Source organism: Cibotium barometz, chromosome 7, assembly GCF_041138505.1.
Source record: "Cibotium barometz isolate CiBa-2024 chromosome 7, ASM4113850v1, whole genome shotgun sequence".
Taxonomy (NCBI): domain Eukaryota; kingdom Viridiplantae; phylum Streptophyta; class Polypodiopsida; order Cyatheales; family Cibotiaceae; genus Cibotium; species Cibotium barometz.
The window spans coordinates 50,572,058-50,628,614 of NC_141052.1; the positions used below are offsets into that span (position 1 = coordinate 50,572,058).

The following is a 56,557-nucleotide window of genomic DNA, read 5'->3' on the forward strand; positions in this document are numbered from 1 at the left end:
TAGGTGAACCAACTCACAAGATCGAAAGGGACTTAGACCTTTGAAAGAAAGATGAGGTGATGCCTACTTCTTATTGGTTTACATGATCTTTCCATTGTCTCAACAGTTTATTTCAATGTGCTATGTACATATTTGTTTATCATATGAGCTCTCCCAAGCTTCATGGATTTGTATATTATTGATTTAATAACGTCTACATACATTTGTCTTGTACACATATGTGCACACACATTTGTATTTTAGTATTCAAATAACATTTATATACATATATGTGATTGTAAGTATATGTACATACGTGCATATCCTACGTAAATAAGCACAAAGATACAAAAAATATATGTGATTTAGGTAAGAGGATGACCTAAACAATCCTTTGCCATGCACATATTCTTGAAAACAATTATACACCCTCTGTCTCTATCTCTTCCTTTCTCACTGAACATATGGACTTTCTATGTGGTGTAGGTCTTTCTGTGTTTCTCTCTTCGAATAGGCATCATTCATAGCTATTGAGGGGAACAAAAGAGGAGAGTGACAATGGAGTGGAGTGTAGCTCTCTCTATGTCTCTCTTTTTGAATAGGCATCATAGCTATCGAGCGGAGCAAAAGAGGAGAGTGACAATGGAGTGGAGTGAGAGGGCAAGCTAATTGACAGTCCTATATTTCATTAGAGGCTAGTGGTGTTAGTGGCTTGGGTGGAGAAAGCTAATAGCCTTGCATGCTGGTGGGTACTATTTAGTAATGTGTTATAAAGATAATTACAAATTTAATGCTCCATGCTTTAAATATATGTCCTAGAGGAAATTTGAAACTATGTAACACCTACATATGCATGCACACATTTATATATATATTTCATGCTCTTGGGTAAAAGGACAAAGTTTACATCTGATTACCCTCTCTCTCCCCCTCCTCTTCTCTGTTTTTCTATCTCCTCACATCCCAAGCATCAAGGCTGTTGCATGCAATACTAGCACCTACCTTCCAAATCACATTGCATTCCTTACAATATACATATTTTCACCAACAAGATTAATTACCAAATGTAGAATATTTAGCAAACCATATTGGATAACACCTTAAAATTTGGTGGATGGATTAGCTCTAGCTTTCTTATTCTCACGGCGGGCAATGGTAGAAAACTATAAAAACTTGGTGTTGGGATGAAGGGTGACCCCATTTTTCATTTGAAGGGTGAAATTTTGTCCAAATTCTTTTGCTTGCAAACATTTGAAACTTGGAAGGCATATATTATCATTAGAGCTCTTTAACCTTGGCTCCTCTACCCTACAAGCTAGTGCTAAGAGGCTTTATACCCCATGAAAGGCAAGTTCTCTCTCTCTCTCTCTATCACTAGTCCCTCATGGTATTTTCCCTGTCCAACCTTAGCGTACATAATGGGTAGGTAGGGCAAAGACCCTAAACACAACATGATATTCAAGGGCTTACACACTTTGGGTGCTTCTGCGAGGTATTTTTCTCATCCAGCCTCAACCTACCTGATTGGTGGGCAAGGCAAAGACCACGCACAACTTGAAGACATGTTATTCAAGGGTTTACACACTTTGGGTGATTCCAAAAATTTCGGCAAAAAGTGACAAAATTCCCAAAGATTGGGAAAGATCTCTACCACTCAAGCTTGTGGATGCAGAGAAGAGTCTTTCCCCATTGATCTCCCACCCCACTTGAGATTTATGGAGAGCTCCCTCGTTTTTGCTCCAAGTATGTAAACACTCTCAAATACGAGAGGCTATACATACATGATAGAGGGAACACCTTATGTAAACTTCCTCAAATACGAGAGGCTATACATACATGATAGAGGGAACACCTTATGTAAACTTCCTCAAATACGAAAGGGTATACATGATAGAGGGAGCACCTACTACAATATATTTATACACATGGATTATATTTACATACTCATTAGCTTTAGTAGTAAAGGGTGGGGGGAAGCTCGAAATGAAATTTTGTTTGAATCGGAGACCTGGTTTGCTGTCTCCAGCTTAAGCTCGCGCTTGCTCTCTCTCTCTCTCTCTCTCTCTCACACACACACACACACTCTGTACTCTCTCCCATTTAGGACTGCAGAGCTGTAGCTACATCAGTCGTCTTCTTGGGGTCCCTTCATTACATGGTTTTTGTGGATGCCTAAACTGTTTCATTTACCTGAGCTTCTGTGCTGAATCCACAGAGTTAGGACACCGCATTGGATGAACAACAGGAAGGCCACAGATGGCAGCAGGAGCAGCAGGACAGGCCAAGTAACCAACATTCTAAAATCTGTAGCCACCGAAGCCCGCGCCCCGCATAACAGCAGCAGCAGCAGCAGCAGAAGAGGATTTTCCCTAATGCAAAATGGGAATATGCTACAGCAAGAAGAACTCAGAAAGTCACAGAAGGGAAGAAGCTTTAAATGGGTTCACAAAGAGGTCTGCAGAAACCCTAAATGGGAGGTCTGCTGAAACCCTAAATGGGTTCAAAGAGAGGTCTGTAGAAATCCTAAACGGGGGAGAGAAAACGATACCCTCAAAGTCCCCTTACAGGGCGTCCCCTTTCAGACCAAGTTCTCCCTTCAGACCTTCCCCTTTCAGGGCGTCCTCTCCATTCAGAGCTTCATCTCCAGCTAATGGCACGCCCCGGCGCCTCCTCAAAAGGCCCTTTCCCCCACCATCCCCTGCAAAACACATCCAAGCTGCCCTTCTAAAACGCCATGGCACAGCCAAGCCCAAAGAAGGAGTGCCTAGCATTGCTGCAGAGGGACGCGATTCTGAGAAGTCACTTGACAAGTCATTTGGTTATGGCAAGAACTTCACCCTCAAGTATGACCTTGGCGAGGAAATAGGACGGGGGCATTTCGGTCATACATGCCATGCCAAGATAAAGAAAGGGGATCTCAAGGGTCAGTCTGTTGCAGTGAAGGTTATTTCTAAAGCAAAGGTCGGCTTGGCCCAACCTTCAGATAGAGTTGCATCTAGGATCATATTTTATCTGTTAAGGGTGATTTTGGATGCACAGGCATGCTTAATATGTCCTCATTGATAGTGTTGTCTGAGGGTTTATTCGTAGTCCTTGGGTTGATATGTGAAGCTGTCAACTTGCCATTTGTTGATCTTAGATGCATATAACGGTCATGTTGTAGTGCTGTAGTCCTTGATTGATAGCTTTTCACTACAGTTCTGGGTTACTATTGTGCCATGTATATGTTTCATACTTGATCAATTTGATTATGCAGTTCTTGATTTTTATAATCAATTGCCAGTTTAGGGTTTTTTTTTTGAAGCTGTTATGTGGTATTCCAGATGACAACAGCCATTGCAATAGAGGATGTAAAGAGAGAAGTAAAAATGTTGAAAGCACTTACCGGGCATCACAACCTTGTCAAGTTCTATGATGCGTGTGAGGATAACACAAACGTGTACATAGTCATGGAGTAAGTTTGTATTTTTGGGCTTCTGAAACAACCCTTTTGGCCAGTAAATTACTGTTTTTAAGGACATATGATGCGATAATCTTCAAGTGTGTGATGGGTCTGCTAGATAGGATACTTGTGTTTATGTTCCTGTGCTTTCATTATTCATGTGGCACTTCTTTGCAGGTTGTGTGAGGGAGGTGAACTGCTCGATAGGATACTTTCAAGGTACAACGGTGTGGGGTTTAGCTGTTGTAGCTGCAAATCTCTAGAGCACTGAATCTTTAGAGCCAAAGAAATATACAGTGAGTTTGAAACTGCTCATTGTGTTGATGTGACAGAGGTGGGAAATATTCCGAGGATGATGCAAAAGTTGTGGTTGCTCAGATCTTGAGTATAGTAACCTTTTGTCATCTTCAGGGGGTGGTTCATCGTGATCTTAAACCAGAGGTGGGTCAAATTTTTTTCGGGTCTGGATTAGTTTTGGCTATGTTGCTGTTTTGAAACATGATAATTTCTCTTGCCGCATTAAATAACTGATGACAATCTTTTTTCTTAAGGCCAGTAGGAAGGGCCCATCATGACCGTCTGTGAGTCTTGGATGGGAAATCTTACCTATCCTAGCCCCCACCCATGCGATTGCATGGACAGGGATCTATGTGTGTCCAGCCTAAGAAAAGCATGTTAATAAACATCAGAACTGAGAGGAGGCGGCAATTGATTGAAGTTTGTTCAAGGGAAAGACTGATGGAGCTTCTTCTTGTATGAGGTATTGAAAAACACAACTTTGTTATGGTTGCCTGGTTGCGTTACTCCTTGCAGAACTTTCTATTCACAACAAAGGATGAGGATGCGCAGCTGAAGGCCATCGATTTTGGACTCTCAGATTTTGTGAGGCCAGGTGAAGTGGGGATATGCTGGACATGTGATTGAATTCAAGGGTTTATTATACCTTAACTGCAGACCATAGGAAAGCTTACTTCAAGTTAAAGGATGGTAGTATCATCATACCTGACATGGTGGTTTTGATATGTCGGCAGATGAGAGGTTGAACGACATTGTTGGAAGTGCTTACTATGTTGCACCCGAGGTTCTTCATAGGTCCTATAGTATAGAAGCGGATGTTTGGAGCATTGGTGTAATAACTTACATTCTACTCTGTGGCAGCCGCCCATTTTGGGCACGTACAGAGTCTGGTATCTTCAGGTCTGTGCTGAAATCTGAACCAAGTTTTGATGAAGCACCGTGGCCTACTGTATCGGCAGAGGCGAAGGATTTTGTAAAGCGGCTTCTGACAAAAGATCGCCACAAGAGAATGACAGCTGCTCAGGCTTTGAGTAAGTCAGATGATAAAAGGAGCTTAGTTTTAAGGCTTGTTGGTGGGATTTTAGGTGGCTTAACCTCTTCTGCTGTTTTTTCTTGTCAGCGCACCCGTGGATACGTGGACACCAAAAAGTTCCTCTTGATATATTGATCTTCAGATTGGTGAAGTCTTATGTCAGGTCTTCCATTGTAAGACGAGCAGCATTGAAGGTGAGCACTGTTTTTGCATTTATTGTAATGAGGACAAATGCCAGGATTGCTTTTTTAGTTAGAAGGAGCAGCTTAGCATGCCCAACAGTGAAGCAGATGGTCAGTTTTGCTTATGTATTTAAGCTCTTTATCTTTTGTACTTTATATGGCAACAGTTGTAAATGCTGACATCTAACTCTGCATGTGTGTGTATCGCCCTCGCCGTGTAGGTGACCAGGACCAACCTGCATCCAGAGCACCAAACACATGCACACATATGCATAAAGAACACAATGAAAGCCATTGATGACCCCCCCCTACCCAACCATAGGCCCGACTGCTCTGGACCATCCCCGAGCGTAGGAGTGTCAGGGTGGGTGAAATACACCTGAGTGTGAGGTCTCCAAATCATGGACCACCTTGCCCACACATGGTATATAGGATTAGTTTCTAACTTTCCACTGATAGCCAACTGTGAACCTATGTGACACCTTTGCATGACTCAGAGTTTTACATTGCCACCTTAGCCAAGGCCGTAACAAGAAGTAGCCGGACGCTATTAGAGGTGTATTGTTGTGGATCGATGGAGCTCAAAGAACACATTTGATCATCCTTAAAGCTAGGCTTATGAATGGTTGAACACAGCATACTTAAACAAGACCATGCATATTTTTTTGTTCTAAACATTTGTATGATTTCACATGTGATTCCACGGATGCTATGTAGGCTAGTCATCCTGGCAAAAAGGTTTCTAAAACGTGTAAGTCAGCCCGTTGATGCTTTGAAGATGGTGTTTATCTGTGCGATGTGAGTGGTATGTAATAATGTGAGTGTGCCAACTTGAATGAGAGACTAGTAGTACTATTGAGGGTCTTGAGTCCAAAGTTTGAGAAGGCAGTCTTGAGTCCAATTGCAATAGAGTAACGAGGGAGTGCCAACTTGAAGTCCTTACCTTAGCTTTGCTCTGCTCGTTAATTTTTAAAGAGTCCAAAACTTGCCTAGAAATTTGAGGTATGTGCACAAGGGCAAGACTAGGACCAGCCCTGTAGAACACTTCTGTCCATGTGCTTGGGTTCTCCGAGATAGAAAGAGTGTAGCGGAATCATACATACATTACACACAAGAGTCTAGAAGAAGAAGGTGTTACAACTGAATCTCTAGTATTACGTAGAAGAAGAAGGTGTTACAACTGAATCTCTAGTACAAAGGTGAGTGGGAAATGAAGACGTCAATCCACAGCCCAACACTGTTGAAGATCTCCTTGGCCAGCGCATGCCTGTATAATAACGCTCTGTAGACAGAAAAAGTCTCAAGTCAGAACAGGTCGTGAGCGCTCCCTCTGAGTTCCCCCGCTCCCCCCCCCCCCCCCCCCCCTTGCTCGATTCCTGCACACCCCTCCCTCTCTTTCGCGCTGCTATGCGCCACCCCCCCCTCACGATTTTCTACTGTGCGCCCCCCTCCCCCCCTCTCGCACTGCATCGCCCTTGCCCCTCACCAGCCTCACCCCTCCCCCCCTCGCCAGCCTCACCCGCTTCCCCCTTCCCTTCGCTGCCCCGCCCCCCCCCCTTCCTTTTCTCTTCCCGTTTCCTCGCCTCTGTGTCTGTGTTTGTTACTTTTTCTCTTTTCTCTCCCTCTTCTCGCCGTCGCGATCCCTCCACTGATTCTTAGTGCCCAGTGAGGTCGGTAGATCCCATTGTGCCCCCGGTGAGCTTCTCCCAGTAGCCTTCTTCCCCGATGGATCTCTCGCAGCAGCCGGCCTCTCCGCCCCCCGTCCCTTGTCCACCTCCACCTCCGCCTCCCCCTCCTCCTCCATCCTCGCCCTCGTCTTTACCCGCAACATTTCCTTTAGCCCTATCCTTTGCATCAGAGCCCACCATCCCTCCCCTTCCCTCTCCGCCTCTCTAGAGCACTCCCGTTGACCCCAGTAGCACCCGACTTGGAGCGGAGGCAGTGGATGAGTTTCGTTCGCCGCTCGATTCACCGCTTCTCTGAGTGGTGGTGGAGATGACCATTGATGCCTCCCTCTTGCCCGCCAAAGTCTCAAGTGGGTCCCCCAAGATCTTGGGGCAACCTGCGGATTATAGTTTCTTCTGATGTCTTCCGACGCAAGGGACATATATGTTTGAGGAGACAATAGCACCTATTCGGGTATGTGTGGTTTTTTGCCACTCTAGACCCTCTATGCCAGAGAATGGCGTGATGATTTTCTCTTTTCCTTTGAGTGCGGCCCCGAGGACGGAGTGGGATTCAGATTCGGTGACTGCTGCCATCCAGGGTTAGGCGGTTGAGCTCTCCCATCATCTTCATGACATCCCCATCACCGACGTACGCACCCATCTTTGGCCATTGGCTAGGATGGAGCTTGGAGGCTCAGGCCACAGAGACCAAGATTGGGAGATGGTGGCCTCCAGCTTGAAGGTGTTGCTTTTTGTGTTCATGCATACTTCTGTCGTAGAACCTCTTCTCTCTTTTTACAGGTACCTCCATTGTGATCGATGGAGTCTGGAGTACGTATACTCTCGCGCTAGATCCGCGTCCACTTGGTGTGCCTTTGCCCCAAGATAGATTGTGATTATTCCCCGTCTAAACCCTTGCCTAAGAGTCTTCAAGTGGAGGGCAGTTCCGCGAGTTTTGCCTCACACAGAGATTGATATGTTGATAGTCTCGTGGAACATACATGATTTAGGGGGGCCTCAATGCTTTCAGAGACGTGGCGTCCTCAAAGGAAAGCTTCAGAGAGACATGTTAGCAGTCATCTTCTGTTTGCACATATTGCTCAGTGAGGGCCTTAGTTGTGGGTGTGCTTGCCCAGGAGCTTTTTCCCATTTTTTGTATTTTTTTCTCCCTATTTTTTTGGTCGTGGAGACTGTCTTGTGTTGGCCGACCCCTGCAATCGTGGCCGACTTGTTGTCATATGTTGGTTGACTGGTTATTTCCAACTGTGGACACCATGTACACCCTGTCGGTTGATTTAGGGCTGGCCGACGAGCACTAGAGGGTGGTATAAATACCACCCTTGTCCCTCACACCGTTTATACAGCTTCTCTCTCTCTACACTTCTGTGCTTTGTTCTCCACAGCACTTGTCTCATTTTTTCGCTGTGCATTCTGACATGGTATTAGAGCCCCAGGTGGCTTGAAGCTTGGAGACAATGGGAGATTGAGGGTTTACTGTTTTTTGGTGCTGATTGGAGATTTCGTGGGCTGTTTGGGACTTGGAGATCGGGTAGAAGCATAGAAGGGCGGTGGAGTACAAGGAAGGTGATTGGGTATTGTTGAAGTTTGAGAAAGCAAGCCTTTGAAAGCTGAAGGACAAGGAGAAGGTTTATGCTAATTTGTCCAATAGGTATTATGGACCTTTTCAAATATTGGAAAGGAACAACGATGTGGCTTTCAGACTAGCACTACCCGATCATTGGAGGATTCACAATGCTTTTCATGTGAGTCACCTAAGAGCTTATAAGGGTTCCGAACCTTTGAAACTAGTGAATGAGGATCCATTGGAAGTTGAAGAGCTAGAGAAAGTTCTTCAACCAGAGCAGATTGTCTTTCATAAGGAAAGAAGAGGATCACATAGCAAGGTCACTAGAAAGGTCCTTGTCAAGTTCAAGAATTATTCGGCTATGGGGATGCAAAGTGGGTGGACGAGAACTTCTTTGCGGAGTATCCATAGGTTTTACTGGCATATCATGAAGCTTTTTATTTGAGAATAACTGATTAGACGCTAAGGGGATGTCATCGGCCTTTGTATTTTGACATCCAAGGAATTAGGAACAAAGGAGAATGCACGGAATTGAGTATTCTAGAACTCTAGGGTTGTTATCCAAGTTGTATCCAAAAGGAGCAACTCTAAGATTGAACAACACTAAATCTTTTGTACAAGAGTCACGGGACTAGCCATATCATGGAGTCATTGTTTATCAGTGAAGCAAATCGAAATGGAGTACATGGATATGAATACTATTAGTCTACCATAGTCAAACATTGACATGGGTAGCATAGTCATAGGAAATGGGCATTTTTAGACTTGGGAATGTCGGGGATGGCAGCATCTTCCCGTTCCCATTCTCGTCCCATGTCACTCTATAGTCACAGGGAATGGCCATTCTCAATCTTTTCCGTCCCCGTTCCTTGTCCCCATTTCGTGTCCCATGTGACTATGATGGGTAGTAGGAGTACATTAGGAATTGGTATAAAAACCAAGAATTTGGTGTCAAAACCAAAGAACTGTTTGTGCATTCATTTGTTTATTTGATTTATGCTTGTGAGCATATTTGTATATGTGTGCCAAGGGTTGGGGATGCTTGGTTAAACCCAAGGATGAGCATGTGTGCATGTTTGTGTCTTTTGACATATAACGGGTGCGTGTTGATCTTGACAGCAAGAGAAGCATGTTGGAAAACTCTTGCGTGATGGCGACTTTAGAGGTGCAAGGGGTGGGAGTATCTGCCAGAGGGGTCAAAATCAAGGTCACTTTATGTGAAGAATGAATACCGTGAGGGCAAGAAGAGAAGAGGAGGACATTCCACATGAAGAACCATGTCTCAAGAGCTAGAGAAAGAAGAGCCAAGTCCACAACAAGAAAAAGGCAGAGAAAAGCAAGATCTAATAGTTGAGGATAACTGTTTAATAAGTTTGGGGGATGTCATTGAATCATCAAAGTACAAGTTGTTGATATGTAAAAATGCAATGCGCAAAAAGTGCATTGATGACATGGTGACGGTGACGTTACATTGATACGTGGCAAGGTAGCAGCGCAAGGCCATCTTACATGCTTGGAACAACGTGACTAGCTTTTGGAAAGCAAAATATTAAAAGCTTTTTAAATACTAAAAAGAGAAGAGCTTTTATTATTAAAAAGATGCTTTTTTGGCTATAACTATAAATTCAGCTATTCTCTCATTGTTGAGACATGTAGAAAGACGAGAGCTCTCTAGTTCTAACTCGAGACTCCCCCAAGGGGTTTTATCTAATATAACTCAGAGAGGGGGGGTGGTCCAAGGCTATTTCGACCCCTAGTGTGATGTCTTCTCTTTCTATTCTCTCTCTTTTGTTTATTTTTAGGTTTACTCAAGGTTTTATGTGTGAATTTGTTGTTTTCTTGAAGATAAGCTAACTACTCGTGCCATAGTCCTTACGAAGGCCTATTTTGGGTCTTGCCACTTGGCTGTTGTCCATGTGTACCTATAGGTAAGATGTGTCACATTCTTGCCCACTTTGAAGTTGTTCCCAATTGCACGGTGTCCATACAAAGGTGCCCTTTCATAAAAGGAAAACATCCAAGGCACCCAAGATCCCGAACATCGCGAGACCACTTTGCATTGAGTGCAAAGGCTCCCATTCCGTCCTCCATGATGTCAGCACGAAGACCTGCGAAGAAACTTGTGGGTGACCAACTTTTGCTCGATCCAAGACTTTTCATTTTCCAACCGTTCATGAAATAACATTGCAATATCCTCCGATAACAAACGAGAAGAACACTCAAGAAAATGACATGGAAAAACTCCAGTATTCTCACTCTAGTCACTAATACATCTACTCAGAGTCTCAGATAGATCACAAGAATTGTTTGTGCCAACTTCAATGCACCTTGAAGGAAGAAAGTAGAACCAATATTCTTTAGAAGAGTTGCATTAAATCTGTATTCATCAGTATTGCTCAACACCTGTATGTATAGATCGTCATCTTCTTGTGGAACATACTCCAAGTAATACATCTGTTGATACACCAAAGCAAAAACTTTGGATGTTGTCAGTACAATCTCCAAGAAGTCTTTGCAATGTGAAGATACCCACAAGTATATCCTCCAAAGGTGAGACAAATTTGGTGATGTCTTTTTGCGGTACCTCCATGACATTAGACATTGAAGCTACTCTATCCAATAATGACAGGGGGAAGAGTCCTCTTGTATTGGCCCAGAAATTGAAACAATCGCCATTGAGGCCAAAGATTCTCCATCTAGTTTAGACGGAAACTTTGAAGACTCTTCCTCGGAGACTTGGTTGGAAACTTCTATTGTTTGAGCTTGTGGCTTGATGCAAATTTGCAATGAAAGACCCCTGGTGTGTGCTCAACTCGAGAAATGAGAAAAGTTGAGACGTGCACACGTACATATCCTTTGTACTCAATTCTCTGGTTTTGAAGAAGCCTCCTCCTTGGATTGCTCCTTCAAGGTCTTTGGATGATCTTTTGCGATGTGCTCGTGGAGGCACACTTGAAACATTGATTGGCTGATTGCTTGGCTTGGAACCCCTCTTAAGAGAGTTGTGTCCGTGACATTCTCCTAGAATTATTGTTATCTTCCATGGTCTTCATAGCTTTGTAGGAATCTCGTTGTCTTTCTGTTGTGTTGGACTTTTTGTTGAGTCTGAGACTTGGAACTCCGTCGCCTTTCGAGGATAGTAGCCATGCGTACCACGTCTGAGAGATCACGAGGATAGAGTACACACATTTGCATGCAAGGACAGTTTCAAACCATCTACGAAAAGATTGTGATTGTCTTGATTGTAAGCTTCCAAAACGGGGCAAGTTAGTTGGATATCAGTTTGCCCTGGTTTTGAGGAAAGCGCTCCCATTGTCACTTTAACTGATGACGGTAGTTGACAAGAAAAAATTCCTTCAAGATTGCCTTGCGGCAATCATCCCAGCAAAGATGGTCTTCCCACCATAAGAGAGCTAAATGGAGCTGAAAAACATTTGAACCACTTGTTGCCGCCAATATGGTTGAAGGGTGAGTGGGAACTATTCGGAGAATCCAATGGGGAGGGACTTTGCGAAGGAGATCATCGGTGATGCGAACATCGTCTCTCATGTGTTGGACCAAGAGTGAAGCTCATCAAGTACATCCTTACTTGCATCCAAAGAACTTCTTCGGAAAGTTTCGTCACTTTGTCCTCCGAATCCCCATGGCCTACTTGAGAAGCGTGAGCGTGGGTAGACACCAAATTTGCAGATGGCCGGGGTACCACATCCGTCCGACCAAAAGTGGTTTCGAAGGCTTCAATTTGTGCGTCCACACAAGCAACGATTCGCTACTTCATACGTGAAAGCACTTCCATAAATGCCATTGAATCCATGATGAAGAGGTAGTACTAGTGACCACAAGAGAAGGATGGCAAGGATTGCAACCCTTCGCTTTGAGGGAGAGTGGGTGGGATAATTGGACCACCAATGCCAAGAAGAACCCACATAGTGACTTTTTCCAAACTTGGCCTTGTGCACTCTTGGAATTCAGAGGCTCTTCCCTATCCAAGTAGTCAATGCACATGGGTGCCATAAAAAATAATAATTTATGGGTTCATTAGGCTTTGATACCAATTGTAGAACACTAGTGCATGCATGCTAGGGTTCTCAGAGATAGAAAAGAGTGCAACGGAATCACACATACAGCAAATAACGACTTTTCCCAAACTCGGTCTTGTGCACTCTTAAGGGTTCCAAAGAAAAGAAATTGCAAGTTCATTAGGCTATGATAGCAAATGTAGAACACTTGTGTCTGCGCAGAAGCCTTGTTGTACTAATCCATAGTCCTAAGCTTGATTAAGAATAAGATGTTGAATAAACATGATTAAGATAGAAGAAGAGAGATTGGTGTTAGGCTTTTCTGTATTTAATATGATACTCTGTACAAAAAGGATACTGAATGTATGTACTTGGTTGAGCTCTTGGTCATTTCTTTTTTGTATTTCCAAATTGTATAATCAATTGCCATGTACTTTTGATAGAGATGTATGGCTGTGTATGTGGGACATGGCAATGTCAGAGCCTAGAGGATGGTAATTTTGTGGTTTAAGTGTTAAATTCTGTATAACCACGCACCCGTTTGTGACAGTGGTATTAGAGCTCTGGTTCTCTTACTTTGCATAAGTCTTTCAATGACACTGGATAAGACCGTGTAGGAGTCATTATTCGTGAGGGAAGGTTGGGATTCTAAGGTAGCCCTCGTCTTATTGTCACACTCCAAAAGGAGGTACCAACAGTTTTGGTGACAGTTAGCATGTTGGAAAGACCTTGTGGCCCTCCTGTTCGTGTAGGGGTACTGTTGTACCCTATTGGTCTGTTCCATATCATATTTAGACGAGAGTAAAGACAATTGTGTTGCAAGCAAAACATTGTTTTGGATAGCTTTGACTATGTTTAGAGTTGTGTTCCCTTGCTTTGTTGTGGGAAGGGCAACTCCAATAGCCATCATGAGCAATTCTCAATGAGGTTATGTTGCAGCAATTACAGTCCGAAGTGGTTGAATTGAAGTCTATTTTGGCTATTCTAGAAATTCAGCATACTCTGGAGTCTCTGAAGAAGAGGCATAGAGAACCAACTTCTCATGCATCTCAAGAAGCCTCTTCACGATCCCATACCCGCTCTTGCTCTCGTGCCCATAACTGTTCTCCTTCGCCTAGCCATAGTTCTTCTTTTCATAAAAGCCATTCTCGCCATCATAAAAGCCATGCTAAACCCAAAGCCTGTTCTTCTTCTCCCATTGAAAAGCCCTCAAAAGAGATTGAAGACTTTAAAGGCTAGGGATTAAGATGTTAAGTTTGAATCTTATAATGGGAAACATGATATTACTAAAGCTCTTTAAAGGCTAGGGATTAAGATGTTAAGTTTGAATCTTATAATGGAAAACATGATATTACTAAAGCTCTTTCTTTTATTAGACAGTTTGAGGTTGCATTTGTGAATGGCAATTTTACTGAGATGTCTAAGCTTCGTCATGTGGGCATGTATTTGAAGGATACGGCTAGCAATTGGTGGTTGGTCAAGATTCTTGAGAAGAAAGATGCAAAGTCTTGGGAAGACTTTAAAATTCAGTTTTATGAGCAGTTTCTTCCTCTTGACTTTGAGAAGGATGTAAAGAAAGAGTGGGATTGGTCGTCACAAAAAGACCATGAAAGTGTGTGCATATGTTGACAAGTTTTGGGCTATTTTACTTAAAGTAACACCCTTTATGAAGATTGCTAATGATGAGTAGATGCACAAGTTTGAAAGTGGTCTCCAACTTACTATAAGGAGGAGCCTAAAACTCTATCCTCATAGTACTTTACAGCACACGATGGAGTCAGCAATTATTGTCGTCGAAAGTTTGCATACAAAGGGCACCCCCAGAAAGCAAGAGTTTAGCTCGTACAAAGCTAAACAGAGAGCAAATCAAGAGCTGTCCAAGGGTGGACAACAAGCTAAAAGTGGAGAAAGAGAGCAAAAGAAGAAGGGGTTTTACAAAAAGAAGCCGGGGGGTAAGAACAGATCAAATTGCCTTAGTTTTGAGCAAATTAAGGATTACCGGGAGCAAGGTAAATGCTTCCAATGTGGTAGCAAAGACTACATGAAGAGGGAATGTCCTCAACTTGTTAATGATGAAGGCACCCATGTCACGTGCACACCCATCAAGTGTACAAGTGGCATGGCATCATCAAGCATCCATAAACATTAAGCAAGACATTTAAGCATTAATCCAAGTATTATTCAGGCATATATCAGCATAAGCATGTGTATGGGGCTGTTTCAATACCATCTTTAGCACATAAGACATTCATAGCATCTAGGGCATTTAATAGCATCAGGTCATGGGCATTTATGGCTGCCGACAGCAGTTTATGGCAGCTGACAGTAGTCAGTCATTGGCAGCCGACAGCAGTTCATAGCATTTATTGCAAGTTGTGAAGGTACGGAAGGCTGGCCGACTGAAGTATAGGTGCCCGACTAGCAGCAATACACCATATATATAGAAGTGCAGCATATTCAGTCCATTGTCTCATCTCTCCTTAGCGTTTCTCATCCATGGAGCAAAGGAGAAGCAGATCAGCAGTATAGCTAGCGTATTCTGCACATAGTTCATCATTCCTACCTCCTACATAGAGGGAAGCCGGCATCGAAGGGTGGACCTCAGCATTGGAGCAAGGAATAGTCCTCATCATTAGCATTCAGCCTATCCCTCTCATCTTGAGAAGAATCTTCATCTAGGACAGCATCATAGATCTATTTAGATCTCATTATAACCCATTCATCTAATATAGCTACATTGCATTGCTTTGACACTAATTGTCTATCTCTTAAGCATCATTAAGTCAAGTTTAGTTAGCGTAAGGTTGTGATTACTACGACCAATCCCTCACATGTCACATTGGTATCAGAGCGTTACAAGGTAACCAGCCTTGGATCATTTTTATTCCATCATTCATTCAGTCAGTCATCATGTTAATCGCTTCCACACAATTAAATCCAGTTCTTAAAATCTTGCAGGCCATCCTTAGGGATTTCCCCTTAGGCATGCATTAGTAACCCATCCATCTGCATTCTTGCATAGCATATAGGGTTGCACATGGCTTGCATAGCAGTCATCCTAGCAGTCAATCTTGCATTTGCAAAGCTTACATGTTTTACTCATGAGTTCTTTGGGGAAGAATGACATCCATCATCAAAGGAGTAAATGGAGTTTTGATCTTCAACTGGCAACATCAAGGGGTTCTCTTCCACATAAGAAGACGGAAGTTTGCTCTAGCATCACCACAGGAGGTTCAGAGGTTCAGGAACGACGGAGATGGTGTGTGAAAGGATTTCAAAGATAGGACAGGGGTGACTCAGGTATTTCCAACAAGTAGTTTTAGCAGCATTTGCCATTCAGTTCTCGTAGTAGACAAGTCTTTGGCTCAAAGGATTCAACTCCTACAGTCGACCTCAGTCCCGACAGAAGTAGTCAGAAGGGGGCAATGGTTTCAGTGGAGAAGGATCAGTAGAGGAGTCGAAAGGTTGTGAGCTATACCACCCAGCAACAGTTTACTAGAGGGAAATGTCATGTGCACACCCATCAGGTGTACAAGTGGCATGGCATCATCAAGCATCCATAAACATTAAGCAAGACATTTAAGCATTAATCCAAGTATTATTCAAGCATATATCAGCATAAGCATGTGTATGGGGCTGTTTCAACACTAGCTTCAGCACATAAGGCATTCATAGCATCTAGGGCATTTAATAGCATGAGGTCGTGGGTAGAAGCCGGCATCGAAGGGTGCACCTCAGCATTGGAGCAAGGAACAGTTCTCATCATCAGCATTCAGCCTATCCCTCTCATCTCGAGAAGAATCTTCATCTAGGACAACATCATACATCTATTTAGATGTCATTGTAACCCATTCATCTAATATAGCTGCACTGGATTGCATCGACACTAATTGTCTCTCTCTTAAGCATCATTAAGTGAAGTTTAGTTAGCGTAAGGTTGTCATTACTACGGTCAATCCCTCACGTGTCACAACCCATGCAGTCCCACCCTCTTCTAACGCAGTATCAGATTTACAAGGCAATACCTGAGCTGATCCGAATAGCCGCACTTTGTTAAAGGCTTGGGGTAAATTGCAAGACAAGAATGCTTTGTTTTTGTTTGATCTTGGTTCTACTGACAACTTCATTTCTATTGAGATGACAGAATTGCATCTTGAGTGACCAGTTGGGTTTGAGTATGCATGCAGAGTGTGCTTTTGAAGGATTGTATGCACATGCAACGCTAGTGGTTGGTAAGCTTCCCATTCAAATTGGCAACTATGGTGATCATGAGGAGTTCCTCATAGGTCCCACGTCTTCGGGATATGATGTTTTACTTGGCATGCCTTGGCATTTTCGCATGCTTCCAGTGCCATAGTTTAAAGAGAAGACGCTTATCCTTACTCATAAGGACAAGTAGTATTGTATTCATGCAAGCACTATTGGTGCAACTATTCTCGTTGTAAGCCATGTTGCCATTAAAAAGCAAATAAAGAAGTCTATTTGTTCATACTTAGTTTTTGTCAAAGAGCAAATTAAGTCTAAAGATGAAAGCATGTCTCATCTAGATAAGATTAGGGCAAATTTTTTATATCATTTTGAAGATTGTTTTGCAGATGCTTTGCCTAGGCAACTTCCCTCGCAACGTTCAGAGGATCATTGCATTGACCTGATCCTTGGAACAACCCCCTTACAAGGTGAGTGTAAGTCAACAAGAAGAAATCATGACACAAGTCAATGATCTTCTTGAGAAGGGTTTGGTACAACCAAGCTCATTTCCTTTTTGCTCACTTGTTTTGTTGGTACAAAAAAGGATGGTTCATATATTGATTACATGGCCTTGAATAAGATAACCATCAAGAATCGATTTTCAATACCGAGAATTGATGATATCTTGGATAAGCTCCAAGGGATATCTATTTTCAGCCGCTTTGATTTGAAAAGTGGTTATCATCAAATAAGAGTAGCTCCTCAAGATGTATATAGGATAACTTTTAGGACTACATTTGGTTTGTATGAGTATTTAGTGATGTCTTTTGGTCTTACTAATGCTCTTGCTACTTTCAAATTTCAATCGCATGATGGATCGTATTTTCAGAACTCACATAATATTCACATGAGGTTTCTTTGATGATGTGCTAGTTTTCTCCAAGTCTGAGGAGGAACACAAGCACTATTTGGCTATTGTTTTTGAAGATCTCTGCAAGCATAAGCTTTCTGTCAATCCCTAAAAGAGGGAGTTTTTCTTGGTTGAAATTCACTATCTTGGTCATATTGTTTCTAAGGACTATGTGCACATGGATCCTGCCAAGATTGCTATTGTTGATTGCCATGACTTGACTTCTGTGCATGAAGTTAGAAGCTTTCTTGGTTTATGCTCATATTATCGTAGGTTCATTAAGCATTTTGCTCTTTTGGCTAGTCCATGACTCCATTGCATGATTTCACAAAGAAGAAGATTGCTTTTGTTTGGGGTACTAGACAAAAGATAGCTTTTTAGAAGCTAAAAGATGCCTTTAGTTAACGGCCAGTTCTTATTGTGCCAGATTTGCATAAACCTTTTGTTGTGGAATGTGATGCAAGTGGTGATTGCATGGGAGCAATGTTAAATCAAGAAGGCCATGCTGTGGTTTTTGAAAGTCGAAGATTGTAAGATGCAGAGTTGCATAGTACCATCTATGAGAAAGAATTAATGGCTGTGATTCATGCTTTAACGATGTGGAAGTACTATCTTTTAGGTGTTGAATTTATGGTCAAAACAGATCATTAGAGTCTCTGGCGCTTTCTCACAGAGAGAAAGCTCTTAAAGAAGCAGATGCGGTGGGATAATTTTCTTTCCATGTTTCATTTTCAGATTTTACACACTTCTGGAAAGAACAATTCAGTGGCCAATGCATTATCTCATAGGTCCAAGGTGAATGCTATCACCACCGCCTATCATGAGGACCTTCCATCTATGTCTTGTATGTATGATTTTGATAAAGATTCCAAAGAGACATGGGCTGATTTACAGGTTGCAAAATCCATCCATCCTTTCTCTATTAAGGATGGTTACTTATACCGGCATCAAGCTATCTGTGTAGTCAAGTAGCTTCATAAAAAGATTAAAGATGAAGCGCATACACCTCTCTATGTAGAGCATAGAGGTATTTTGCCCACTACTCAAGCTTTGGAAAGATATTTCTATTGGCCTTCTATGCGGGTTGATACAGAGTAATATATTTGTGAGAGTGTGGTATGCCAAAAAGTTAAGTATGATAGGCATAAGTTGTATGGTTTACTCAGCCTTTGCCTATTCCTCAAGAACCTTGGGATAGCATAGCAATGGATTTTATCATAGATCTTTCTTAATCTGCTTATGGTAATGATGCTATTTGGACTAATATTGATCGCTTCAGTAAGCAAGCTCATTTTATTCCTGTAAGGAAGACTATCAAGCTGAATGATATAGCTCGATCCTTTCTTTTTCATGTCTTCAAGTGTCACCAATTGGCCGACCATTTGGTCCATCTCCAGTTTTTGCGTCTTGTTCACTTGAGGCCAGGCCGGTGTCTCATGTGAAGAGGCCAGTATTTTGCTGACATGGACGGGAGCCAGACTGGTGCCACCTGTGTGTTAGCAAGATGGTGTCGTATGGACGGGAGCCAGACCAGTGCCACCCGTGTATGACCTGGACTGTGTTCGACCCATGGGATTGTCACGCCATGGAAGAGCCAGTATTCGTGCCGTGTTTTGCCTATGGGACTGTCACACCATAGGGAGACTTGTGCCTGGAACTGTGTCTTACCTATGGGACTGTCACTCCATAGGAAGACCAGGTTTTTATTTTTTTTATGTCGTGCCAGTTTTGTGCCGACAAATATTTTGTACTTGTTCCATGAACGGGAGATATGTCCATGTTACTATTTGCACATGCACACATATTTTGCATGTTTGAAACTGTTTTCGCATGACATGTATTTGTGTGTTTGTCTGCTTGACGTGCTACTTACTAAGCGGGGATGCCTGCCAGTGAGTCGTGAAGTCTGCTCTGTATTCTGACGAATTTTAGTGCATGTGAACTGGTGGTAAGTATATTGCACATGTTGTTTTAATGTTTCATATTCTAACCTTTTATTTTATAAGGTTTAATTTCATTCACTTAAATGTGGGCACCACTTTGGGCACCCACTTAGGAGCCAAGGTGGGGAGCCCCACTTAAGTGAGTGTGGGGGTGGGCATGGTCACCTACCCATACTCCCCACCCACATGCAAACGTGGGAATCACCAAAGTAAACTTCACTTTAATTTTATTAAAAAGACTCCCTCCTTCAAGCGTGGACACCCATCGCTTCTATCTGGCGTTTGTTCATCACCCGGCGATCACCTTCGCTGGCTGTTCTATCGTCTGCATCACCAGGCGGTTGCTTCACCACCCATACAAGCGACTGCTTCTCCCTCCCCTACCAGGCGGTTGATGTACTGCTGCGCCTAACCCTTCCAGGCGACTCTGAAGTGCTGCAGCTGCTCCCACAGGCGGCTGAATTCCAGCAGGCTGCGCTGTCCTCACCTCTGCGCTGAAGTTACCTGCAGACTACCCATCCTCTACCGGCTGTCACCTCCGATAGGTTGAGCTGCTGTACAGGCCAGAGGCGGCTGCCATAAATAGCTGTACGGCTGCTCATAACTGCAGCGTGCTGCTGTTGTTTTTCCCTTCCTACAGGTGGCTATTTCCCCAGGCGACAGTACCTGCAGGTTGCCCATCCACTATCGGTTGCACCTCTCCAAGCTACGCATGCCCCTACAGGCGGCTATGGCTGTGCGCTTGTGTTCCAGCCAGTAGAACACTACCCTCAGGCGACTTTGCTTGAGCTCCTCCACACTTCAGCCAGGCATCTCCTCCCTTGCAAGTGGATGCTTCTTCTCTCACAGCAGGCGGCTGTGGTCTTTTGTGGTGATACTTGTCTTGGTGGTTCACCACGAGGCAACTGTTTCTTCAACAAGGGTGGCTTCATCATACCACGAGTATTGGTTTTTCTATCAACCATCTACAAGTAAGTGAATTTCAGATTTAAGTAAAGTATTTTATGTTTAAATCTGATAAGGGATTCATCCCGCTCGGCCAACACCCGTTCGGTGCCGGGTTGTCCAAGCTCTATTGGAGAACCTCGGTCCAAAGGTGCTGAGATCAGGAGAGCCAGGCGTTAGTACGAGAGCGCCTGTTTGTGCATGGTCTCGGAACACCAGTGAGGCGCTCTCCGCGGAGTCCAGTGAAAGCACAGGACCGTAGAGATTGGACCACACTAGTGGTCGTTCTGCTTCAAGCTGCTACATCGAAATTCGACTTCAAGCCTATTTGTTTGGTACTGTTTTCATATGTACATGGACATTATCTGGTTCTTGGAACCCATGGAGCATTGTATTCATTAAATACTCCCAATAAATATATCATATATTGAGGGGGGGGTCGGCCCGTTCCGGCGAGTGTTGGTGTCCATTTTTCCATTTCATTTCATTTAAATTTCAAGTTGTATTAAGTTGTCCATTTCAAATTTGTGGTTTTAAAGTTGTGCTATTAAGCGTGTGGGTGTCCAACGGAGTCTTTCCCACTTGACGGGATCGGTTTCATTGGTATCAGAGCACGGTTGTTTTCCTCTTCCTAGTGGGGAAACGAACCTCTGTACTGGACATCCCGCTTTTAGCAAACTTTAAACTCAATGGACAGCCAAGGCAACCCTTTGGAAGTGCCGAATTCGAGGGGTCCATCTAGTGCCTCTCGTGGGTCTGATGCCTTGCGTGGTAGGCACAAGCCCCTTGAAAGGGTTATTGATAGTGAATCCAAGGGTCAACTGTCTCCAGGAAAGACAGTTATGCTTGAACAAGAGCCTGATGCTATGAGGGCTGAAATGGAACATATGAGAAAACTTTTGCAGGCTCAAGAGCAAGAGTTAAAGTTTTTGCATGAAGATCCCCATCTGCAAAGTGCTATTGAATCGAGGAAGGCTGATGCTATGGTAGATGTAACTTTTGAATCAATGGCTCGTGAAGTGGGCAAGAAACCAAGGGAGTTGGCACTTGCCTATCTCCTTCGCAAAGGTGATATCAAAGAGGGGGATGACGGAGAGCTGAAACCCGTTGGATAAGGGGAAAAGAAAAAGAGAAGAGCCTCATGCCAGGAAGCTCAAGGAATTCAAAGCAGGTGACAAATCTGTTAAATTTGATGCTTTTCATGGTGAACATGATGCTTCTAAGGTGTTAGCATTTGTGGCACAGTTCGACATTGCTTTTAGCGATGAGGATCTCACAGAAAAGTCAAAGGTGCGCCATGCTAGCATGTTTTTGAAAGGGACTGCTGCTCATTGGTGGATCACCGAAAAGATCACCAAGGATCCCATCTCCACTTGGAAGGAATTCAAGGATAGATTTTATGCTCAGTTCTTGCTACCCAATGCAGAGCAAACTCTCACTCAAAAGTGGAACAGGCTGGAACAAAGAGACAATGAAAGTGTGCAACAGTATGTTAACAAATTTTGGAAAGTGTTGCTGGAAGTGACTCCCTTTATGCAAATCACTGAAGATGAAAGAAAGAGGAAGTTTCGTTCTGGACTGCAACCAGCATATAGATCGGGTATTGAATTGCACCCGTAACATACGTTGCAACAACTTACAGCTTTTGCTCTTGCTACGGAGCAATTGGTGCTCAAGATCAAGCAGGATCAAGGAGGTTCAAAGGGGAAGGACAAGGCTGTCCCAAATCAGCAAAAGGGTGGACAACCACCTAAAAAGAACTTCCGGGAGTCCTACAAAGGTGGTAAAGCTGAAAATAACACATCTAAAGATCAGGGCCCAAGAAAGAACAAATTCGGATTAACCCCGGAGCAAAGAGAGCAATATGCCAAGGATGGGAAATGCTTTTCTTGTGGTAGCAAAGACCACATGTTCCGACAATGCCCAGATCGCAAATCAAAGCACGAGGACAAGCATACCAAAGCTAATGTACATGCAGTTCGTGATGTGCAAGGAAATACAGGTCATGATGCAAAAGAGCGAATGGTTTGCAAGGCTTGGGGGCAAATCAAGGATCAGCCCGCACTCTTCATGTTTGATGACTGTGCAACTGACAATTTCATCTCTATGCAAATGGCAGCTGCATTGGGTATTGAGGTTGAAAACATGGGACCTCAGATTGAAGCCGAAGCTGCATTTATTGGTAAAGAGGTGCAGGTTACCCCTTTGATAGGGAAGTTGCGTATCCATATCCAGGGCTACCTTGATAATGAGCATTTCCTAGTTGCTTCACTGAATGGATGTGATGTATTGTTGGGCAAGCTGTGGCACCATAGGCTTGAGTCCCACAAAGACTACAAATCCAATATGATTTCTTTTATGCATAAAGGCCGCATGCATTTTATTGATGCTGGCAAAGAGGAGGATTCCATCCCAGTTGTATCACACATCCAAATTAATAAAGCAATGAAAAAGAGTCTTTCAGCGTACTTGGTTTTTGTTCGTGATAGTCTTGTGCCAAATCATCAAAATATGGATGCTATGTCTAATGATAGGCTGAATTTTCTTAATGCATTCAACGACTGTTTTGCTGACTCGTTGCCAGGTGAATTACCTCCCCAAAGGCCCGAAGATCACCGCATAGATCTTGTGCCAGGTAGTTCTCCTCCTAACAAACCTGCATACCGAGTGAGTGCTGCACAACAAGAAGAAATCATGAAGCAGGTAAACGAGCTTTTAGAAAAAGGTTTGGTTCAGCCCAGTTCCTCACCTTACTGCTCTCCTGTGCTTCTTGTTCAAAAGAAGGACGGATCATTCCGTATGTGTGTGGACTATAGAGCTTTGAACAAGCTTACCATCAAGAACAGATTCCCAATCCCGCGAATTGATGATATCTTGGATAAGCTTGATGGCTCGGCTTGCTTTAGCAGACTTGATTTGAAGAGTGGTTATCACCAGATACGCGTGGTGCCACAAGATGTCCATAAGACTGCATTCAGAACAGCCTTCGGATTATATGAATTCTTGGTAATGCCTTTTGGTCTCACCAATGCTCCTGCTACTTTTAATCGTATGATGGATAGGATATTCCGACCCCATCGCAAATTTACAGGAGTCTTCTTTGATGATATCCTGGTTTTCTCCAAGAATGAGCAAGAACATAGAACTCATTTGGTCACAGTGTTCGAAGAGTTGCGGAAGCATAAACTTTTCGTCAATGCCAAGAAAAGTGAGTTTTTCCTTTCAGAGATTCATTATCTAGGTCATATTGTATCCAAAGATGGAGTTACAATGGATCCTGCAAAGATAGAGACCATTCGGAATTGGCCTGAATTGTAAAACGTACATCAAGTACGTAGTTTTCTGGGATTATGTTCGTACTATAGGCGTTTCATAAGGCATTTTGCTATGATTGCCACTCCTCTACATGATCTCACGAAGAAGAAAACTGCTTTCAAATGGACTTCAAAGGAACAGGATGCTTTCTTGCAGCTCAAGCATGTGATCATATGTGGTCCAGTATTGATTGTTCCTGACTTGCACAAGTCATTCGTGGTTGAATGTGATGCTTGTGGTGATTGCATAGGAGCTGTCCTAAATCAAGAAGGGCATGCAGTTGCATACGAGAGCCGACGTTTGCACGATGCTGAGCTTCATATGGATATCTATGAGAAAGAGCTCTTGGCTGTAATTCACGCCTTGAAGATTTGGAAACACTACCTTCTTGGGGCTGAATTTGTAGTCAAGACAGATCATCAAAGCTTGAGATACTTTCTATCTCAAACCAAGCTTTCAGAGAAGCAGATGAGAATGGTAAACTTTCTTTCCATGTTTCATTTTCAGATTGTGCATACTCCAGGAAAGAAAAATGTGGTGGCCGATGCACTATCTAGGAGGCCTTATGTTGCTGCAATCTTAGTGGCCTCTCATGGAGATCTATCTGCTATGAGAGATTTGTATCATTTGGATGTTGATTTTTGCCATATATGGACTGATTTGATGGCTGGTCATTCACATGCCTCTTATGTTATCAACGAGGGTTATCTCATGAAGGATAATTGCCTATGTGTGGTGAAAGATTTGCGTCCAAAGGTTATGGACGAATGTCACGCTCCACCATATGCTGGTCATAGAGGTATTATGCTTACTACTCGCATGATTGAGAGGTATTTCTTTTGGCCGAGCATGCGTAAAGACATTGAGGCTTATGTGCGTGCATGTATTACTTGCCAAAAGGTGAAATTTGATAGGCAAAAGCCTCCAGGTTTGCTTCAGCCATTGCCTATTCTCTCGCAACCTTGGGAAAGTATCACGATGGATTTTATTATGGATTTGCCTAGATCCCAGCATGGGAATGATGCTATTTGGACTATTGTGGACAGGTTTAGCAAGCAAGCTCACTTCTTGCCCGTCAAGAAAACCATTAAAGCTGATCATATGGTAAAGCTTTTTCTTGCTAATATTTTCAAGCATCATGGTATGCCTAAATCCATTGTTGGGGATAGAGATCCCAGGACTACCAGCCTCTTTTGGAGGGCTTTGTTTGATAATATGGGTACTAAACTTGAGTTTTCATCAGCTTATCATCCCCAAACGGATGGCCAAAGTGAAGCTGCAAATTCAGCTGTGTTGGATTTATTGAAATGTTATGTGGCAGATCAAAAGATTGCATGGGAGAAGTATCTTCCACTTGTTGAGTTTGCCTACAACAATACGATCCATGCTTCCACAGAAAAGGCTCCGTTTGAGATTATCTATGGCAGAGTGGTATTGCCACCCATCCTTCGTACTAAGGATGAGATTTTTGCAGCTGATGAATATGTTCGTGACTTGGATGTTGCCTTTGGTCAGGTGCGGACAGCCATTGCAAGATCTCAGGATAAGCATAAAATGGCGGCTGACAAGCATAGAAGGGACATGGAAGTCAAAGAAGGTGATTGGGTATTGCTGAAATTTAAGAAGGCTAGGCTTCGGAAGACGCCAGGTCGAGAAGGATCATATCCTAAGCTGTCTCCTCGCTATTATGGACCCTTAAAGGTGATTCAGAAGATCAATGAAGTGTCATACAGGCTTGCTTTACCTAGTTATTGGAAGATTCACAATGCTTTTCATGTGAGTCTATTTCGGAAATATGTAGGGCCAGATCCTGATGAGCCTGTCTCACAGAAGATCCGCCAGAGATTGAAGAGCTTGAGGAGATTCTCCAGTCAGAACAGATTGTTTTTCACAAGGAGAGAAAGCTACCTGTAGGAAAGCTTTCCAGGAGATACCTTGTGAAGTTTAAGAATTATTTGCCTATTGATGCCAAGTGGGTAAATGAGGATTATTTTGCAGATTATCCACAATTGTTGCAGGCATATCTTGAGGCTTTTCAGTTGAGGTCAACTCTTTAGTAGCCCGGGGTGATGTCACCAATTGGCTGACCATTTGGTCCATCTCCAGTTTTTGCGTCTCCTTCACTTGAGGCCAGGCCGGTGTCTCATGTGAAGAGGCCAGTATTTTGCTGACATGGACGGGAGCCAGACTGGTGCCACCCGTGTGTTAGCAGGATGGTGTCGTATGGACGGGAGCCAGACCAGTGCCACTCGTGTATGACCTGGACTGTGTTCGACCCATGGGATTGTCATGCCATGGAAGAGCCAGTATTCGTGCCGTGTTTTGCCTATGGGACTGTCACACCATAGGGAGACTCGTGCCTGGAACTGTGTCTTACCTATGGGACTGTCACTCCATAGGAAGACCAGGTTTTTATGTTTTTTATGTCGTGTCAGTTTTGTGTCGACAGATATTTTGTACTTGTTCCATGAACGGGAGATATGTCCATGTTACTATTTGCACATGCACACATATTTTGCATGTTTGAAACTGTTTTCGCATGACATGTATTTGTGTGTTTGCCTGCTTGACGTGTTACTTACTGAGCGGGGACGCTTGCCAGTGAGTTGTGAAGTTTGCTCTGTATTCTGACGAATTTTAGTGCATGTGAACAGGTGGTAAGTATATTGCACATGTTGTTTTAATGTTTCATATTCTAACCTTTTATTTTATAAGGTTTAATGTTCACATTCACTTAAATGTGGGCACCACTTTGGGCACCCACTTAGGGGCCAAGGTGGGGAGCCCCACTTAAGTGAGTGTGGGGGTGGGCATGGTCACCTACCCATACTCCCCACCCACATGCAAACGTGGGAATCACCAAAGTAAACTTCACTTTAATTTTATTAAAAAGACTCCCTCCTTCAAGCGTGGACACCCATCGCTTCTATCTGGCGTTTGTTCATCACCCGGCGATCACCTTCGCTGGCTGTTCTATCGTCTGCATCACCAGGCGGTTGCTTCACCACCCATACAAGCAATTGCTTCTCCCTCCCCTACCAGGCGGCTGATGTACTGCTGCGCCTAACCCTTCCAGGCGACTCTGAAGTGCTGCAGCTGCTCCCACAGGCGGCTGAATTCCAGCAGGCTGCGCTGTCCTCACCTCTGCGCCCATCCACACATGAATTTTGGAGATGCCCAAAATGATGACACATTGCTCAACTGGCAAAGCTTCATTTGAGGTATGATAAGGTATTACTTCCACCCATCCTTCGCACTAAGGATGAGATTTTTGTTGATGAGTATGTTAGAGACCTCGATATTGCCTATACACAAGTTTAAGCAGTCCTACAACGTTGCATGAGAAGGTTGTCGATTAGCATCGGCCTCATATGGACATCAAAGAGGACTGGGTCCTTCTCAAGTTTCAAAAGGCACATCTCCGCAAGAGGCTAGAGCAAGAAGGCAAGGCTCTCAAACTTGCCAACTAGTATTATGGTCCATTCCGGGCTATTAAAAAGATTAATGACGTGGCTTTTAGGTTGGCTTTGCCCAATCGTTTGAAGATACATAATGCTTTCCACATCAGCGTGTTGAAACCATATATTGGAACACCACCTTCTCAACCAGTTATAGAAGGTCAACTAGAAGTGCATGATTTAGAGGAGGTGCTTCAACCAGAACAGACTGCCTTTCATCAAGAGCGGATGCTTAAGGGAGGCAAGGTTATACGTAAGTATTTGGTTAAGTTGAAGAACTATTCACCTATGTGTGATATGCAACGGAAGTCTTTGTATTGGAAGATCCTGTCACACAAATGCTCACACCATCTTCTGTATCCCGAGTTTCGTGAGTTTAGCAATCCATTTTAATACTTCAAACTTTAAAGAGATGAGAGAGAGATATATGAGAACTGTACACCAGATTGGGTCCCGATTTACCCACTGAAGGGCCCCCTATCCCGATAACGAGATAGTATTTGCTTTATTTCTTTAGAGAGAATGACTGTGGATTGTAGATAAGCCAAATGCAAGATCTCGGAGGATCGGAAGCCTGGCTGAAATGTCTGTCACACAAATGCTCACACCGTCTTCTGTATCCCGAGTTTCGTGAGTTTAGCAATCCATTTTAATACTTCAAACTTTAAAGAGATGAGAGAGAGATATATGAGAACTGTACACCAGATTGGGTCCCGATTTACCCACTGAAGGGCCCCCTATCCCGATAACGAGATAGTATTTGCTTTATTTCTTTAGAGAGAATGACTGTGGATTGTAGATAAGCCAAATGCAAGATCTCGGAGGATCGGAAGCCTGGCTGAAATGTACACGGTTGTAGAAACACCTCGATGAACTGATCTCGAGCCTATGCAGTCTTCCCAAGGGCATGAGGAAGGGTTGCACACCTGAGGCTGATAAAAGAAGATGGTGGACTATGTTAGAATGCTGTAAATGCTTATGAATGCTGTGTTACCTTCACCAGAGGGCTGGTGTATGGCTGGATGATGCACGGAAGGCTGGTTAATGATGTAAACTGCTATAGGATTGAAACGCATGGAAGAACTACTGTAGAACTGTCAACGCATGGCTGGGCTGATGCTGGACAGAAAAACGCAGACTGATGTGCTGTTTTGGATCCTGTGTAGGATTGAATTGAAGGCTTTCAGCAGTTAGGGTTAGGGTTTGGAGGTATTGCAAACAGAAACGTAGAGAGCAGAGAGAGAGAACACGACTCTTGTTGTATTCAGTATGATAATGTGAAGTACAATAGCCACATAATGAAGTGACCTAAAAGATGTGTTCACATGTCCGGCCATAAAGTGTGCTGGGTGGACCAAAACACTTACAAACTGTTATAAGTGAAACTAAGCTAAACTGGGGGAAAAAACCTCCACTAACTGAAGTAAAAAGTGCCCCAGTAATCTACTGATGATCACTAGCACTCCTCTGGGTGCATACACAGTATAAAACCCGACAAACCTCCCTGGAGTGATATGTGATCACTGTACATCATCCACCAAAAGGAAACAAATTCCAAGCAGTGCGGAATGCTTCGAATTTCGGACGTGGTAATGCCTTGGTGAAGATGTCTGCCACATTCTGATCTGTAGGACAGTAGATCAGACTGATATCACCTGCCTGGAGTCTCTCCCGAACAAAATGATAGTGAATGTCAATGTGTTTCGTGCGAGCATGAAACACAGGATTCCTGGCCACAACAATGGCACTCTGACTATCAGTATAGATAGGTGTAGGCTCCTCCACTGAAATATCCATATCAGTCATGAGACGACGCAGCCAGACAGACTCAACAGTAGTAGTGTAGGCTGCTCTGTACTCTGCCTCACAAGACGAAGTGGCCACTGTGGTCTGTTTCTTGCTTAGCCAAGAAATACATGAAGAGCCAAGAAAGAAACAATTTCCACTAGTGGAATGTCTCGTATCAAAATCACCAGCCCAATCTGAATCATTGTAAGCATATAACTGCATGTCACCCCCCTCAGGATAAAGCAATCCAAGAGACAAGGTACCCTACAAATACCGGAATACACGCTTCACAGCTTGCCAATGTGACAATCGCGGGCTGTGCATGAATTTGCTCAACTGAGATACGGCATACTGAATATCTGGCCGTGTAGTACACAAATAAATAAGGCATCCAACAGCCTGAGCATATGTAGTGGCATCAAAAGAAATACTGTCATCTTGTAGTGACAGTTGCATCCCAGGCTCCATAGGAGTGCTAATAGGCTTGCAATCTTGAAATTTAAACTTCTCCAGAAGTTTAGCAACATACCGAGATTGCAACAATCCAATGCCTCTGTTATCTTGCACAAACTGTATGCCCAAATAGTAGTGTACGAGCCCCAAATCAGACATGTCAAATGTCTTTTGCAGTATCTCTTTAAAAGCTGCAATTTTGTCATCATTTGATCCCATGAGCAAGAGATCATCTACATAAAGACTGATGACCAACAGATCTTTCTCTTCTTTCTTTACATACAAAGTGGCTTCTGATGGACTGTTCACAAATCCTTGAGTGAGTAGGAAAGCATCTATCTTTGCATACCAAGCTCGTGGAGCTTGTTTCAAACCATACAAGGCCTTTTTCAGCCTGCATACTTTCCCTTCATGACCATGTTGTGCAAAACCTATGGGCTGATGTACATAAACTTCCTCCTCGAGGTCCCCATGTAGGAAAGCAGTCTTAATGTCCAACTGGTGAACAACCCAACCACGATGTGCAGCCAATGCAATGACACACCTAAGTGTCGACATACGGAATGTAGGAGCAAATGTCTCCTCATAATCAATGCCCTTCTTCTGTGCATAGCCCTTTGCAACTAGACGGGCTTTGTACCTGTCAATGGATCCATCTGCATGTCTTTTCAACTTATAGACCCACTTAGTACCAATGGCTTTCTTGCTTTTGGGCTGATCAACCAAATCCCATGTTTGATTCCTTTTAATAGAATCAAGCTCATCTTGCATAGCTTTATTCCAATGCACATTGTCTCGTGCATCCACAAATGAATCAGGCTCATCATCATCCTGTAAACTGGCTGCCATAACCATATTTAAATCCATGATGTGTGCATGCTCATTGGTCCGTGTCTCCCTACGAGTACGACCAGCAAGAGGACCCTCTAGATGGCTGTCCTGTAATGTCCTCAAATACCATCTAGGTATGTGTCTGACCTGTGGTGCCTGCTGCCCCATATTTGGTTCAGCTTCTGGCTCAATTTGCTGCTGAATTTCTGCACCACCTTCATGATTTGCTGGCTGTCTTGTACCCTCATGAGTTGGATCACCAACTGTGGAATGAAACTCCATAGGTAGTAGACCTTCAAACACATCATTTTCAGCCTGATTTGCATCATAACCAGCCATGGAGATTTCTGATTTTTCATCAAAAATCACATCCCGACTAGTGAATATCTTCCTGGTTAGTGGGTCATATAACCGGTAGCCCTTGCTCTCACGGCTATACCCAACAAAAATGCATTTTGTGGCTTTATCATCCAACTTCCTCCTCAACTCTTTGGGTATGTGTGCATATGCAAGAGACCCAAAAGTACGAAAATGTGATACCGAAGGCTTGCGGCCATGCCAAGCCTCAAAAGGAGTAATGGAAACCAATGCCTTTGTCGGACATCGATTCAAAATATGACAAGCACACATGACAGCTTCCACCCAAAAGATATGTGGTAGCTTCTTTGTTTTTAGCATATATCTGGCCATCTCCATGAGTGATCGATTCTTCCTTTCTGCAACCCCATTCTGCTGTGGAGTATAGGGAGTAGTATACTGATGTTTGATACCTCTACTCTCAAGAAAGGAATTCAACATGTGTGACATATATTCCCCCCCTCGGTCAGAACGGAGAGTCTTAACCTTGCATCCTGACTCCGTTTCAGCAAGTGCTACAAAGGCCAAAAATGCATCATATACCTGTGATTTCTGTGTCAACGGATAGACCCAGCATATACGAGAGAAGTCATCAATAAATGTAGCAAAATAGAAGCAAACTCTTAATGACTTCATCTGCATGGGACCACAAAGATCACTGTGTATAAGCTGCAACTTTGCAGCTGCTCGTAGAGCCTGATCACGTGGGAAGGAAAACCGATGCATTTTTCCCAAAATACATCCTTCACATATGTGATCTGGAGGCTTCTCCATAAGAGGTAGATCTGTCAACATGTTATGTCGCTGCATAAGCATAAGACTACCAAAATTTACATGCCCCATGCGAGCATGCCATAACTCCGCATCAACCATAGCTGGAGTAAGAGTGAATGCATTATAAGCAGACTGATCCAGTGTCTGAAATGCATCCAACTGATAAAGTCCATGACATAATGTACCAGTTAGCATCAAGGTCAAAGCATTAGCTTTGTCTCTGACCATGCATTTGTCATCATCAAAGTGGACTTGCATACCACAGTGTGCTAAAGAAGAAATGGACAACAAATTCTTCTTTATCCCTGGCACATATAAGGCATCTGTAAGGCGAAGAATAGAGCCATCAATGGCTGTGAGCTGAATCTCCCCAATGCCACGAATTGGATATGAAGCATTATTGGCACACTGAACAGTTTTGCCAACAGGGACATGGCCTACATGACAAAACAAATCCCTGCGAGATGTGATATACTTTGAAGCACCACTATCAAAATACCAAGTACATGCATGCTCTGTCATACTGAGTGCCTGTGAAGACCAAGAGGCATCATAGTTGCATGTATAGAAACAGTAATCCCTGTCCTCAACAAAAGAAGCAGTCTCTGGAGGAGCTTTAGAGGCATCATTTACAGACATCCCAGATTCCTTTGCCTTCTCTTTGGCAATCCTCTTTGTACACTCTGTGATGTAGTGACTTGGCTTCTTACAGTAATGGCATTTGCCCTTCTTCTTGGGCTGTCCATCACCTTTCTTGGTATCCTGAGATTTATCACCGCTCTTCTTGTAGCAAGAGAGCAACAAGTTCCTGATACTTAAGGTGGTTCAACAGCATTCCTCATGCTGAGGTTCAAAGAGGTATGAAAAGCCAAGTAAGATCTTGGGAAAGAGTTCAAGATGGTGGACACAAGCTGTGTCTCAGGAAGCAGTCTCTGGAGGAGCTTTAGAGGCATCATTTACAGACATCCCAGATTTCTTTGCCTTCTCTTTGGCAATCCTCTTTGTACACTCTGTGATGTAGTGACTTGGCTTCTTATAGTAATGGCATTTGCCCTTCTTCTTGGGCTGTCCATCACCTTTCTTGGTATCCTGAGATGAATCACCATCACCTGAATTCTGATTTGAACTCTTTGGCTGAGATTTGCCTTTCCCCTTTTGACCTGTAGTAAATGCTTGTTCAGCACTTGTGTTCATATTCATATTCTTCCTGATTTGCTCTTCTTGTAGCAAGAGAGCAACAAGTTCCTGATACTTAAGGGGTTCAACAGCATTCCTCATGCTGAGGTTCAAAGAGGTATGAAAAGCCAAGTAAGATCTTGGCAAAGAGTTCAAGATGGTGGAAGCTGTGTCTCAGGAATAATCTCATCCACATTGATGAGTTGCTCTCTCAAATCCTGCAGCTTGTTTAAGTGGCTAGACATATCATCTCCTTCATGCATTTTTTGATTTTCCAGCTCTCTTTTCAAAAACGAGATCGAGCCTCATTACGAGCAGCATACATCTGCTCCAAAGTCACCCATGCATTCCGTGAAGAGCCAGCTGAACGAATATGAGGTATAATAAATTCTGTACTGACAATGCAACGAGTGACAAGGCTTGTGCATCTCTGGCATCCCATGTCTTCTGAGCATTTGTTCTTTGAACAGGCAATGGCTGACCTGGTGCCTGTACCTGTTGTCCTCGTCCACGAGCACCCCCTTGGGGAGGAGTCTCTGGAGCCAATGGACCTGGACGTGGTTCATCACCACTAACAAAATCCCAAAGATCTTTTGCCACGAGCACATTTCTCAGCATAAAACTCCACAAGGAGTAGTTCGTGCCGTCCAATTTGTCTTCCTTAGACAAATACGTGAATACATCACTCTGCTGTTGATTTGCCATTATGCCAATGCACAATGTTGTACCTGTATCAAAAAACCCAATAGCAAGAACATTGAAAGCAACTGTACTCCACTGAATACAGTTAACCCAAATATGCCTGCACTCTCAATCCTCTGAATGTGCAACACAATGCACCACTGATTGAGTAGAGCAGCACAAATGGCTTACACAGTGCAAAAATGCCCAAAATTACTGCACCCAAAACCTTGCAAAAAACCTGTAGAGATTTCTTTGCAAGAAAATCTGCCTGTATCTGCCAGAAAATTTTCACAGAGAAGAATGCCCAAATTCCAAAACTTGTAAAGCTTATCACAACTGTGATTTTTGCAGGTACAAGTTGACTGTAGACGAATAGCAGTTTGAAGCAGTCGTAGCAGATTCTGGTCTGCTGTACGGAGCAGGTACAGTCGAGAGTACGACGATTGTACGGAACAGGTACACGTAGCAGATGCAGTACGGAAACTGCAGTCGATTGGTTGACTTCAGATATGCGCAGCAGGTACAGTCGACTAGTATTGGACTGTGCAGGGCGAGCAGGTACACAGCAGGTCGTCTGTACGTAATGATGCAGGTCGCCTGTACGGACAACTGTATGATTGTTTGCGCAGGACAGTACTGTTGTCTGCGTTGTAGGAGCTGCAGCTAATGGCGTGGACCAGCACGTACAGAGCAGGCACAGTGTACGGAACAGGTACAATAGCTTGTACGGTGCTGTGTAGCTGTCGGCGAACTTGTACGGACAGCTGCAGGGTACGGGCAGTTGTGCAGGCGAACCACTCTGATAGTACGGACAGCTGATGGCTTCAGCTGATGGCGATGGCCTGTACGGATGGCTCTGATACCAAATGAAGGCTTTCAGCAGTTAGGGTTAGGGTTTGGAGGTACCGCAAACAGAAACGTAGAGAGCAGAGAGAGAGAGAACACGACTCTTGTTGTATTCAGTATGATAATGTGAAGTACAATAGCCACATAATGAAGTGACCTAAAAGATGTGTTCACATGTCCGGCCATAAAGTGTGTCGGGTGGACCAAAACACTTATAAACTGTTATAAGTGAAACTAAGCTAAACTGGGGAAAAAACCTCCACTAATTGAAGTAAAAAGTGCCCCAGTAATCTACTGATGATCACTAGCACTCCTATGGGTGCATACACAGCATAAAACCCAACATGAATCTGCAGGCGGCTGGTCACTATGCAAGAAAACGCAGATCTGCCTGTTGATTTGGACCTGAATAGATGTTGGACGCAGGTGCCTAGGGTTTGAAGGGCTGCATTGAACTGTAGAGGCTGATTGGAAGCAAAACGCAAGGTCTCCTGGCTGGAGAAACAAACGCAGAAGCTTCAATAGGATTGGATTAGTCTAGGGCTGAAGGCAATGGAACTCCTAGGGCCGAGGAGGAAAGCTCTTAGCACACTGAAGACTGAATGAGAAACTAAGCTCTATGCAAGCCTATTTATACTAACTAGAGGTTGGTCAAGTTGGCTGGTCATTTATTTAATAAAGTTTATATTTATAAATGACAATAAATGCTAAATAAATACTATAAAATATGGAAAAAATACAAGATAAATCCTAGTAAATTTCCTAAGGCTTGTGGGATGTTCTAAATGATGCACAGGCATATGCATGCATATTGTGCAAGATACAGAGTGCTTTCTAATGCAAACCCTAAGGCTTCTACTGTCTCTACATGCATGAATGATTCTCTCCAAGTGGGTTAAGGGACTTGACCGACTGACTGACCCGCTAAGGCTGAGGAATATCCCGATCTTGTCAACAACTATTTGGAAGCTTTTCAGTTGAGGACAACTGTTTAGAAGCTAGGGGGAATGTAACTTGTCACATGCACCTTGCACTAGAGTGCTATGTGACACACTGGCTTTCCATCAGTGCACCATTCATCAGTAGGATTTACCTTTTAGGAATATTTTGTCGTATGTCGTGGCCCTATTGTGAGCTCCAGTCCGATACATGTTAGGCACGAGCTACGTAGGTCAATCTCCACACCTGCAGAGTCTGCATGTGTCAGTCCTCTTAACCCACTTGGAGAATTTGTCAGATAGTGCATGTAGTAGTCAGCCATAGCTGTAAGTTGCATTACTTGCATATAGATAAGTTTATGGGCTAGGCCATGGCATGGCCAGCACATAAAGGGCAGCATCTTGACCATATGAGGGCTTGGGCTGCTAGTCGGCTGCCCTACACATGCCCCATTGGCTGTCGGCCAGCATAACAGCCTCATCGTTTGCTGTCGGCCAGCACTAACTGCCTTTAGGCAATGGTTGGCCAGCATAGCAGGGAGATTAGACCAAGTCGACCAGCAGTAAAAAGCATTAAAATATATTATTTGTCCACAAGAGACTGGCCGTTAGGCTTCAATGAACCAATCAATGTTCAGCAAAGTCAAGATCAGTTCCAAGCATTCCCAAGTCTTCATGAAGGGCATCTTCAGCATTCAGCTAGCATGTGTGCATCCCTTAGTTTTAGGGTTGCATAGTGGTCATTGAAGAGTCATTCAAAGGAGCTTGGACAACATTTGGATCAGCCTCTGCGGTTGGTCTACATCGTCTTACGTCTGGCAATCTCGGTCATCCTTCATACTCATTGTAAGTTCTCCAAAGATTAATATAAGCAAACACTCTTGCTTGTAGGGGGCTCCCTTTAGTGGGTAAATTGGGACCCAATATTGTGCCGACTCTTATTTGCTTTTTCTCTCTTGTACTCTCTCTCTCTCTCTCTCTCTAAGTGGAATTGCACAAACTCACGGGTGTAAAGAAGGCTTTGCTGTGTGTTACGATGATCAACCTCTTGCATGCTACATTGGTATCAGAGCTGCAGGTTGAAACCCAACTTGGCTACCCTAAAGTGAGCATTCTGCGGATGGTAAAACTGTGGTCGGGAAAAACCACCTAGGCCTCCTCAATGTCAGGAGAGACATCGTCACCAAGTTACAACGAAGATATTGAAGAAATGCTCTACAAGGAAGCCACACCTCCTACAAAAACGCTTTTGCAAAGCAATGAAGATTTCATCAGATTGCTCTTGGAGCAAAATAGGTTGCTAAGGCAGAAAATTGCACAAGAAAAAAAAGCTAAAGAAGAGGTTGAAAAAGCCAAAGCAGTTGTTGAAAAAGCTAAAGAAGAAGTAGAAAGTCCAAAGAGCTCTCAGAATTGGAAAAATTATCTCTTCTCATAGAGTAGCAACGACACAAAGAACGGCTAGCCAAAGAAGCTCGTTGTGAGGATGAACGAAGGGCCGAGGAAGCTAAACGTAGGGATGAAGACCGAAAACAGGCAGACCAAGCTACTCGATAAAGGCTTAATCGTGAGGCTATGTAACTCCAAAATCAGCAATTGATAGCGTCTATGTAGACGAATGTTTTGTCTCTTCTCCCAACATTGGCGAACCAAGGCGCAAGTTCCTCCACCACCCCAACCACCACCGTCATACGAGCTTAACCGAACATCAATAAGTATGATGGTAAGTGTGATCATGCTATAGTTTTACAATTCATTCATCAATTTGTCGCATATTTTCCTTTGGCTAAGCTGTCAGATCCACAAGATCAAGTCCACCTGGCAGCACCTTGCCTTTCAAGTGAAGTGGTCACTTGGTGGCAACATTGGTCGAGTCTACATGTAGACCCATACACAGGGGTTGCACAATATGTACACGACACCTTTTTGTCCAACCTAAAGAAAAGGTTTCTCCCTTCATAGTACATGATCAACCTTGAGGATGCGTTTTACAAATTCTCCCAAAATGGTTCACCCGTGCTAATGTACTCTAATAAAGTAATCATGTTAGCACAATAGTTAGGTATCTCTGAGGAGTATAAATTGAAACAATTCATTAGAGGTCTCGATACGAACATTAGATTTACTGTACGTAATTTTGAGCGACCTTCCTATGAGAAGGCTCTTACTCTTGCTCAAAATCAGGAAATGATGTTGAACGGAGGTAAGCCCAAGCAACCCCAGTCTAGCTCCCAACCCCAACAACAATCATCCACAACCCAATAGTCATTATCTCCGGGGGGGGGGGGGGAAGAGGGCTCAGAATAGCAAAGATAATAAGAAAGAATCCTAGACCACTTTATGAGGTAAGAAGGATAAAAACTTTGCGCCTAAGAAAACACTTGAAGAAAAGGCCAAGGAGGGCATCATTGGTAGATATCTCCAACCAGAAGAGCAATCGCGGTATAAGGGGGAGAATAGACGTTTCTTCTGCCACACCGTGGGGCATGGTAACAAAGATTGTACCAAGTGGCAGGTTGCGCAAGCAGCCAAAGCCTCTGTCTCCACAGTCGCCACTGCAACAGCTACAGCTACACCTCCCGCATCGGCCACCAATGTCAGCTATCAATGCAATCCAACTCTTGATCGCCGCCGTACCCACAATGGTATTTAATGATAAGCAAGAGAGCGAGGTTGCGGAGCAAAAGAAAGCCCTCATTCGAGCTTATGGCACACCAAAGGGACAATAGTTCATTGCTTTCTTTGATATGGGGAGCTTTGAGGATGCCATTTCTCCCTAGTTGGCTAAAAAGATGAGTTGTACTCTTGTACCCCATTATCTGGACGTAGATGGGTTCACACCCAGTCTTTGCACACACATCTCTCATAAGGCTCAACAATTCTCATTCATGGTTCAAAAGGCATATTTCAGCGAGACTTCATTGTCTCACCTCTTTTGGGGTGATATGATTCTCGGCATTCAATGGTTTAGGGAGAATGCACTCATTCTTGATTGGAGGCAAGACACTTTCATGATTGTTGATGGTGTTCTTGAGCTTGTTCTAATTCGTGGGGATAGGAGTATTCCAGGTATTCCCCTAATCTCACAAATTCAGGCCCAACGAGCCATCAGAACAGGCGCCGAGTGTTACATGCGGAAGCTCAGGGAGTCTTCTTTCAGCCCTAAACACCATCTGGGAACATGTTGATGCAAAACGCAAGCAAAAGATAGAAAAGAGAGAGAGATATAGAGTTGAGTATTCAATATATTTTTAATGTACAAAAAGGTAGTACAAATCCTACAGCCATATGTTACCTTCTTGAAACGGTGTAAAACCTAATCTAAATCCTAGTCTAGTAATTCCACCCATGGATTGAATGTGTCGTAAAGAAGATCCCATGCGCAGGACAAATGGATGGCCACTGTGGCCGCCCCCCTCCCTCCCCCGCCCCCCCAACTCCAATCCCATGTGAACCACAAAGGTTTGTGGAGGGATGGAAGGGGCCAAGGGCTAATTGCTCCTATATTCTATGGTCAAGGACCCTTAGCTTAGGCATATGGGATAAATCATTCCACGTGGCAGTTGGAGAGGACAACACCACCACCACCACCTCCAACGTAGTGTGCAGCCCTCCCTTATCACATTAGGCCATTTTGACCACCTTCCGCGCATATTTGAGGGGTGAAGGCCACCATCTTCAACACCCCCTTGTGGATAAACCCCAAGGCAAACACGTGGGACTGACCAAACCCGGTCACGGCCAAACACAAGACTGGACCACCACCACCACCACCACCTCCAACGTAGTGTGCAGCCCTCCCTTATCACATTAGGCCATTTTGACCACCTTCCGCGCATATTTGAGGGGTGAAGGCCACCATCTTCAACACCCCCTTGTGGATAAACCCCAAGGCAAACACGTGGGACTGACCAAACCCGGTCACGGCCAAACACAAGACTGGACCAAACAACAAAGGCCAGCCAACCACCAAACGCCGAGGAACACATGCGTCGGAACAATCAAAAGGAGGTGCCGTCGAAAGAAACGGAATACACAGTCCCCAGTCTTTTCTACTCTGATACCATGTCGTAAAGAAGATCCCATGCGTAGGACAAATAGATGGCCACTGTCGCCCGGCGGCCCTCCCCCCTCCCCCCTCCCTCCCCCTCTCTCCCCCCGCTTCAATCCCATGTGAACCACAAAGGTTTGTGGAGGGATGGAAGGGGCCAAGGGCTAATTGTCCCTATATTCTATGGTCAAGGACCCTTAGCTTAGGCATATGGGATAAATCATTCCACGTGGCAGTTGGAGAAGACGACAACAACAACAACAACACCTCCAAGTTCTCCCTTATCACATTAGGCCATTTTGACCACCTTCCGCGCATATTTGAGGGGTGAAGGCCACCATCTCCAACAGAATGGTCTAAATGATGAGCAACTAATGCCTTTTATAGGCCTTGGGAAGTCCTAGTGGGCTGGCCAACTGCTGGTCGGCGAGGTCTTGGACAAAGTATTCCTCAAATACTACAACCGACAGTTTTTCAGAGCTTTCATGCGTTGGCCGACAGCATCACATTGTCCTCCACCAGTCATTCCTTGCTCATATCAACAACTGCTCCAAAATCAGGTTTAAGTTTGTTTCTTTATCTGTTGCCTCTTCAGGATTAGCCCGTGTAGACATCCTTCTTTGCTAAACTTGATGACAAGATTTCAATCTCTGTTCTTGGATGACTGTCATCATATCATTATTAATTCTTGGAGTCCCCTTGTCGTCCTTCCCTCTTTGGCAACCTTTTCACTGAAAACCCCGCTCGGTCTCGAAATCCACTCTGATAAATTTCTATGCATCGGTTCCATCAGTCCCCTTTCCATTCCCACCCTGTTCGTGAACACTTTCTCTGGTCTTCTTTCTTGAGTATTGAGTCTGGCACTCTCACTCCACCCCTTGGAGGATCTTCCTCCCGTGGAACCATCGCTTGAAAGCCTTTCCTGGTGTGCCCCAAGTGGCACCGACTCATAGGATTGCCATTTTGTGGAACTTCACCAACCAACCTTCTAGGAATTCTTCCATGTCTCGTGTTCCTTGCCTTGGGCCTCGTACTTGTGTACTTTTCTGTACCTTGGACCTATGCACCTTCATCTGGGATTGAATCAGTGTTTAGCCTTGTTGAGCTTGATGCTCTGATACCAATGTTATATGTAGAAGCTCGGGGAGTCTTCTTTTAGCCCTAAACACCATCTGGGAACATGTTGATGCAAAACGAAATATAAAGATAAAAAAGAGAGAGAGAGAGAGAGAGCGAGCTGAGTATTCAATATATTTTAATGTACAAAACGGTAGTACAAATCCTACAGCCATAGGTTGCCTTCTTGAAAAGGTGTAAGACCTAATCTAAATCCTAGTCTAGTGATCTAGTCCAATGTTGGACTAAATGGTCTAAACGATGAACAACTAATGCCTTTTATAGGCCTTGGGAAGCCCTAGCGGACTAGCCAATTGCTAGTCGGCTAGGTCCTGGACAAAGCATTCCTGAAATATTGCAATCTACAGGTCGTCAGAGCTTTCATGCACTTGCTGAAAGCATCGCATTGTCCTCCACCAGTCATTCCTTGCTCATATATCAACAATTGCTCCAAAATCAGGTTCAAGTCTAGTTCTTTATCTGTTGCCTCTTCAGGATTAGCCTTGGGATTAGCCAGTGCATGTCTTGCACATGACACTGAGTGTGCTTTGATATATGTCCATAGCCAGTTGTCAGTTGTTCAGTCAACAATTCCATTAAAGCTAAAGTCGCGCTGGATTTATCCAGCCGTCATTCTCGCCCTTTGCTGCACCTATCGTGTTTGTGCAGAAGAAAGACAAGTCCGCACGATTATGCGTGGAGTACTGGGCTCTTAACAAGCTCACAGTAAAGAATAGAATCCGAATGTCCAAGATTGAGTATATCCTTGAGCGACTCAATGATGCTAAGTCCTTTTTGAAGATGGATCTCAAAAGTGGCTATCATCAGGTTCGAATCTTTACGGTTGACATCCCAAAAACAGCCTTCAGGACTGAACGTAGCCATTATGAGTTTGTGGTGATGCCATTCGTTCTCACCAATGCACTTGCGACGTTTAACAAGATGTCTTGGATATTTGTGGAGCTCATGGAAAGTGCATGTTCATCTTTTTAGATGATATGCTCATTTTTTCTACCATTGCAGAGCATCATGTGCAGGATGTCGAAAAGGTCTTGCAACATTTGCGAGACAATGCGTTGTACATCAATGCACAAAAGAGCGAATTTGGAGTAGAAGAAATCCATTATCTAGGATATGTTATCACTCTAGACAAGATTAGCCTCGACCTTGAAAAGGTAAAGGAAATTCTCGAATGGGATGTTCCCAAGAATGTGCAAGAGATCCGCTTTTTTGTGGGTCTCTACAAAGCATACAGTACCCATACCTCTCACCAATCTGCTCAAGGTTGTGAAGACGCGTCGTCAAAAGGTGTCCATCACGGGCAACGCACTCCAGGCATTTCATGCAATGAAAAATGTGGCCTCTTAGTCTTCGGTTCTCAAATTAGCATCATGGGATGATCCTTTCGAGGTAATCACCGATGCCAGCAATTTAGCCATAGGAGCTGTCCTCTAGCAAGAAGGGGCGTCCAGTGGCTTATTGTTGGAGGGGTCATCTGCGAATGCTTCATGAACCAAGCGTTTGCAAACGTTTGACAAAAACGCGTAATCGTTTTTTTTAACTTCGAAGTACGTTTGTTTTGCACTTGTTTCTTCGTGCCCACTTCCAATTGCAGTTCGCCATGCACTCCCACGACTGGTAAATCATGAGTTCACCTCTCAACTTTGAAGTTTTATTTATTTTTAATACTGAAGTCTCTTCGTCAGGCATCTAGTGCTCCAGCCTTTCAGGCCCTTGCACATATGCCGCTTGGCCTGTACGACTTGTACCTGCAGGTTGCCATACGTGCAAGGCCTGGGCTACAACTTGCAAGTTGCAAGTGGCTGGTAGCTGTTGCACCCGCCTGGGCAGTGGGCACTGGAGGCAATTTGCAGTTTTGGGGCTTTTTTTACATTGGTAGGAGTTAGGGCTCAGGACCCGTGGTCCTTGATGCGGGAGTTTTGGGGCTTTTTTAAAATTTGCAGATTTGGGATCTTGCCCAAATATGGTGCTTGATATTTAGGTTTTTTTTCCCAGGTTTGGACTCCGGAGATGCAATAAAATGGTGGGAGTCATTTGGAGCAAGTACACCAAAATTGCAGCAGCTTGGTCTTCGTGTACCTGTGAACTTGTGAAGTCTCTTTGTCAGCCGTCTAGTGCTCTAGCCTCTCAGGCCCCTGCACATATGCCGCTTGGCTTGTACGGCCTCAGCCTGTACGACTTGTACCTGCAGGTTGCCACTGTGCCAAGGCCCAGGATTGTATGAACTGTACCTGCTAGGCCTGTACGGCTTGACAGCCTGTACGTGCAGGGCCCGGGCTACAACTTGCAAGTTGCAAGTGGCTGGTAGCTGTTGCACCTGCCTGGGCAGTGGGCATCGGAGGCAATTTGCAGTTTTGGGGGTTTTTTTACATTTGTAGGAGTTAGGGCTCAAGACCCGTCACCCTGGTCCTTGATGCGGGAGTTTTGGGGCCTTTTTAAAATTTGCAGATTTGGGATTTTGCCCAAATATAGCACTTGATATTTAGGTTTTTTTTTCCTAGGTTTGGACTCCGGAGATACAATAAAATGGTGGGAGTCATTTGGAGCAAGTACACCAAAATTGCAGCAGCTTGCTCTTCGTGTGCTTTCTCAAGAGAGTTGTGCATCTCCATGTGAGAGGAATTGGAGCACTTTCTCTCTCATACGCACAAAAAGAAGGAATAGGTTGAAGCCCTCCAACACAGAAAAGTTGGTTTACATACACACAAACCTTAGGCTCATTTCTAAAATCAAGGCAAGAGGGTTTGAGAAAATGGAGGTTACCATGGAGATGATCAACAACGAGAAAGATGATGAAAGATTGATTATTATGCAAGAACTTCAAGAGCCTCAAGATGATGAGGACATTGTGGGGAATGCAACCATTAATGCTCAAGCGAATGTTGATGTTGAAGAGCAAGAGGATGATGACTCCGATGATGATGATGATGGTGCTTCTTCCTCCTCTCATGTGGCAGAAGAGGATCAGGAATCAGGATGATGACTCCGATGATGATGATGATGATGGTGCTTCTTTTCCCTCTCATGTGGCAAAAGAGGATCAGGAATCAAGATAGACTCTAGTGTCATGATTCATCATTTCTCGTACTTGTCATTTCTAGTTTTGGTATTTGAGTTTTGTTGTAGCTTCATATCTTTATTGTTGGGATTTGGTTTTTTCCAAACTCATGTTGGAACTTGAGACTTGGTCCATGTCATGAGATTTTTATTGAAATCAGAATTTTAGCTTGTCATATCTCAATGCTTATCATTTGACATTGATCAAAGTTTCAAACCTGACCTCTAGTTTCCCAGAGGTTTTAAGTTTTAAGTTACAGCTTTTCATGTCTGGTGTCATGACTCATGAGGTTTTTATGAATTTCAATTGTCAGCATGTATGAAATCCAAATTCCAACATCATGCATCATTGCATGTATGAATTTCAGCATGTGCCATGTATTAATTACAGCATGCCTATGGCTTGACCATTCAAACTGGAGGTATTTGGGAGGCCACGTATGATACTCCACAGAGACTTCAGTCAAATGTTTTCATACTTTTCATTCTCTGAGACGTTTGACGAATGCCAACGAATGTTTGGAACTATGTCGCTGTTTCTACACCTTTGGAAAACCTCCCCTAGCCTAGGAAATTTTCCCATATTTTTTGGGGGGATTTTTTCTACATTTTTGGCACCTTTTTCTGGCATGTTCTACTTTATGCTCCCGTCAGCCTGCTTTGGGAGAAAGCCATCAGTTTCTCATTTCCATGTCTTTGGATGTGATGCTCATGTTCATGTTCTCGATTCTCGTCGGACAAAGTTGGACCCCAAATCCACCAAAATGATCTTCGTCGGCTATAGCGAACACTCCAAAGCCTTTCGGCTTTGGGATCCCACCAAAGAGAAAGTTATATTATCTTTGGACGTGCGCTTTGATGAACCCCCAGAGACTTTTAGATCCTTGGAATCACCAATAAATTCATCAACTCACTCCTTGGTTCTACCCTCACCATTGGTCTTACCTCTCCTTCGTCTCCGCCGAGTATCTCTCTCCCTCCGTGGTGGCTTCACTGTACATTGCGGGATTCTGAACTCCCTTCTCCAACCATTTATCAATCTGGGATTACTCCATCCGGATTGAGGAGATCTGCCAGATTACAACCTCAGAGTGTTTGCATGCTTAGAGTTAATTTTGCATTGATGACTTCCTTGCTGCATCATGTGGAGCCTTATACACTAGAGGAGGCCTTACAAATTCTTGAGTGGCGGCTTGTGATGGAGACGGAAATGGATGCCATTAACAGAAATCACACATGGAAACTTGTTCCCCGCCCTTCTCATAGGAAGGTTATTGGCATCAAATGGACTTATTAAGAGAAGTTTCTTGCCCATGGTTTACTCGATAAATATAAAGCCCGTTTGGTGGCTAAGGGCTGTGCACAGAAGGAAGGAAGGTGAGGACTTCTCGGAGACCTTTGCTCCCGCCGCCAGGTATACCACCATTCGCACTGTTCTTGCCATTGGTGCTCACCATTCCTTATCTTCTTCTAGGTGCCTCCTTCTAGGCTGATTTCAGCTCTATAAATACTGATTTTCAGCCCTAGTTCAGCACACTAATTGGCCTTTGTGCATTTCTATACCTAGTGCACATGTTGCATAGTATTTTCCCAGCCATATTTTAGTGTTTTTTCTATCATGTGCATCATAGATGCCATGGACATTCTCAGGGCTAGATCCAGAAGAGGCAGCCAGATAAAGAGTTTGAACCAGGTAGAACTAGGATGACAGAGCACAAAGCACTCTTGGCAGCGAAAACTGGAGCAGGACTTGGAGCAAGGCATGGAAGAAGCTGTCGGCTGTCAGAAAGGACTTTCGGTTGACGTCAGCAGTACCAAAAGTGTGTGTCGGCTGCAAGCGCTACAATGTGTGTAGATTGGAGTACAGTCGGACAGCGTTTACAGCAGTCGGGCAGCGCTGAAGAGCTTTATGGTCGTGGAACTGGCCGACCAGCAGTCGGCCAGTTGGCCAAGCTTGGAAAGGTCCTATAAAAGGGGACCATGTGCTCATTGTTATGACCATTCACTCCACTAGGGAGTGGGTCCCAATAGTAGAGGATTTTGGGTGTTCACAACCTTTTATGTAAGGCAGCCTATGGCTGTAGTAGAAGCACCTTTTTGTACCATATCAATATACTGAATTTCCAGCACTTCTCTCTCTCTCTCTCTCTCTCTCTCTCTCTCTCTCTCTCTCTCTATCTATCTATCTATCTATCTACGTTTTTGTATCAGATGGTTTTTCCAAGAGTGTTTAGGGCTGAAAGAAGAATCCCGGAGCTTCTGCGTGTTACATTGGTATCAGAGCATCAGGCTCAGCAAAGCTAAACACTGATTCAGTCCCATATGATGGTGTACAGGTCCAAGGTACAGGAAAGTACACAAGGCAAGGAACACAGAATCGGGAAGAGCTCCCAGGAGGTTTGTTGGTGGTGTTCCACAGTGCCAAAGGGGATGGCAGTCCTGTGAGCCACATAGGTTCTCGGGCAACGGTCCCAAGGGAGGTTGATCCTCCAAGGGTGATGTGAGAGTGCCAGACTCATTTTTGAGGAATGAAGACCAAGACGGCGTTCAGAGTCGGGGCAGGAACGGATTGTGGACTTGATGGAACCAGATGCATAGATCTACGTCAGAGACAGAGTGGTTTGGAGAACAAGCCGGGTTTTCAGAGAAAAAGGGTTGCCAGGGATGGATGATGACAGAGGGACTACGGGACAGGATTGGGATGATCACAATCATCCAAGAGCAGGTTGGAATCCCGTCAGTTCTAGAAAAATTGAAAATAGCTGGTTATGGTGCCGAACCTGCAAAGTGACCTTTCACAGGATGCTGGGAAGAATTGCAGCTTCTAGGCTCCAAGCTTTTACTATTGATACAAGCTTTGTTTTGTGTGGCACAACAATTCATATGCTTCAGGAGGCACCGACTTTGGCACATAAAGCTTTGCAAGATTCTGTATGAATGATGGATAACTGGGCACTTTGGAGCTTCTGGTGACCTTGGATGGTCCCTTCTTCTTACAGACTTTAGCTGTGATGCTTTGCATGATTGCTTCCATGGATGATGATAGTCTTATTCATTCTTTGTATGCCAGTTGGGGAACAGAAAAGGAAAATGTTGAATTGACCAGACCACACAACAAAGCCTTCCAAAGAATGCAAATGAACTATTAAATCTCTATTTGACACCCAACGTTCTAGAAGCGGGTGAAGCCAATGTAGTGGTCCTTTGGATTAAACTTGAATGCACTTTACAATTGAGAACATACCCTACTACACAGAACTCCAATCAGCTGGTAAATAACAAATCAGTTGGTAAATAACAAATCAACAAGTTGCCACATCTCCCTTGCCCCCGAGGTCAGATTTGCCAGCTCTGTTAGCTAGAGCCAGAGACTGAGGAGCACTAGATATGTCAGTGCCCAGTGTACTACGAGATCTAGGGGCACTTTCATTTCCTCTTCCTTCCGAGATGGATTTGGGCCATTGTCTAGAGTGATGGACTACTCAGACTAGCGTTGCCTTGGGCTTTTTCTCCTTGAGCTGTGCAGACACTGAGACCACATCCTATGCTCCAGAAAAGGGGGACATGTCCGAGATACAGGCCAGCGCACCCTTACCAACTTCCTCAGAGCCGCAGCGACCCCGTACACCGTTGACCACAAGTTGACTGGGCCCACATAACCACCTCGAGGAGTCACCTTGGACAGAGCTGGAGAGCTATGTAGAGCACGACGTCCACAACCCGCTGGGCTGCGGCCCCAGCCGAGACATTTTCAAAGGATACAGGTGATATTGGCACGACATTGTGCGGCACGACCTCGGCGCTTTAGCTTGTCTATGTATGATCGACCTATGCGAGACATTATGGGATGAGTCTATCTCAGCCGCTTCCCATAGCCTACCATTTTTCCAGTTCCACACTTTTATCAGACATGCCTTTTATGGCAGTTGTATCAGGCCACTAGTTTCCTCTTTGGCCACATGTTATAGCTAGTTTATGCTTTTCATTTTCTACTCGGGACATTTAGTTTCCTTGAGTTTTGGATGTATTGGTACTTTTGTCTCATAGGCCACTTTGGCCTCTTTGTAAATGTTAATATATTTGTCTTTCTTTCTTTCTCTCTCCCTCCCACTCCCCCACCCCCCCACTCTCACTTACTCTCTCTTCACAATTTGGATCTTTTCAAAATATGTATCTCACATACCTTGAATCTATTCTCATGTAGATGCTTCTGGAAACTATACAGCTTTGATAGTGTCTTTCTATTAGTGTTCTGAATAAACGGATTAGTTTCTTTGTTAAAAGAATTGGATTTTATAGAACGTTTCAACAATGTGTTCAATAATATTTTGTAGGCATTCTCAAAGACATTGTCTGAAGAAGATTTATTCTACTTGCGAGCTCAGTTCATGCTGTTGGAGCCCAGTAAGAATGGGCGGATATCGTTGGAGAACTTCAAATCAGTGAGTTTAAGTCATAATTTACGGTTTTTGGATGTTAGACAAATCTTGGGGGGCTTCAAGGGGAAGGGAAAGGGGGCGGGTGTATATGATAGATGTGCTCACTTTATTGTTTGCCGTGTGACCAAGGCCTTTAATTCTTGATAGAAAATATTTTAAATAATATTGTTACATAATAATATAGTAAAGGTTTTCTCTGGAGCAGGCCCTGGCAAAGAATGCAACGGAGGCAATGAAGGATTCTCGAATGCTGGACATGATCTCTTCTGTACATTTTCCCTTGCCCTTCTGTTTCGTTTGGACTGTTTCTTGATGTAAATGTTTGAGACAAAGACAATGGGAGGATTTTAAGCCTCTTAGTTGTTTTCTTTCGCATGTAGATTGATGCACTTCAGTTCAAAAAGATGGACTTTCAAGAGTTTTGTGCTGCGGCCATCAGCGTGTCTCAATTCGAAGGGCTTGAAAGGTGGGAGCAGCAAGCACACAATGCCTATCAAATTTTTGAGAAGGAAGGAAATCGGGTTGTGCTGATAGAAGATCTTGCTAGGGTAAGTTTTTTCTGCCTTTCCCATGCTTTTGCTTATGGGCAAGCCCAAAGAAGCTGGTTTCCTTAAACTCTCTGCAAGAAGAGATGTTTATATAATGCTTGTGTGTGAGATAAGACAGAGTGCCAAACAAGATGAGTCTGGTTGCATACACAACAGTACATGCCTGTCAGTGAGGGGCCATCAGGCCATCCGTCAAGATGGACAGGCAATCTTGCACAACCAACCAAATGAGGTGATAGCTCAAGTGGTGAAGGTGTTTGCCTAGGACCAAGAGGTCTTGGGCTCAAAACCCCACAAGGTGGCAGTGAAAAACGGTAAACTGTCGGGTGGGTCTTGGGCCTACGGCTAGTCGGGAAAAAAAAGAAAGAAGCTTGCATGCCCAATTCTCCGCCCATGCAGCTCTTGACAGGCAATCTTGCATGTCAAATTTCCAGCCCACTAAATGGGTGGGAGAATGCTGTGTAACCAGCCTATGATCCATAGTTGTAGGCTGTGGGTTCATGCGGCCCACTGCCTATGATCCGTAAGCCGTAGGCTGTGGGTATCATTCCTTGTTTGACGTGGTGCTCTCTTGAATGAAAAGCTTGAAATGCTCATCGTGAACAATGTAGTCTACATATTTTTTGTTGTTTGGCGTGGTGCTCTCTTCAATGAAAGGCCTGAAATGCTCATAGTGAACAATGTATTCTACGTTTTTTTTTTTTGGTTGTTTGGCAAACCAGGAGCTTGGTGTCCCGCCTACAGTCCCGGCTCATGTGGTCTTACGGGACTGGGTCAGGCACAGTGATGGAAAGCTAAGCTTTTTTGGGTTCACAAATCTACTGCGAGGGATGCCGCCACGCAGTAAACCTCAATAACACATTTGAACGGCGACACATTCTTCTGAGCAAAAACAGTGATGAAGGTTATTGCATCCAATTCAAGCTGAAAAGGGACTCAAGGAACTTAATTTATCTGATGCTCAGCTACTGCTGGAGAGTGAAGTGCTTGGAGATGTCATCTAACCTGTATGTGGTTGAATCGGAGGACTGCTTTTGATGTTTACATCATGTGCATTTACTGCAATTCCTGAACCTGTACAGGCAGAGGACTTGTACTGTGAAGAGATGTGGCATGCAGTCTAATGCCATGACAATTCATGATCCATAATTTTTCAATTTGCATTATTTCCTTGGCATGCAAATGTTGGCCGGGGATTTTTTCTTCTTCTTTTGGGTGTGCCTTCAATGGCATGTTAGCATTTGTAGTGATCTCCACAAGATGGTGATCTCAGCATAGCTCTGTGCAAACATGCTAACTTCTTGGCTTAAAATGCCATGTGATCAAATGGATTACACCCTTCCAACAAGCTATGTAATTTTTTGTTATTGTTTTTATTGCAAATTATGGCCTTGGCTTTGCAATTTACAAGTGCCACAAAGGTTCCTATTGCTGAGCAAGCCCCTCAACATTATTGTTGCTACTAAGTATTCATGGCCTACCCTCAATTCAGGGTCTTGTTAAGTTGTGTGCACATGTGTTAGGATTGTAGGTAGTAAAGTTGAAAATCACCCCTGATTGTGCCGGTTTCTTAGATTGAAGCTGGGTATATGAAATTGTTTGGTCGAAGAGATTGAAGCTTACCTCCATAGGTGTCTCTACCTCCATAAGTGTCTCTTAAGAGTTTACCTCCATTGGGATGAAGCCAAACGAATCAACCCATGTATGTATTATTCCTTAGTCCTTGAACAAGTCTTTGCACTCACACCTATCCATCCATCTCTCCTCTATTTATGTCTCCCCCCCTTTGTTCTCTCCTCTCTACCTCCTTTTCTTAACCCTTTTACCCTGTGACCTTGCTAAAGATTCCTGTCTTCCCTCTTATCTTGCTCTAGATGCCTCTTTCCCTTTGATCTAGCTCCAAGTGCCTCCTTCCCTGTTTGGGATGTTGCTGCTAATGTCTCCCCTCTTCCTGCCCCTCATCTTGTTATAAATATCTTCCTCGTGATCTTGCTACATGTGTCTACTGCTCTCTAGTCGATTGCTGTCTTGCCTCTAATCACATCTCTCCCTTGCATGTTGCAAGAGCGTCCCTCCCTCCCTTTGATCTTGCTAGGTACCTTCCTCCCTCCCTTAGATCTTGGTGCAAGTTCTTGCCGCACTCCCTTTGATCTTGTGGAAGGTGCGTCCCTCCTTATGATCTTGGTGTAGGCCCCTTCTCCCTCTTGTTGAAGTTCTCCTTGACTCTTTTCTCACTATTGAGATCATTGGAGCTCCCTCCCCCTTCAATTGCACTTTCCTAGCTTGGTTTAACTTCAATGTAGAATGTCTCTCAATAAGTTACCAACAAGTCTTCTAAGTCTTAAGTTGCATGAAGATCTTGATCATGATTTTTCTTAGGTGATGGACATCGTGAGTGCCACAAGACATCGAGGCGATAGAAATTGAGCAAGCTTAAAACAGGAGAGTGCAACTGAAAAACGCGCAACTACTCCTGCTTTGAGAGTATAGCAACAATAGTTTACATAAAACCATATATGGCCAACTTCTTGGGATAGTATTGTTATTTTAGTGTTTTAGCTTTTACATATAACAACAAATAAGTTTCATAAAACCATATATGGCTATGCAATATACTTGTGGCATTGCCATGATTCTAATGCAATTGCGTTTTCTTGTCGGCATGTCCTCGCCATGTCCTTGTGGTTTGCAAACAAAGGAAATGATTCTTGCAAGCAATGACTCCATGTTGACAATTTTGAACAACACATTTGGGAGTGATGTACCAAAGAAAATCCGAGAGAAATTCAAATTATGTCTTTCATGTAGACAATGCTCTTTAGAAAACATGGGTCAAGTCTAAAAAAAGAGCAAGAGTTTTCATTCGGTTAGTCCACCTAATCTTTCTCACTCATCATCCACATAAAAAGCACAATGCTTGGTGATGTGTTCGCCGCATCCTTTCAAACTTGTTAGTAACCATTCTTTGTGTTGCAGCCTCTGTGTATGTGGGCAACATATTACAATGAGATCACAAGTACACGCGACAAATGTGTCAACAATAAAGAAGCCTACAATAAATCTTGATCAAAGGTAATTACATTACCAAATTTCAAGTTAACAAAACAACCACAAAGAGCAATACAAACAAAGATGCCCTTCATGCAAATCAACAACCTAGTAATGCCATGAAGGATAAGGTCAAAGTCCAAAATACATCACTAAAAAAGTCATTCGACATCACAAATACATCACCAAAAAAGACTCCATATGCTAAAGCCAAAGCCAAAAAAGGTCAATAGGAATGATAATCCTAAACATAAGTTCTACCATAAATTTGGAAATGAACCAAAAAAGTTGACAATGGGAGAATTGCATGGCTCACTAGTAATCATATAGGGGTTCACCCTTGCACAAGAATTGATCTCCTCCTCCAAGAGCTCATCTACACTCGTCCTTTTAGAAGAGGATGCACATGTGTAGTTACTTAAATATGGCTCCACATATCCAGAGATGATCCCATCATCCAAATGAAAGGGAAATACATGATCACCTTGAATGAAAACATGCCTTTAGAGCGAGAATCGTGCCACCCCCCTCTAAAACAATACCTTGGGGGCAAAAAAACAGCTCCAAATAACATGATAGAATCGTGTGGCTCATCTCAAGCTCCCCCCCTCGAAGCTCCAATCCTCCATTGCCGAAAGTGCACTCATTCCGTGGAAGGTAGTGTAATGCAAAAGCGTTTGCGAGCCTCATATGCATAGCCTCAAATAATGGCTTGCTCTCCAATGCAATGGTGGGTGGAAACATCCCACCTTTGTAAATCAAGTATAACAAAGAAGTCTGGAACCACATTTTTGAAACAAGTGTGCATCTGAACTCCAATAAAATCCTAGTACTTATCATCATAATAGTGGCAACACAAATGTCAATGGACATATAAAGAGTATTTACATCATCTTACACCCACATGCAGAGTGATGAAACACAACAATCACCTCCATGTTAGAAACTCTAGGATAGCGCTCAATCCACCCCATAGACCCTCCTACATGAAGTCCATGTTTAAATGAACTACAACTAGCCGATGAAAACAAAAGATAAGAGTGCAAAGAAGACCCTTACCTACCATGGAAGATACAACCATCAACCATCCACTATCTGAAATAGTAGCTACCGTGCTAGAGAAAGACCATGATGGACATGGCCAGAGAAAGACCATGATGGACATCGTCCTTTGTGAACATATCTCATAGTGGCCTCTACATACTCCCGTGGAGAATCCCTCCAAATGGGAAGTCCAATAAAAAAAAGTTCACTGCTCCCAAGGCACGTGCTTCTCCCTATGAGTGTACACACTACCCACAAGCTTGTTCTTTGTGAAGAACTCATGAATCCTTGTGTACATTGGGTCTTTCTGTCCACTCGTAAATGCCTTGCCGATTACAATGTAGTCCACAACAATGGCCATGCAAGGAGAAACACCATCATAGCACAATGTGTGCTCTCTCAGATAAACAAAGGTATGTCGTTTTTTTTTACAAAAGCTGTAGACAAAGCAAGACTTTGCAAAAGACTATCAAACAACTAGAAAACCTCAAATAAACATCTCGTTACAATGATTACTTGTTACAAGGATTACATGAAATGGGAGGAGAGGTGGTCACCCACTTACCCCCACGAGCTAAATCAATATCATCGGTTAACAGTGTGCTCCATACACGACTCGACAAGTTTGGGATCCCGCTACCTTTTTTCGTTACCTTCCAACCCCCAATTAAATTGCAAAAGAGCACATAACATACCTCACAACATGATACCATAAAGTAGCAAGTGTACCATGTGCTGGCAAAGAGGTCTCCTCTAGCATATCTTAATGCCTTTTGAAGGCCTCTTTTTCACGCTACAATATGTGGCCTTTCTCTAGGTCTATCCACCATGGATAATTATCTGATTCCTACAAGTCAGAGAATGGAAACGGGGGGATACATGGTGGTCTCCCCATTGGCAGTAGAGATCCATTGCCGGGGGGATACATGGTGGTCTCCCCATTGGCAGTAGAGATCCATTGCCTCGCCCAAGTAAGTAGGCCACCCAAGGGCTACTTCTCTTTCAAATTGAGCAAATATCCTTGTAAAAAAAAAATGTAATCAACCCAAAGTTTACCAAAACATGCTCAATTAATCAAATAGGGCCACGAAGAATCCAAAGCCAAATGACATGATGCCTGCAACTAAACAGTAGTAGACGTTGGGCAGCCATCTACACCATATCCACCTTCTTGAGAGCCTTCACCTCCTTGTCTCTTGCGCGTGTCTCAATTTTTTTGACCATTGGAAACATGTATCTTCTTGCTTCTATCTTCACGTCCTTATCGTAATCTTGGAGGGTACAATATACTGGCAACACAATGCCATTTGACACAACCACAAAATCAGCCTGAATCACAAGGGAACGCTTCTGGATTTTGTGATGAACAAGTTATCATCGAGGGAGCCATTTGTGAAGTGATAGCCAACACAATGCAAAGCTATCGTCACCATATTTTAAAGAGAGGACTGCCCTCCTCCACTCGCCGTCACACCCAATTTTGGCTCCAAAATATATAAAATGTGTCATGGAAGTAAAACTACTCTTGGAACCAAGTGCAACAAACGAATTTCAAAATAGAAGCCATTGCAAAAAAAGTGCATTACCTTGCAATCATATTCGAGAACTTCGAAGTGAGGTTCTCACTTTCTTTCTTTTCCACCTTTGTGTATTCCTCATCGGAAACTTGACCTTTGATAGGACCGAGCTTCTTCTCCAATGCTTTTTGGTATTGCACATATAGTGATGAAACAAGCATGTACATTAAGCAACAGTCTCTGAGAGATGGCTCAGCTAGGGCATGTATGGATAGACTACATCACAAAAGTACTATGAGAAGATAATAATTTGAAAAGAACCCCATCACAAATTTCATAAAAACCATGCAAAGACATAGAATAATGACTTATATATACATTTTGGAGCCGAGTCACAACATGGCAATCGCATTGACCTTTCAGGATTAATGAATGTACAAGAAAACTCTCACATGTTGACTCTTTGTGTCAAAGAACTTCTCTTTTATCACTGATGTCCAGGCCCACCGCCCTATCTATGGTTACCCTCCCACACATAAAACATATGTCCCACAAGATTTTCTAGTTCATCTCTCTGAGATATCATTCTCAAACTCTTGGTTTACTATCCTCTAGTGCTTATCCCAACCCTGCATAACTCTTCATTCACCAAGCTCTCTCCACCATCTGAAGTACATAAGAAGACAATAGAAACTCCCTTCTCTTCCATATTAGCCCTCATATTGAAAATCGATCTTTAGAGAAGATATATCCACTCAGAGTTCACACACTTTGCCATGAGGAATCAATCAGCAAAGAGGCAAACCGGAGAGCTAATAATCCTCATCCTCTATCTAGATCACCACAGATCCTGGTGATGTCCCCTTCTCCACCCACACATGACTCATCCACAATGCTAAACACATAAGGCACAATCTGCAATGTTAGCCCGCAAGGAATTTTGGACCTCATCTGTCCATCCTCTCACATCCCATCAATACGTTCTTCCTCTCCCATCCCAATGTCATCAATGGTATCCTTACCCATTTCTTCAATGCCAGAAGAACCAACTTTATCCTTAATTTCTTTGGTTTGCTCTTTCACCAAGCCTCGATAACTTTTTCTACATGCTGGTAGTTTTTGTTTCCCTTTACGCTTGGTTGAAGAATCCGCAGTTTTATTCTCCATTCTGAAAACAAACAAGAAAAAATAATAATTCAATACAATTAAAAACAAAAAATGCAATATAGAGCAATTGAAATACGTTTGTATGTTGAAAGCCCGTCCAACAGAGGGGACAATAGAAGACAAAAGAAAAGTGCCTTTCAAACCATAGTGGACATTGTGGACATGTGTTGTAGACATATACTGAGGATTGTGGACATGTATGCCATAAGTGGTGAGCATTGTGGACATGTATTTTGACCATACACTACATACATAGACATACCATATGTTCACTACATACATAGAAATCCAAAGAAACTTTTAAGTTTGGTTGTGTGCTGATACAAAGCTCATTAAAGTCTTGTTAAAATAGACATATCCACCATAGCAAAAGACTTATGAGGCACAACATTGAGGCCATTCATGACACCCTAAACCCAAATATACCTATACTACAATGCCCAACACTTCCTGCTTATGGCCCACATACCCAAATATGTAGCTATAAAGGATGACCAAGAGGGCCAAGCAGCCCGCGCCGGTGTGGGCTGCTTGCCGTTATTTTTTGGTACTCCAAGGGCACCTATAGTGGCATACATTGTGCTCACCTAGCCATTATGGCAGCTATATGTGTGCCCTTGGCAAGTGAATTAGCATGGATAATGAGCATGTATTTGCATGAGCATATTTTCATGAGCATGAGCATATGAGCATGGCTATATGAGCCCTTGATGTATTTGCATGAGCATATTTTCATGAGCATGAGCATATGAGCATGGCTATATGAGCCCTTGGTGTACTCCAAGGGCACACAATATGCCCGTAATCAGCATGACAAAAAAAACGATTGACAAAAAAGGGCACATAGTATGCCTACAGGATGGACCAAGCAGCCCGTGCTGGAATGGGCTGACTGGCCCTATTTGTTTGTACACCGAGGGCTCATATAGCCATGTGCGGCCATAGTTTGCAAGGCTTATCAGAGAACCATGGAGCTTCTTGAATAGTTTGATGTGCTGGGCTGCCTGTTGCCTTTGGAGGACGTGATTAGAGGTGGGTATGTGGCCGAGAGAAGATTTGTATGGTTGACCACCATCAATAAGAAGGAGAAGCATCACATTGTTCAATTGCCAATTGCTCACTTCCATAGAGTTTGGCAATACCATGGGAAAGATCTCTGGCAATAGCTTGATTGGGCTGGGAACTCGATGCTCACCTAACCATGCCCAAAAGCATGACAAAAAAAGGGCCAAGCAGTCCGCACCAGCGCACAAAGGGCTATGGCCAAGTTTATATTACCATAGAGGAAGTGCACACAAAGGGCTATGGCCAAGTTTATACTACCATAAAAGGAAGGCAAAACAAAAAGGGCCAAGTAACCCACGTTGGTGCGGGCTGCTTGGCCCTTTTTCTTTGAACTCCAAGTTCTAGGGCCAAAGCCATATGCACAGAGCTAAGACAAGCAAGAAAAGCCATACGCACAGTGCCCATACCTGATGGAGGATGTAGAGCCGGTGTGAGGGAGAAGGAGGAGGCGGTGAGGGAGCCATTGGCAGAGACGAAGGAGCCAGTGGGCAGATTAGAAGGTGATGTTGGCGGAGATGGAGGAGTAGCGCCAGAGCCCGACAACTGTAAAGAAAGAAAACCACGAGAGAGATGGGAGACCAAGGATTGGAAAGGAAGAGGGGAAAAGAGAGAACGAGGGGAAGAGAACTTTGGAATTTGGAGTTTTGCAAAAAATTTGAGTTTCCTAGCTAGCAATA

At 43.7% G+C, this 56,557-nt stretch overlaps 2 protein-coding genes and 1 long non-coding RNA gene across 7 annotated transcripts; 2 read left to right on the forward strand and 1 right to left on the reverse strand.

The window, feature by feature from the left end:
- Positions 1 to 1,912: 1,912 nt before the first annotated feature.
- LOC147637143 (CDPK-related kinase 5-like) lies at positions 1,913 to 49,444 on the forward strand. The gene is made up of 11 exons (XM_086800745.1): positions 1,913 to 2,940; positions 3,303 to 3,433; positions 3,599 to 3,640; positions 3,754 to 3,862; positions 4,235 to 4,313; positions 4,453 to 4,749; positions 4,839 to 4,945; positions 47,387 to 47,494; positions 47,697 to 47,759; positions 47,872 to 48,039; positions 48,762 to 49,444. Exons 1-11 carry the CDS (start codon positions 2,359 to 2,361, stop codon positions 48,894 to 48,896), a joined length of 1,821 nt encoding a protein of 606 aa, XP_086656871.1. The 5' UTR covers positions 1,913 to 2,358; the 3' UTR covers positions 48,897 to 49,444.
- Positions 41,581 to 47,377, forward strand: LOC147637144 (uncharacterized). 3 transcript variants are annotated; one of them, XM_086800746.1, is made up of 3 exons: positions 41,581 to 41,612; positions 41,991 to 42,070; positions 42,497 to 47,377. In XM_086800746.1, exons 1-3 carry the CDS (start codon positions 41,596 to 41,598, stop codon positions 42,973 to 42,975), a joined length of 576 nt encoding a protein of 191 aa, XP_086656872.1. In that variant the 5' UTR covers positions 41,581 to 41,595; the 3' UTR covers positions 42,976 to 47,377. The 3 variants fall into 3 exon arrangements, 1 of the variants encoding a protein (XP_086656872.1); XR_015266333.1 differs by lacking the exons at positions 41,581 to 41,612; positions 41,991 to 42,070 and adding exons at positions 41,635 to 41,680; positions 42,103 to 42,375; XR_015266332.1 differs by lacking the exon at positions 41,581 to 41,612 and having other exon boundaries at positions 41,641 to 42,084.
- Positions 49,445 to 52,614: 3,170 nt separating the features above from the next.
- On the reverse strand, positions 52,615 to 56,502 carry LOC147637145 (uncharacterized). Of its 3 annotated transcripts, none has more exons than XR_015266336.1 (3): positions 56,288 to 56,485; positions 53,718 to 54,816; positions 52,615 to 53,420 (listed from the first exon to the last, which is right to left on the reverse strand). It is a non-coding gene; the product is annotated as an uncharacterized LOC147637145 (long non-coding RNA). The 3 variants fall into 3 exon arrangements; XR_015266335.1 differs by having other exon boundaries at positions 52,615 to 53,615; XR_015266334.1 differs by having other exon boundaries at positions 52,615 to 54,816; positions 56,288 to 56,502.
- Between the last annotated feature and the right edge of the window lie 55 nt (positions 56,503 to 56,557).

What these genes read in the sequence shown, in the direction of transcription:
- LOC147637143 (XM_086800745.1), top strand. Translation starts at nt 2,359, where the DNA reads ATGGGAATATGCTACAGCAAGAAGAACTCAGAAAGTCACAGAAGGGAA. An exon ending in CTCGATAGGATACTTTCAAG is followed by an intron (nt 3,641 to 3,753) that starts GTACAACGGTGT and finishes TTGATGTGACAG; the next exon opens with AGGTGGGAAATATTCCGAGG. An exon ending in TGCTGGACATGATCTCTTCT is followed by an intron (nt 47,760 to 47,871) that starts GTACATTTTCCC and finishes TTTCGCATGTAG; the next exon opens with ATTGATGCACTTCAGTTCAA.
- LOC147637144 (XM_086800746.1), top strand. An exon ending in TGCAGCAGCTTGGTCTTCGT is followed by an intron (nt 42,071 to 42,496) that starts GTACCTGTGAAC and finishes TTTTTTTCCTAG; the next exon opens with GTTTGGACTCCGGAGATACA.